We start from the raw sequence: 70,731 nt of genomic DNA, 5'->3' as shown, positions 1-70,731 counted from the left end.
AAGGTCTATTGTAAAACAGCTATTGTATTTAACATTCTTCTGGCCACCATACACAATTTCTGGGACAGTGGAAATCTTTATTTTCTTATCCTTAGCAAGAACAACAAATGAATGCCACAGACGAAAAACAGTCTAAGTCCACACTATTGATCCATAATGTATAAATGATAGATAAGGGTTCAGGACAACGAGGCCTTTTGGTGGAGGGGTCAGAATGAAATTTGGACTTAGACTGTTTTTCGTCTGTGGTACTCATTAATGGTAATACATCAGATACATAGAAATAGTCATCAAGACTCATAAGCAAGCTAAGAAACGAATACCTGTTTAACAGTGGACTATCTATATAATGAAACTATGCGTATGAACCAGTTTTATAATCAGATCAAGTCTCTCCGTCTTTGGCCCTGCGTCTCCCTCAGTACTTTCCTATGTGTATTAAGCCGTGTGTGTGTGTGTGTTTGTGTGTGTGTGCGTGCGCATTCCTCTGACAGTGTGTGGACCTGAGCTGTAATGAGTTGACTGACGTAACTCTGCCAGAGGCCCTTCCTCCTAAACTCCTGGAGCTGGATCTCACCGGAAACCCCCGTCTCAACCTGGACCACAAGAGCCTAGAACTGCTCAAGTACGAACTCAAACAATACAACACAAATGGCATAGAGAAGAATATTGTAGCGTGACCTCTCTTTTTTTTTTTTACTTATTAAACCAACTGACTGTGCTTCCTCCTCTCCACAGTAACATCCGATGTTTCAGAGTGGATCCGTCTCCCTCGTCTCTGTGTGTGAGCGAGGGCCCCGGCGCCCCCGCAGTGTGGAGTCACGGCTACACAGAGGCTTCTGGAGTGAAAAACAAGTCGGTGTCATTTTCTGACTCTTTTACATTTCACAATGCTCTTTTACATTTCACAACACAGTGTGTAGATCGTCGTCTATTTTTGCTATTTAGAACACATTGTTCTAAACATATTTATTCCTGTGCGTGTATTCTCAGACTGTGTGTGGCAGCCCTGGCCCTGGACAGTTTCTGTGGGATCCGTGAGGCGCTGTATGGAGTGTTTGATGGAGACAGGAATGTGGAGGTGCCCTACCTGCTGCAATGCACCATGGGAGATGTGCTGGCAGAGGAGCTCCACAGGAGCCAGAAGCAGGGAGACTACATGAGCACCACATTCCTCACCATGCAGAGGTACAGTGTGCACACACACACACTAAAGTTGTCAAACTCTGCCCGAACCCGACCTGGCACGATCGGTACGGTCCCGACCCGACGTTATCGGGCCGAGCCGGGCCCAAAAATTATGCTAATTAGTCGGGCCGGGCGAGCCTCTGGCTCGTGATTTTCCTGTGATTTTGTTCTTTTTTCTTTTTATTATCTTTATATTATAATAAAAATAGCAATTCTGTTATTTGTGTAATGTGATTGTGTATATTATGATTATCACTTGTGACAGGAGGAGGACTGGAGGCGGGGGTCGCATCGCACTGGCATTTCAGACTCGGAGACCTCGTACACACATGTCAAACCACGTGACTTCCATTGGAAAAGCATTGAGCCTGAGGCGGCCATGAAACACAGACAGAACAGATCATGTCTGTCCGGCATGTGTGTACGAGGCCAGAGCAGCATGCAGCCCGCCCCGCAGTCCTGTAGAGAGAACAGTGAACGGTGTGAGACTTGCTTGCTACCGTTGGTTTCCCTTTGCGCACCAAACAAGCTACTAACCACCAGTTAACTTGCCAAGTTGCCATATGCTTAAAATGTTTGATAAAATCAATCAGATTATCACACGATATAGCTGAAGCGTCAGGTTTCCGTCATGTTGCACTGAGTCTCGTTATCCCAGCTGGCTGCGATGAATAAAACCTAATTATTAATCAATGTCACCAAACGATCCATGGTGATATATAACTTAAACGCTACACGTAAAGCAACTTCACTTCAGAGGAAACTAAGGGAGGGAGCTGCAGCTGCTATTCGTGTTTACTCACCAGTCACCACTGTATGGAATCCATTAGAATGATTGGAAATGGAACATTAATAGCCTATTCTAACGTGAGTTACATACAAGTCATACATCCTTTATTTCAATAAGTCCGTTGATCTCCTTTCACACTGAAACACGGCGCCGCCATTTAGTGGCGTTTTCTTTTTCTTTCTTTTTTTTTGTCGGGCTTTTGTCGGGCTTCGGGTTTAAGATTATGGTATTTTTTAGGGTCGGGCCGAGCCTCGGGCCATAATCTTTGTGCCCGTTGAGAACTTTAACACACACACACACACACACACACACACACACACACACACACACACACACACACAGTTCCACATTAATACCAGGGAAGTGTGAAGATAAAGAAAATGCACTCACATATTGCATCTTTAGAGTTCCGTCAATTTAGGTTTTACCTAATGTGATCTAAACATAAGTTGCACAATTTTCAAGTCAAGTAAAATTGTATAATAGCCCAATATCCCAAATCATGTCCCAAAGAGCTGCACATAACTAAAACAGTAATAATCAACAATAAGTAAATACACAGGAGTGCAACACATACAAATTATTAGCAAAAACAAATATAGCTGTAATATTTCTATAAATGAAAGTGTATACATGGCTTAAATTTAGCTTAATTTAGGTGCCAAGCTTTGTTTGAGTACAAGTGTCTAGGGAATAGGGGTGCATTCTTGGCCAAAATGGGTCATTGACATCTTTACCTAGAAAACAAGCTTAATCCTGTTGTGTTTGTTTTGATGGTGTGTAGTAAGCTGGGTACAGCAGGCCAGAGGCTGGGCGGCTCCGCAGCCCTGTGTCACATCAGACACGACCCGGTGGCCCCCAGCGAGCGAGGAGGCTGTTTCACCCTGACGGCCGCCAACGTGGGCAAATGCCAGGCTGTGCTGTGTCGGAACGGCAAAGCTCTGCCCCTCTCGACCGCATACACTGTCAAACAGCAGCACGAGTACCAGAGAGTCAGGCAGCACAATGCCATTATAACCGAGGTATTTACGAACAAGAAGAGTTCTGTTATATGTGTGATGACCTGTGCGATGACCTGTAGTTCGTAGGGCGTCCTGAAAGGATGTTATGTAACTCGTCTCCTGGTCCTCCTCCCCACACAGGATAACAAGGTCAACGGTGTGACTGACTCCACTAGAATTATGGGCTATTCTTTCCTGTGCCCCTCTGTGACCCCGCAACCCTACATCTCTACGGTGACCCTGACGCCCCAGGATGAGTTCTTCCTGCTGGGCAGCAGGGGCCTGTGGGACACGCTGAGCCCCAGCGAGGCCGTCGAGGCGGTGAGGAACGTGCCGGACGCCCTCGCGGCAGCCAAGAAGCTGGTGACCCTGGCGCAGAGCTACGGCTGCTCCGACAGCATCAGCTCCGTGGTGGTCCAGCTGAGCATTACTGAGGACTGCTGCTGTTTCTGTGAGCCGCCTCCACCGCCGCCCAGCCCTGGTCCCGCACACACAAACGCACACCCATACCCGAGCGCTGATGGTGCCCTCCTGCCCCTCCCGCCGACCTCCTCGGGGACAGTCAGCGAGCTGAGCAGTGAGTTCAGCACGTCGGAGATGAGCAGTGAGGTGGGCTCCACGGCATCTTCGGAGGAGCCGCCGCTCCATGCCGAGCCACCGGCATCCCACCTGACCCTGCCGGGGCGGGGAGGGGCGCGGCTCCAGCCATGCGGCGGCAGCACTTTCCAGAGGCAATTCTCTGGAGCCCTGTCAGACAATGGGCTGGACAGTGAGGATGAGGAGCCCATCGCTGGCGTCTTCTCTAACGGCAGCCGCGTGGAAGTGGAAGCTGACGTCCACTGTCTGCATGGACGGGACTGCTGCCCAGCACCCCACGCACATGCCACCTCGAGCACCCCTCTCCCCGGCACCTCGCATCCCGAGCTTGTGGCTCCACCCTCCTCCTCCCCATCGCCCTCTCCGGCATTCCGGTCGTCATCGCCCGCCCCCAGGCCTCCCTCCCCCTGCCTAGGAGGTGAGGGGTGGTCGGGCACACTGGGCCGCAGAGCTCGGCCCAACGGCTCTGTGGCCTGCCAGGGGAGGAGCCAGGACGTGATCGAGGAGGCGGCCGACGCCCCCATCCGCAAGCAGGGGGGCTACTTTAATGCCCCTGCCCAGCCCGACCCCGATGACCAGCTCATCATCCCCCCGGAGCTAGAGGACGAGGTCCGACAGATCATCCAACAACAGCAGCAGCAGCAGCAGCAGCAACAGCAAGAGCAGATGCACATGCAGCCCCTTAGCCAGCAAGCACACACCTTACAGAAGCCTGCGGACTTCTTTGTCACACCCCTCTAACTCTGCGCTCAACGCTATGCCCTGCGCAACAGTAAAGCCCAATTTATACTCTATTGCACAACGGTGTCGCTCGTCAAAAATCTCTTACTTTTGAAGAGCGACTCGGACACACAAGTATAAATTAGTCTTCAATGTGAAGTTCTTGTCCGGGCCTTAAGAAGGCAAGTATCAGGGATGGAGATTTGATGCACTGCAGCGCATCGATTTGTTACTGCTCCCTCCAACAATAGCACACCCTTGCTGTATTCCATTTGCCTCACACTAACTGTTAACGGACCACAAAGACTGTTCTGTTATTGTTTTGTTATTTTACTTTAATTTTATATTGCTAAATCTATGGCCCAGGAAAATGCAATGCAAATTTTATAACACTTTTCAAGCATTAGTTCCTCACACTTCCTTTAATTTATTTGAATTTTTTTATCATGTTTTTATTTCAGGAATGGAGCACTTTGAATGCTTTTTTAAAATCTAACATTTAATTTGAGATCAGTTCATCATGTGCAACGGTACTTTCTGATGCAGAACACGCTGTTCCTTGAGATGTAGCGGCTATTTCCTGAGGTAAAGTGTGGCTGTGGGCCTTTACAGTCATAGGAGTTAGTGAACCTGTTTTAGACTAACTCCTAGGAGTTGCATAATCACAAGTGACCTAGTCACTGAAGCGTACTAATATTCTCTGAGAGAAAAGATGATTATTTCTAAAGGCTGATGTTTCGAAGATGTGTGTCCTCGGGGGTGGTGTGTGGAGTTTATAGCCTTATCTATACTTGGTTGCGCATGGGTGTCGCACACCCCCCCCAAAGAAACGCTCCGAGCTCACCACACTGCGATGTGTTGTGAGCTTGTAGATTGTGTTTTCGGTGTGTGTCACCTGTACGCAACTAAGTATAACTCAGGCTTAAAGTAGAGGCACAGTGGTAGGTAGGATGCTGACAAAGCGTGGCGATCCCATGGGCATTACCCAGTTCAATGAATGTTTTTTGGAGCAGTGTTACGCAGACTTCTTGACAATGGCAAACCGCACAAAAGAGCTACTTTTTGCTATATAATAAAAATCTAAGTTTTCAAATAAAAGAGTTGGTCCTTGACTTCTTTGGGAAGACGAAGACTAGTTGAAGGGTATTTTTAGTAAACCGAGAGAAGAAATTACTTTTCTGCATTTTGACCCAGAAGTGTGCTGCTCTGAGTGAGTGCAGCAGCACACAGAGGAGCAGTGTCTTACTATGGGACACTTCAACACAAAGCCTGGAGGAGCTAATGATTGAGCCGGGGACCTTCTGATTCCCGGATGGCTGCTCTATCCACTGAGCCACTTCTGCCCCACTTTACAACTCGTAGATCCTGAGATGAAGAGCAAAAGGATGGAATGGTAGTATGGGTAGCTGATTTAGCAAACTTATGTGGTCATCTCTTCCTCCAGTGATTGTATATTACAAAGCCTGTGCTGTTATGATTACCCTTCATTATGTGTAAGTTGTGTATTATGACATCAGACCAAAATGTACAACTTGAGAATGTGCTTTGTGAGTAATTATGGCACCACACAAGCAGACAACCCTTACATCACCTTAGTGCTGTGTGTGAGGGCCATTGTGACAGTAAGTGACAGAGGGCACCATGATCTCATAGTTGGCACAAAGCCTTTCAAAGGAGGAGAGCTAGTGACTAATAGCAGGGCTTAGGAATGGAGTAGAGATGGAAATGTGTGGGGATCTGATGCCCCCTTCAGGCCATTTTGATGTACTGTATAATTTGGCATAGTGGTACAGAACATGTTTGAATGGAGTGAGTGGCATGATTTCAGGTTTATTTGCATACATTGTGTTCAGGTAAACGTTTTAAAAAGTACATTGCATTATCAAAAAAAAAAAGTAAACATTGGATTAAAAACCTTGTTCATTTGTACGATTATACAAGTTTGAAAAGTCTTTAATTAGAGGTTCCTGCGACACAGCCCAAGTGACAGGACACCATTCATCATAGGCAGCATTCACAGGAAATTATTTAGGAGGTTACTACAAAACAGCCACCCGTCCCAAGAGTTTGAAGTTCTCCTTCACACAGCGCTGGTCGCTGCCTGCAGCGGTGCTCTCTGTGGGTGGGAACGAGTGTGGTGCCTCTGGGCCTCATGCTGCTGCTCCTGCTCGCGGTATCGCTTCACTCCACGGATGGTCTGGACCGTCAGCACGGTGCCAGCCGTATACAGTATGGTCGTGATCAGGCCGAACAACGCCACGCCGGCATCAGCCCCGCCCACGTCGCAGTTCATCCACGTGTAGCCGTTGCGCGCGTAGAGCCTCTCGCGCTTCTGACACACATCGGTGGAATTAACCTTGATGATGAAGTGCAGGTACAGGCCGACGGCCACCACATACACCACCGCCCCCACTGCCTGGAACACCAGCGCCCCGATCAGGATCTTCCAGGACAGCATGTGCGCCGGCTTGTTGCCAGACACCACGAAGAGGAGGGACACCACCCCGAAGGTGAGGCTGAAGCTGATACCTCCGTAAATGCCTGGCGCCCTCATCTGGCTGTACTCCATGTCCAGGTCTCGAACCTGCTGTAACTCTGTGCCCTGCATGTTGAAGTTGGAGTTGATGTTGAAGCTACCCATCCCGCCCATGGCAGACATACCGGATGTCACCATCTGAGCTGCCACTATGCAGACCAGCACCAGCGCGTTGGTCAGCACAGAGACGATCAGCACAATGCCTACGGAACACACACACACACAAAAGAAGCTCTCACAAACTAAGATTATATTAACCTACCAAAAGAAAAAAAGCTTTTGTCTCATTATGCCTGATTTACAATTAGTTGCGAGGTGGAGTCTCTCACACAAAATGGATAGATCTAGAAGCTCACAATACATTGCATGATGCATTGTGAGCGCATAGATCTGCTGTTTTCTGTGCGAGACATGTTGTGCAACCAAGTATAAAATAGCCTTTATGCTTGACAATGGTCAAAAAGTATGTGATTAGTATGTCTGTCAATCTTAGATGGCAGGTTATCGGCTCTCTCCCTGGTCCACTCCAGTGTCATGTTACTACCTTGCCTGAAGTGAGAACTACACAGCATTGTAAACACAAACTGGTTTGTCCAGTCGTCTGACGGAGGGAGTGGGGAAAGAGGGAGGTATCACTGGGAGGGAAACCTAAACCTCGGTGTGACAGAATTCTGCTTAGAACAGGAGTGTTTTCATTTTAGCTCCATCCAATAGGCCTATTTATCAAAGGAACATTATTTTTTCTTCATATTATGCCTTCTACATTGTGAATCTCAGCTAAATGCAAATTAGGCATTAAGGCATACAGACAGTACAGTACATCCAGTTACTCCCTGCATATTTCTGCCCAACCGCCTACCTCTCCTAGAGCATATGTTACTGCAGCTGGATTCACGATGCTCTTCCCGTTGGACATCCCGTTCCCGTACATGTTTGCGAGGTGGTGATGGTGTGGAATCTCTGTAGTATGGGGGTCGAGAAGAAGACCTGTTGCGTGTCAAATCGAAAGAGTCAGGGTGAAGGTTAGGTTTAGTAACTTGAGATGGAGAGGAGACCGCATGAAGAGGCAATCTGATTAATAAATTAGTTCGAACATTGATTGACAATTTTAATAACAGATTGCAGAATGGGTACAGTGACTACAGTCCAAGGAAGGTACAGGTCAATACAAAAACTAAGAGGATAAAACCAGAAAAAGCACTAGTTTACATCATGGTCCTCCATTTTCAATGTAAAACATTTAAAGACATAGATATACACATCTATGGGGAGAAACACACACACACAGTTAGAAAAAGGGGAATACGTTAGCAGTATAGAACGTGTACACACACGTTATTATCAGCTATCTAGATCTTGTCCATAGCGTTAGAATGAGAACTCTAGAATGAGACCAGAGCTATGTCAGCTACCTATGATGATTCATATTAATGACAAAACAGCCAACCTGTCACTGGGTGAATGTCTCTCATCATGTGGGTCGGGGTCCCGGTGATGATGTCTGTCCCCGTTTCTCTCTCGGTTCCTGTCCCGGTTTGTACGGGGCGGATGGCTCATACCTGTTGCGGAAAATGCAGCCACTATAGTTACGAGACAAACTACTTTTGATCGTTTTAATTTAAACTCCTCACAAAGCGCCAGATTTTACTCTACCGACAAATATTAAAACCTGTCTTAAAAAAAACACAACCAGCTCACTTTTATCTCGGACTACTTTAGGCCAAGCTATCCCTTTCAAAAGTAAAAGCATGTTGATGTTTCTACTGAAGTGAACCGATTTAGTGAGCAATCTACCGCTTAATTAACATACCGTAATGTATTGAAAATGTAATAGCCACCAAGTCGAACTTACTTTCAATGTGATCTTGCTGGAATCAAATCAGTTTTAAGTCCAACAATTATGGCATTTTGATGAAGTAGTTGTCTCAAAAAACACCTTTGGTCCTAGTACGCTGCAGGTAGACAACAACTCCACCCACCGAGGCCGGAAATACGACGGAAGTAGCAGCAGGTGGGCAGTACTTTCATTTTAATGCTCAGTCCTGTCAAGAGTCCAGTAGGCTTCCCTAAGAAGTTGTTACTGCGCTAAACGCTCTTTCTACGCGGAGAAACAGATTCTGGACTATGTTCAAGAAATGACCAACGGGACTGAATTGGTCGCTTTGTCTGATTGCGGTTCCAGTCCCATCCCTGCTATAAGAAGCCACTGTTTGGGTGGTTGGACAGTAAACACGAACAGCTGTGTATCTACCCGCCCAGGAATGCTGGGATGAACGACCTCATCATTTATGGCATTTAGGCCTACTCTTTGCGGGTGAATGTGTTGGTTTGTGCAAAGAAGTATTGTATTTACATTAATAGTGGCCCACTCAATTGGGGGATACGAATAAAAAATTCCACAGCCCACTAGTCTGTCTGTGTCTGTCAAATTAAATTGAGCTATAGGCAGACTGAGAACAGAACACAGAGATAGTGAGAGTGAATAGGCTATAGCTATAGTAGCTCAGTGGTTTATTCATAAATGCTTTACAGTAGCTTTATATAATAGGATGGTACAGTTATTCATATCTACGTAAGAGACAGGGCTATATGGATAGGCCTGCCGCCTGCAGATGGGAGGTGTGGACAGTGCCTGTGCCACATGTATGACTGACATCCCATGTACAGTACAGCCTGCTTAATAATAACTGTTCTTACTCACACCATGTGTCATCAAGTTGATCATGTGTTTGTGTTCTCTGCACATACACTCCTATCAGGAAACTACCTGTATGTCTAGCATACAGTTTGTAGTGCATTATGCATCTCAGTGACATCATCATGCTTCTGTCTGTTGCTGTCCTGTTTTTCCATACTGCTTTCAATCACCGGTAATGATTCACATGCCTTCTGGTCATAAGTGTGGTTTGTGCAAATGTATATTCTAACTTAAGAACATGTGACACTGACTTAGCGGTAGTGCAATCGTGCTCGTGTACAGATGAGTCATTCAACAGAATGTCCAGTCACCACCTTTAGGGAATTTTTAGTAGAAGATTCAAAAATCACACTGCTGTTAACAAGCCAAACCATGTGGTTTAATCCAGTAGGGCCTGTCTGACCAGGTCAACCGGCCCATACAAGGGCCTTCAGCTTCGTAAGGGCCACATGCAGCCAGCTGAAAGAAATACTGAAGATTAGGCTAATGTGGTCACACCTTTTGCATTGTATGATCAGTGTGACTTTAAAGGGACACTTTTAAAAAAATATGATGTTTAGAAGATTTAGAAGAACTTCCTGGACTACATGTGTCTCAGTAAGACAGCTAGTACCCCTATCCACAAGGAGGAGCAGTGCACTAAAGCATTATGGGAATTGTAGTCCAGGAAGGAAGTGAGCCATGCAGTGTCCATGACAACACTGGGCTCACTGCTAAAATATCTAAAACCACATATTTCACACATAAAGACCCCCAGGAAAGTGTTCTAAATCTTCTAAACGTCATTAACATATATTTTTTTGCAAAAAGGGTGAATAACTGTCCCTTTAAGGCAAGCTTATCCATATATTTGACAGAGCCAATCATTCTCGACATATTATTCTATGTTATCATATAGACAAAATACAGTTTATTACTGTTGACGATGTTATTACATTAGTGGGGAAAATGTTGAATGATGTCACTTATCAGACATAAAGAGAGTTTTTGGAGTCCAAATTGACACTTATACCTTCAAACATGTAAAATATGTGGCTGATGATGCAGCCTCTGCAGAGAATGATAAAATGGTTGAGATAACAGCAAAAACATTTTATAACAAGATGTTTTCCCCCCACTGAGGACAACATTTTTTTAATGTTGATGTTGGAGTCATTACATAGGCTATGTGCTCCTGCACAATATTGTATGCATTGTCAGAGTAAAGCGACCCATCCTTGCAAATCCCACTGGCACCACCTAAAGCTGGGGGAGGACTGACAGGAGGTGGGGATTAATGACCCCTGGCTCTTTTTTCTTCCCACAGTTGTCCTGGGTTGCAAAAGGCTCTGAGGAGGAATTTGCCACCCTCGAGTGGCTTTGGCTTTGGCCTTGTAGCTGGTAGCATGCAGGGAGGCCCTGGGTACAGTGGGTAGAGATTTAGGGGACATGGCTTCTTCAGTGCTGCAGGCCCTGATACTGTATGGATAAAATAAACATATTGCCTGGTCTGCAGCTGAATGGAGGACAACAAAAAGAAAGAGGAAGGAATTATTTAAATCTTGTATTTCAAGCAGATCTTAAGAAGCAACATTAAATTATGATTATATCCTGAAGTCAAGGTGACGATCATTTATCATTTGGGTTCACAGCTTGATTGATTGAATACTTTTTTAGTCCAAAATGCAAGCAGTACAGTAAATGTACTAATGTAATGTAATCTAATGTACAGTAAAACACAAAGGATGTCTGCTTCATATATCTGTCACATAAAATATATCTACTCAGTTGTACTATTGTAATTTCGCACCTTGATCAGATGGGCAGTGAACTGCCTAGACAGCTTTTGTTGTAAATAAAAAACAGGTGAGAAGTTATTGAACAAACAATTTAATTGACAAAATAAAGTTTCAAGAGGCAAAACTTATGAAAGTATTTGTAAAATGTGATAGCTGAAGTAGTATTCACATTCTTCAGAAAATACACAGAATGAAAACACATTTACAATACTTAATGTTGGAATTCTATTTAAATCGCAGCATAGTAGAATAATGTATTCTATTGTTTTATTTGCACATCAGGCCATAAGTCTCCCATACCAGACTCATAACTGTGACTCCCACCTCAGCATAACCCCTCCACACACACACACACGCACACACACACACACACACACACACACACACACACACACACACACACACACACACACACACACACACACACACACACACACACACACACACACACACACACACAAGGCGCTGCCACACGGTCGAAAGAGCTGCGCACGTTCTCGGCTGCGCGTAGCTTAAAGCTTGAGTTTTTAGACAGCTGGTGGATGGAAATTAAGCTCCACCTCCGCGGAATTCTTGCGCGACGGCCAGATTCCCGGAAACGCTCTCCTCCGCTCAAGTCTTCCGCGGAGGTGGAGCTTCTTTTCCATCCACCAGCTGTCTAAAAACTCGGAATTTAAGCTTAAGAAGTGCGCAGCTTAAGACCGTTTTGCGCTATGGTGTGGAGACGGTGACACATATGCTGAAATTAATTCCTTTCTCCACTGGGTGGCAGTAGGGTCAGGGGACCTTAGTACAATTGCCTTATTTCAATCTGAATCCAACATATTAAAAAAACAGACCAAACAGGCGCTGGTTTCCAATGTTTACAGACATTCAGAATAACGAAAAACAGGCCTGTGTTCTGTTGTTTCATTTTATGTTAAAAAAAAAAACTTCTTGAAATTTTCTTGTTTTCTCAATTTTATTTTGAAGAAAAAAACTAAGTAGGCTGATGATGATTACTATATTTACCCAGGGTATCTGGGCTAAGCTCAAGAACTTGTTTCCAGCCAGGCCCTGCTCATAGAACACATTTCATCGTAGTGGTTCAATGCCTTGTTCAAGGGCACTTCAGCGGTGGTCATTTTAACGTGTCGGACCGCTGATTCGAACTGGCGACCTTCCGGTATCAAGACCGCTCCGCAATCCGTTCGGCCACCGCTGCTATACTTTAGTACCCGGGCTGTTAACACTAAAAACAACTGTCCCCCCCCCCTCTCTCTCTCTCTCTCTCTCTCTCTCTCTCTCTCTCTCTCAATTCAATGCATGGGTTTATGAGGCTATGTAACGGACCACCAAACCAATGTGTGGTGTGTGCGCTCTTCTGGTGGCGGGCGGTGAAAACTACCTATCGGCTACCGCCCTCCTGTGGCAACACCTGTGGACACTGCGGGCAGCAAGTTTAAAAAAAAAATCGCCTCCCAGACTACATATGGCTCATTTTAACCTTTTTTGGTATACATTTTGTTTTGTATCAAATCCTTTTAAATAGTAGCCTACCGGTATTTAAATAAATAGCTATATTGTAACCTGACTTTTACCTGCACTGCAAGGTAAAAAGCAATTTGGCATACATACACAATGACTCAAAGCTGCAAGGCTTGCAGCTTTGAATCAGCTATATGCCATATAATCTAATAGATTTCATTGGCTCTTTACAACCACGTGTCAAATCAGCAAAATAGAATTCACATGCTAAACTTAGGTATAGCGTTCAAAATACGATAGCCGATTGTTTTTTTGACAGCTCTATGTTTATGATGAAAAATAAAACAAGGAAACAAAGTCCTATTAAAGCCTTGTGACTATACTGCCAGAGACGACATGGAACCTAAACCTATATTCAACCCCCCGCTGCACCAACGGAGACACCAGTTTGTAGTGGACTTCATCAAAAGGAACAAGACTAAGAAGGTGTAACAAACACACACACACACACACACACACCAACACACACACTCTAGCCCTACTGGTATGGAGGAAACACTGTCACTATCATGAACTTAAACTAGATATGGCCTACTATACTTGACGAGTAGGATTATTGTGATTATCCTACTTTCATTGTGTTTTTGGCATTGAACATTGGAAAATAATAAAATATGAATGAAAACGGGGCCCTATAGTCCACACTTGTGTATGCCTTAATTTAGACTTACTTTGTAAACAACTTGCACAGGACAGATATGACAATTGCCAAATAGTCTCTTAAAGTGTAAAAAACTGACATTTAATCATTCATAGTACTCTACTTTCTAAATGTTTCAAAATGAGATGTAAATAGTCAATCTGGTGTGAGCTTGTAGATGTGCTATTTATGTAATACATTATGGGGGAAAAAATAAAGCAAAAAAGCTGATTATTTCGATTTCGAACATTGTGACAGGCCGGAATGATCATCATCATAATGATAAAATGTGCTTGTGCTCTCAATAGGTGGTGGATTTGGGCTGCTGCGACTGTACACTCCTACACAGGCTAAAATTCCACCATGAAATTGAGCTTCTCAGTGGAGTAGACATCAATGGTGAAGTGATGAAGAAAAAAATGTAAGGTTGTAACTTACAATTATGTTTCACCTCTGTTTTCTGGACTGGTTGGGACAGTATGCCCTCTGAGTAAAGGGGGGAAAAACACTAGAGATGGATGGCACACACTGGCTCCCCGTTTCAGCCAGGATCGACTACAAGGTCCTGCTAACCATATCGATGTCGATCGATGTCGACCGGTCGATGTCGATCGAAATGGGGAAATCACCTGTCGCTCCCGACACGCGTTGGTCCGACATGCGTTGCGTTGTGCTTTCGGTTAGGGTTGTAAGCACTACCCAGGGGGCAAAGGGGGTTGACCTGCATTTGTCATAACATACAAAGTTGTCCACCAGAAATAATATCTATGACCCCATAGGTCAATTTTGTTGCGAAAGTCCAATATGGCCGCCCCCAATATTAGCCCCTATTAGTTATAATGGGGGGTGAATAGGGCACAATTTTAAACTGAGAGATATTTCCACGAAACTTCTCAGGTTGATCAATGATATGAATACGAACATTTTTTGTATTGCAAGTTTCCATGAAATCCAATATGGCCGCCACAATATGGCCGCCACAATATTAGCAACAAGAAAATAGGTTTTGGCTCTAACTTCTGAACCAGATGAGCTAGAAATGCAAACTTGGTGTCTATTTCATGGTTTCTGACCATGAGAGACTCAATGGAATACCTATTTTTATTATTGGATGTGTCTGGACCCTTATTGTGCATATTTACAAGATGGTGGCTACCCGAAATAGTGCTTTACCATGATTTCTACCATGATTGTTGACTGTTTTGGCAAACACAAGCAATATTAATCCATTGGCTAAGATTCATGGCACAGAAGGAACATATTTTCTTGAGCTTGCATATTGTCAAAATGGCTGCAAAAGAAAAGAGACATTACATTTCCTGTCAGATCGTATTACCCAGGGGGGCAAACCACCCCTTTTTGGATACCTGCATTTGCCATAACATCAAAGGTTGTCCATCAGAAATATCTATGACCCAATAGAATCACAACCTATATGGACACACCGGTCAATTTCTTTGCTGGAAATCCAATATGGCCACCACAATATTAGCCCCCATTAGCCTATAATGCAGGTGAATAGGGCAACATTTTTAACTGAGGGATATTTCCACGAAACTTCACAGGTTGATCAATGATATGAATACCATAATGGTTTGTATTGGAAGTTTCCATGATATCCAATATGGCCACCACAATACTAGCACCCAGAAAATAGGTTTGGCTCTAAATTCTGATCCAGATGAGCTATAAATACAAACTCATGGTTTCTAACCACGAGAGATATATAAATATTTTAGCCATAATTTCCCTCTATTAAGTATTATTGTTCTGGGGTGTTTCTTTGCAGAAAGACATCCCTCTGGCTGTATTTTGGTTTTGTTCTACTGTTTCTGTTGGCATTTCCTCTGTTTATGTTGACAATCATCCCTGGCTGGGACGTGCATCGCCAAGCCGGACATCGCTTCACTGAGTATGGATGGTCTCTCAGTGATGGTCCCCTGTCCATCTAGAGCCAGCCTGGCCTATGCCAGAAAATCTGTTCATGTGCCAGGGACTGGAGACAAGATGCAGCAGGAGCTTCACTCCATTCCTGACTGGGGATGCATCACCATTACCTTGGACTCTGGCTGGCATCCTGTCATGAAAGGACGCGATGAGAGAGATCAATGTCCCTGGACAGCCAAACTTGCCAGGGATCTGCCACAGGCCCTCACGATTGACTGTGTGAAAGGCCTTGGTGAGGTCGACAAACACCATATAGAGACCCTTCTGCTCTCTGCACTTTTCTTGCAGCTGGCAAATGGAAAAGATCATGTTACAGGTACCTCTGCCTCCGTGGAAACCACATTGGGATCCAGGGAGAACATTCTCAGCATGGCTGATTAGCCGGTTGAGGATGATTCTTGCTAAGATCTTTCCTGTGATGTTCAGGACTCAGGAGGGCTATACCATGATGGTTATCGCAGTATGCCCCGTCCCCTTTTCTCTTGTAAACATGCACTATGGATGCATCCTTGAAGTCTTGAGGGACTTCCCCCTCTTCCAGATGACCTGGTACAGGTGCCAAGCCTCCATTCTTGTAGATGTCTGCGGGCAACCCATCACCTCCTGGTGCCTTTCCAGAAGTGGTTTGTTGGAGTGCTTTCACTGTCTCTGCACTGGTGGGGGGGGGGTCAGCCAGATCAGCTTTGATTGGCAGCTGGGGTATCGTAGCAATATCCTCTTCGGAAATTGAGGACTCTCTGTTTAAGTGTGCACTCTTGTCAGTGAGCAGGACACTTGTCAGAGGAGCGGACTGGAGTTGAGCTGTGGTTTTGGGCCCATAAAGAGCACACATAATGATGCATGCACCTGAGACATTCCCAGTCAGGAATGGAGTGAAGCTCCTGCTGCATCTTGTCTCCAGTCCCTGGCACATGAACAGATTTTCTGGCAGCCTTTGATACAGCTACATGATATTGTCTTGTTCATTGACATAGGCCAGGCTGGCTCTGTAGATGGACAGGGGACTGCATTCCCGTCACTGAGAGACCATCCAGACTCAGTGAAGGAAGGGATGTCCGGCTTGGCGATGCACGTCCCTGCCAGGAATGATTGTCAACATAAACAGAGGAAATGCCAACAAACAGTAGAACAAAACCAAAATACAGCCAGAGGGATGTCTTTCTGCAAAGAAACACCCCAGAACAATAATATCTTTCGTGGTTAGAAACCATGAGTTTGTATTTCTAGCTCATCTGGTTCAGAATTTAGAGCCAAACCTATTTTCTGGGTGCTAGTATTGTGGTGGCCATATTGGATATCATGGAAACTTCCAATACAAAAAATTATGGTATTCATATCATTGATCAACCTGTGAAGTTTTGTGGAAATATCCCTCAGTTAAAAATGTTGCCCTATTCACCCGCATTATAGGCTAATGGGGGCTAATATTGTGGTGGCCATATTGGATTTCCAGCAAAGAAATTGACCGGTGTGTCCACCCACATAGGTTGTGATTCTATTGGGTCATAGATATTTCTGGTGGACAACCTTTGATGTTATGGCAAATGCAGGTATTCAAAAAAGGAGTGGTTTGCCCCCCTGGGTAATAGGATCTGACAGGAAATGTAATGTCTTTTCTTTTTCATGTTTGCAGCCATTTTGACAATATGCAAGCTCAAGAAAATATGTTCCTTCTGTGATTAATATTGCTTGTGTTTGCCAAAACAGTCAACAATCATGGTAGAAATCATGGTAAAGCACTATTTCGGGTAGCCACCATCTTGTAAATATGCACAATAAGGGTCCAGACACACCCAATAATGAAAATAGGTATTCCATTGAGTCTCTCATGGTCAGAAACCATGAAATAGACACCAAGTTTGCATTTCTAGCTTATCTGGTTCAGAAGTTAGAGCCAAAACCTATTTTTTTTGTGCTAATATTGTGGCGGCCATATTGGATTTCATGGAAACTTGCAATACAAAAAATGTTCCTATTCATATCATTGATCAACCTGAGAAGTTTCGTGGAAATATCTCTCAGTTTAAATTTTTGCCCTATTCACCCCCCATTATAACTAATAGGGGCTAATATTGGGGGCGGCCATATTGGACTTTCGCAACAAAATTGACCGAGTTGTCCATATAGGTTGTGATCCTATGGGGTCATAGATATTATTTCTGGTGGACAACTTTGTATGTTGTGACAAATGCAGGTTTCCTAAAAAAAGGGTGGTTTGCCCCCTGGGTACACCGCACATTGGTACTATACACAACAGACAGCATGCATTGTATCATTATGGGACATTTTTAAAAGATGGTAGTGCTATCGTAATACCTTTCTATTGCATGTTATTGGTCTCCAGGTGCATGTTTCTCCTTGACTTTGCAACTAAATATGCAGAAAATAAGGAACTAAAAAGGTTCATCATCTGAAATCAACTATTGATCATATGTATGTCTTCCTTTCCTGTCTGCAAGTAGCTGTTTGGTGTTGTCACTGCAATGGGAGAATATAGATGTATTGTTTTTGTTTTTTTAATTAAGGCGCAGTCTGGCACCCCTCCCAGCTGATTATCTCCAGCCAGGGGATCGTCCTTTGAGCATTGAGCTGTACCAGGGCTCGGTCACACAGAAAGATAGCCGCCTCAGAGGATTCGATCTAGTGACCAGCATAGAGCTGTAAGTGGTCATTCATACAATGTTACCCAATTAAAACCCTATACTTGGTTAGCTTCGGAAACCCAGACGTTTTTATTTCCAGGAAGAAATAATACTTTTTGGTTGACCGCAGTATTTGGTTGATACTACATCAAGTATGTGATGAAAATAGCCGATCCACAAGCTCACAATGGGTTGCATTGTTACTTAGTTGCAAAGTAATATTGTGTTGTGTGACCGTGGCTATTTTTGGGTGTGACAGTTCAACATATATAATGTACAACAACACATACAAAGTCATGGCTCTTGCTCTCTCTATTTTTCCAGCATAGAGCATCTCCAGCTGTCTGATGTGGAGCTCTTCTCTGAGGTGGTGTTTGGCTTTATGGCCCCAGTGTCTGTGATTGTCACCACCCCAAACTCTGAGTTCAATCCCCTACTTCCCGGACTGGTAGGCTTCAGGCACTATGACCACAAGTTTGAGTGGACCAGAGCCGAGTTCCAGACCTGGTTTGTTATTGTTCTATTAAAAGTTCTATCGTTTCAAATACCGTTGGCAGAAAGTGACGAGAACTATACATGTGTGGTACACCAGAGTGCATTTGTTGGACTCAAAACCCACACTATTACAAATTTGTGGAGCATTTCCCAGCCTGTGGAAGCCCAAGTAACTCAAGAGCAATAAGGCTTGAACTCCCCTTGTGAACCATGCCCCTGCTGGTCAATGAAAATGTAGAGTGATTTAGAATGGAATTCTATCTTTCCTCAGGGCTCTGAAGGTGTGTGAGGAGTATGGTTATGAGGTGTACTTTACAGGGGTAGGACTGGCACCACCAGGTGCCAGTCCTACCCCAACAAAGTTCGGCTTCTGCTCCCAGATCGGGGTGTTTCAGAGGCTCAGTACAACAGAAAATGCCTGTGTCATGCCCAGCAGTGATGTAGATGAAGTGTTTTCATACACTCTGGTGAGTCATTTGATATGTCTCCCTGCAGTTACTGATGTTTTTAGAGCTTGTACAGTTCATAGATAAGACATTTCAAGGCATATACACACAGAGAAAACAAACTTTGATTATGAAGACATACTTAACGGGTCATAAGAGGAAGCATGAAGACTACACGACAACTCCATTTAGCAAATAAATGGCATTACACTAACATTCATATATAGATTTATAATGCTGCATTGTGTCATCACAGATTTGCGGATGGGATGAACTAAGAATATATTTGAATATGGGTCTAATCTTCTGCAATTGTTTCCATCCCATCCCATGTCTTTGTCATTAGTTGTACAGTGTTGCCTATCCTAGTCTCCGTGACAACAACATCTTACAGGGTGTCGTGGTGAATGAGGTGATGTACTGGACTGAGCGACTGAGGAGGGAGAGGATGGAGGGGAGGACCAGAGAGGCGGATGAAGATTCTCAAGTTCAAGGTAAACTTTTGTGGAAATTTGTTGCACGGGCAGCCGTAAATACAGCCATGAACAATCAACACACAAACAATACACACAGGAAAAATAGAATGACACTGTTATTTAAAAGGCAAGTGGCAGCGGGGATAAATCTGTCCTTAAACCTATTGGTCGTGCATCTTGGTAGATTATGTCTGTGACCAGATACTGAATATGGGGCCTTCTTAGTAGTTATGACTTTGTACACTTTGGAGAGCTCATTTAGATGTGTCTGCAATCTTATTGTACATTTTGGGAATTTTGTCTAGGCTGTTGTTTTTCAAGGTAAGTGACCCAAACCAGTAAACAAAACATGAGCTTTAAACAGATTCAGACAATTTATGATGTGCACTTTGCATGCAGCAAAAGGGAAGTTCATACAGTTTTCTAAGGAATGTTAGGTTACATGAATTAACATTTGTAGCCACTAGGTTGCCCAGAGGCTAGAGCCAATGAGATAGAGTTGTGCCTCTGTTCACGCCATCAGCCCACAAAGTAGTGTTTCCGACTCCTCTTTGATGCAACTCTTCTACTGTATCCATCTGTACTGTATCCCAGTGGCTCCTGAATTGTATAATATTACTGCTGTTTATTTTCATCAATCTCTAATGTGACAAATTGGGTCAAACCTAATTTGTCTGACATTTTGTCATTTCTGGTGACAAAGTGTGTGCTAATAGGCCTATCTCACAGCCCGCTTTCCACACCCACTTCCGGTAAATAGTGGTGTCATTTAACATTGGCATTTACACGTTTTTTTCTCTGGAGAATCTAAGTACATTTTCTAATGTAAAAATGTGACAGACCAATATTATTATGAAGCAAACAAGATGGTAAATCAGCTCGAACAGATAGAACAAACCTTACCTTGAGAAAACAAAAGTTGTAGACTTCTTAAATTACCTCTGTTAACATGTAGCGTCTATGGAGTGACGTCACGCTATCACCACTAACCCCGAAAGGGGGCGTATTAAGGGGGCGAGGAAATTCTGTGAGATAGGCTTATTGCCCTCTGGTTTGTAGCTTAATATAATCTATATATTCATGGAATCTTTTTTGTCTGTCTGTTTCCTGGGCATATTTTGGGTGCTGTCCAACTGAAGGCCCGTAAACTCTGTGTCCCCCATATGACCCGGAGGTGTGCACTGCCAATTCGATCGGACCAATGGTTTCCGAGACCCCCCCCCCCCCCCCCCCCAAAAAAAAAACCCCACCACAAATATCTTCTGTGTATCTGTTTCTCTCCCATTTAATCTGTTGTTTTTTGCTTAGCTGGTAGGCATGATGTGATTGTTCCTCTGGTCCAGTTATGGTCGTGCTGTCCCAAGGTCAAAGACCTGTGTGGAACCCTCAGCCACTTCACACAGCTCCTGCTGGACCACCCCCTAGTCACACTGACACAGGATGCCACTGCTGTGCTTGTCACTGACCAGCGTCAAGGTACCAAACTGACTAATGCAATTCGAAACTGGCCCCCGTAAAATCTGAATCCCCCCCCCGCCCCCCCCTTTTTTCCCCTCACTGTATATATTTCTTTTCCCTTTTTACCTCCCTTATGATGAATTCCTGTTCTGTCTATAGAAGTGTCTATTTGTACGTCTCTAAATGTTTTGATGATTTGAACATGGTGGACCCTATTGGAAACAAGTGTAATGCTTAATTGGGTCGTCCACTCACAGTTAACAGCCTTTGTATTGAGTTTGTGCTTGAAATGTACTGTAATTCTGCAAACTGTTAATAAATTCTTCAATCAATCAATCAATCAAACTAACACAGTGATTCTCAACCTCTGGCCCAATGCCCCCTGGTGGGCTGTGAGGATATTGCAAGTTGTTCCCCAACTAATATGGCACAATAACAATGTAAAAAACAAATGCCATGGTATTTTAAAAAACAGTTTTCATTGTGATACTGATGTTAGTTCCATTGATCCAAGCCACCATACAAATAAACATGCTCTATAAATGGGCCCTGATCCACAAAAGGTGGTTGAGAACAATAAGAGGCACAATAATAATGAGGCAGCTTGATGTAAAAGTACACCCCTGGATATTGATGGTATGTTGCAAGGATTTACCCCCAATTCCATGATGCTGATTGCCAAGCAGGGAGACATTGGGTCCCATTTTTATAGTCTTTGGTGTGACCCAGCCAGGGGATTGAACCAATGATAGGGTTCATATGGGGCGGCAGTGGCTCAGGGGTAGAGTGGCCGGATGGTAACCGCAAGGTTGCCAGTTCGAACCTGGGCTCCCCCAGAGTTGGTGTCGAAGTGTCCTTGAGCAAGTCACTGAACCCCTAATTGCTCCTGATGTGCTGGTTGGTGCCTTGCATGGTTTCCACCGCCATCGATGTATGAATGTGTGTGTGAATGGGTGAATGTAATGCACAATCTCTGTAAAGCGCCTGGGATAAAGGCGCTATATAAATGCACCATTTACCATTTTATATGGGTTCTAATCCTCCAAGGCTAATATTAGTGGTAAATGTTAATATTGTGTGAATGATTCAATATTTCAAATATTCCACACATTGTCTTCTTTAAATTAATTTGATTCCTCTGGTTTATGTTCCTAGATCAGGAGGATGCTGAATATGAAGATTTGGAGGATACTGGATGTACAGAGACTGAACAGTACTTCCTCAGTGCCACCCAAGAGGATGACTGGGAGTCAGAGCTTTGAATTGCTGGGAGATAACCACTTAAAAGTTAAACCCTATAGTTGACAGGGGTCCCCCGGGGCTCTGTTCAAGGTCTGCTCCTTGCCCACCCATACCAGTCTCGTCACCGAAAATAGCCTATCTACAAACTCACATTGAATCATGTTGTGAGTTTGTAGATCTGCTGTTTGACAAATGTTCAGCCCAGAATATGGACGCTACTGTGGCGGTATGACCAGAAGAGATTAATTCAAGGAGAAAGTTGTGCAGGTGTATTTACCCTCCACTTTCTTGTCTCTTAATTTGAACAGCGTGCAAGTTTGCCGCATCGTCTTGCTCATGAAAAACTATTACCCTTCCTCCCACTCAATTTGGCTGGCCATATGCTTGTTACTGTCTGGCTGAGATCGTCACAGTATTTCCATTTGCTTTCTCATGCCTTTCAACAGTGGTTTTCAAACTTTTATCCGGCCACAGACCGCCATCTGAAAAGGTTTTGTGCCAGGGACCCCCAGAAAAGATATAAAAATAACACGCACGTTCACAGCATGGATGAGCTTGTGGATTCGAATAGCCAACATACAAAGTGATAAACAACCCCCAAACAGGACCCACTTGACAATGTCTTAAAAGCATCCAACTCCTAGGAATCACTGTAAATGGTACTTGACTAGACAATAGAGCTCTACTAAAGCAACTAAGCAAGTCTCATTATTTTTCTGTTCCTTATTAAAACAAGTCATGTAAAGGTTGTCAATGTATGGTTTAATTTAAGCATGCAGTAAACCTTCCCCTTCAAAATACAAGTGCATATTTAATAATTCATAAATGGAGAAAAGTTGGTTCAGCTGGCAGAGAAATACAATATAGGAATATTTGTTTTTTAATAACATTTTATTCAACAGTGCAAGGTACACATTTAGAGCATACATTACACTTGTTAAACAAATATTGGTCAAAATGACAGGTCTGCATTGGGAAACACTGGACACCGTCAAGACAGCAAAGAACATCACTTTACATTTTAAAAGCTCCATATATAAGCACAGCTTCACAGAAGAGAAGAAGCAACCATGTTTGTAACATGTTCAGTACCTGTCTCACACAGGTAAAATAAGTGATCAACAAATCAATATCAATAAACAAATACAAGTTTCATTTTCAATAGAGGTCTCATTGTCTTTTTTTGCTGCAAATACTAGACTGTACTAGATGTGGTTCATAAAATAAACAATCTCCCAAGTTTTAAACACTACATACATGAGGTGTAAATATTGAGTAACAATGGCACAATATTTGCAAATGAATGAAGTGTTTTAAAGACAAAGTAGCAATAACCTACCTGTGATGGAAATGATAAAATCAAAGCTTTTCCAACTAACAAAGGACATTAAATCATGCAAAAACAAACTGAGAACACTGATCATCTTACAGATAAAATACTTATTTTGACACAGAAACTCCTAAGATGTATGGTTATGCAAGTACTGTATAGCTAGCCCTGCTATGGCTTATGATGGGAGAAATGGGTCACACCAACTGTATAGTCATGTAGTTACAGTATGTCAGTTTACAGTTTGCAGGCCAAATAAAACAGTCTGTTTTTTAAAAGATGCCGTAATCCTTGTTCTTAAACTTGATAATGCAGCAAAGAGATGGCTCTCACAGTATACCTCTGATGATGTTCACTACTAGGTGACATGTTAAGCCACAGTATGCATCAGTTGGACAAGAATCCGTTTTTGGCGTCAGTTTCCAAAAACTTACCCCAGAGTTTATCAGATTACTTTGCCAACTTTAAAAGTCAAATATTTGAGTTGCAGTGCATGAATATGTTGTGTATACCCAATTGATGCATGGGATACTGAAAATCCTCCCTGCAGTGACTGCAACCACCTGACAGTAGTTGGCAAGAGGTAAAGATTTTTAACTTGACGAATCATGAATGTTAAAATCCAGCACTGCAGTCACCTCCAATATGACCTCAGCTTGTAACAGTACACTACTGTTATTAAAAGAAAAAAACTTTCCGCACAGAGCTAGGTCACCTTCATAGCACAAACTGCTCACAACCAGAACACAATACTGATGTCAGCAATACAGTGGATGATCATACAGTAAAGTGTGGGCAGGTTTCCCCACAGTTGATAAATGGGTTGCCATCCCTAACGAGTATAATTACGTACAGTATATCACACCCTTTCATTTATCCGTGATGACAGGATTACGGTCACTACTCACTACAGTGGCCTTACCACTACAAGTCACAATCACACCCTTTGTCTCCTTCACACAACCACATCATGCACACCAAACACAAAAAGGCTAAGGTTGATGCTATCAGTCTTTGTAGTAAAATATCCCCATCGACTTTATAACAGATGGGTTCAACGACTAGCTTATTAGCAGCTTATTGGTTAACAAAATATAAATTTTAAATACAGTCCAAAACAAAGAACAGATGTCATCCTCAAGACATAAACACAACAGTCAGGAATGTATTCAGAAAGCATGGCATATTCCTCTTTAGCAACGTTTTCACTTTCTAATGAAGCACGCAAAAACCCGTCCACCCATAGTCTGTTATCGAGAGAAGGTTTGTCGTTTTCTTCCAGTATGTATTAGTCTTAAATGGGTTCATGTTGAAGGCAAGGTGATAAACAAAAAAAGCACCTGGATAATCTACCAACATAAGGAAAGAAAAACAAGAAGTGGTCAGTTTTGTCAGCAGAACAGTAAACACCACAAATGCACAGCGACAACCAACGGAAATTAGAAGGTTGAAGAGAAATCAAGGTGAGTGGCGAGTATACTGTCAAAGGGTCACACAAGCATTGAGAATTGTCAGCAATCTTATCTGTTTGTTCGTTCTGAGGAGGGTACTAGAACATGCTAGTGAGCCCAGTCCTGACTGGAAGAGAGCTATAGTGCACATAGTCTAAAAAAGCACAAGAGGGCACTGTTGTAGTCTCTACCCTCCACGGAGTGGTTTGCTTGTTGTGGCGCAGCGCATCAATGCGTCTGTTACAATTAATATTAAAAACTGATGACCGTGATCCTGACTTTTGGAAATCTGCATTACCATTCTCCATGTGTGGGAATCGTCACGTCAGGGCTAGCGTTTTATCACCACCTGCTCATAAGCTCCAGCGCCAACCCTGGAATCACAAGAGAAGATTAAATTAACATTCTCTGGGGTGTCCTGGTGGCACGTCATACAGTCTATTAGTTTTGCACTATCTAGGGTTGTGACTTATAACACGATATTTCTTTGAAAAAGATTATTTGAAAAGAGAGTTCATTCAATGGAAAACTTCAGTTAAAGTTGTATGACCATTCTAATCCTATCATGTTAAATAAAGTTTAAGTAAAATACATTTTCATTTCATTTCTCAGCCCAACAGCTCTGTGTGTGTGTGTATATATATATATATATATATAGTACAGGAAATCTAATCTATGGAAAATACAGGATCAACCTCTAACTAATTGCAAAAAAAAAAAGAACTCAACTGATTTTGCATCTTCAATATATCCTGAATAACAGAAAAAAAGTTGCCTGGAATCATGAAAACCCCCTAGTTTGATATGTCACATGCTACTTAAAGCACAAGGAAATTTAGAAAACATTGCCTTATAATAGGATGTCAATGGTGGCCATACTGTACAGGCCATTTTCAACACTTTCCCTTCAGACAATTCCAGGCAACTTCTTTTCTGTTATTCAGGATATATTGAAGATGCAAAATCAGTTGAGTTTGGTTTTTTTGCAATTAGTTAGGTCAAATTACATTATTACTGGACTAACATATATATATATCTCCATCCAGAATGGAGACTCTAGGGTTCCCGATTTCCGATCCTATGCAAAACTCACCTGGTGTGCAAGTGATGGCTTCCTAGGGCTGTGCTTCCCCCAGGGCCAACAAATAAACGCAAGCCTTCCTCTGAAACAAGACAGGCACACACTTTTAACTCAGATTCATGTAGTAGACAGAGGGAACAAACAGTAACATACTCCTGCATATTCCTTGGCAGTCGCTAGGCAATCTAAAAATAATCCTCTATTGACAGGACCACTTTTCTCCAGCACAGAGCTCAGCTAGATGAGACCTTGGTAAGAATAGAACTTCCTCTACATCTCTCAGACTCATTAAAAGAGACAGGTATCATTTTCTGTTATAGAGTATTAGTGTGCTATAACAAGACCTGGTATACTTGAATACTTGATTCTGATGGAGGGGTATTAATAAAGTTGTATTCTCTGTTTGAGCCCTCACCTGTTACATTTAACACCAAACCTAAACCTTATGAAAGGAACATATTATTCCGACTACATATCTTCAAGACATCCGCTATTACTAGATGCAGCTAGCATAGTTTGGCGTTTGGAAGTGGTTTATTGATTTTGGGATTATAACAGTTTACAACAGTGTTCAGTTAAATTATTCTAGCCTACATTTTATGTTCACTACACTCTTTATCATTGCACATCTTGTATATAAAAAAGTAGCTTAGTTTGGATGCCAGGAGCTTTTGAGTGCCCAGAATCAGTGGCATACTTTGGTTGCAGTTGCACCGATGACAAAATTGAGGTTTGACGTCAACTTTTTGCACGAGAAAGAATACATACTGTGTATGGTGTACAATTTCCTCTTTTGTTATATTTCTTCATAAATATAACAGGATATCAATTATACAATCATGTGGCATGTGTGCTATCTGTAGATAGTTTGCCTGTCTTGCTTGTTTTTCAGTGTTTGATAAATTTGTACCTTACCCTCAACGCTAGAGTCCATAAGTGAGGCTGTGAAGTCTTGACTTTGGAGAATCTTCTCTACTACATCGTCGGCATCTACTCGTGTGTCATCCATTCTCTTCAGCTGGGACTCAATAGAATCCTGCTTCACTGGGTGTCTGGAGGGCACATAAAGGATTACTTATGTGTTTATCAATAGATTGCATCCATATATACTGCCTTGAACTGCATCTTTTGGATTATAATTTAAAGAAGCACAAAACTAAATTGAAACCTCATCTTCATATAATTGGTCCTTACCAATACTATGGTGAGTAGACAATTTCCATCTACTCTCTCTGTGTCTCATTGGTTGGCTGTGGACAGTTCAGAAACCTGTCTACCAGTGACATCATCGAGTGGGATTCCTAGCTAATAGAAACTACAGCCTCTCTCTTCCTGGAAAGTTAGCATGCTTACATAGAAGCCATAATTCTTGCATTAATAAAACTAAGTTTGAAATCTTGTTTGAAATGACCAAATCTGCATACCGATGATGTCACTGCTTGGCAGATTTCTGAACTGTCCACACCCCACAGCCCTGGGGTTGACATAAATGGTGATATCTTATAATGAGCATTTAGTGAGGACCAATTATATGAACATAGGTTGAAAATGGCACAAGTGGTCCTTTAACCACTTTTCAGTACCACTGCGAGTCAAATGTAAGACCAGTTTTGCATCACATTTAGTCGTTTATTATGTCTGACAAAACAAATGGAAGTGAATATGGAGTGGTGACAAATCACGGTTTTTAAATAAAGAAAAGCTAGCAAACAACTATTTTTCTCCAATACAACAAAACATACATTTCATCACACTTCTCACACTTCATACTTGTGGATTAAACTCACCGGTTGAGCCGTTCGCAGGAGGAGGCACTCCGGACAGGTGTGCCTGCTGGGCTGGCAGTGGTGGTGGTGGGTACGGGGTGCTCAGGAAGGGCAGGACAGGGCCTGGTCTCCCTGTCTCTGTCCTCACTGGGTTCAGGGAGGCTGCCGATGCCTGTGGAGGCACTGCCGACTGAGAGGTTCCTGCGATGGCTGAACTCTGATAAGCTGGAGGAGCGGGAGTGACCTGTACTGTAGCCTGGGAGGGAGGGAGGCAGTGATGCAATTATTGAGTATTAGTTCTGAAATGTTAGAGCTAATTTATACTACAAAATACCTAATAAACAACATTGTGATGAGGTGTTTGTGGTGGTTTTGGTGTTGCCCAACTTTGCAACCACATCTAACAAGATGGGAAGGTATTTGTCTCATTGCAGTGATGACAAAGAAATTTGTAACATTCTGACAAATAAATAACGGTAATGGGTCACACACACCAAGACATTTTGAACAGGAGACAAATGTTTCGGCTATCCAGCCTTCATCAGTGTGTCACACACTGATGAAGGCTGCATAGCCGAAACGTTAAAAATGCAAGAATAAATTATTGAAATGCAGTCTTGATGTGTGCGACCCATTACCGTTATTTATTTGATATGATTTGAACGGGTAACGCACCTAAAGTCAGAGTGCGGTGGTCACATGAAGAGTGAACATTCTGACAAACCACACATGACTTTACTTTTCCAGCTGATAGTGAACTGAGAAAAATAAAAGAGGAAATGAAATCTCAAGTCAACCATATAGCCTACTGTATGCATGTGCCATACATGAAACTGATGCTGTCATGTGTATTTTAAGTCGCAGTCACATTGTTTCATGTACAAAACACTTTTCCAGAATGAGTCTTGCATTACTGTTTGATATGCAAAACACCTTTTTCAGAATGTGTCTTGCCTTTATTATTAATATGACACTATATAGACTTATTCTATATAGTTATAATTACTCAGGCTGGGTCGCCTATATGTGAGTGAGGGGTATGATGTTCGAGAGACCCGAAACCCCGATGACCTTGGGATACATCACTGAGGATACGTCCCAGGTGCATCCATGCAATGTTTTTAGTATAGTTCTTCTATTTATAGTGACTCATTATTAGACTATGTGACAACCAGGTATAGTCTGGTGACCACCAGAGAGACGAGTGACAGCCGGAATGTAGACGGCACCCGGGTGAGCAGTATGGGTTAGCGCCCCAGCCTGTGTCCTCCGTGAGGAGGAAGCCCAACAAACCCTCGGTGAGGCCTTTAGGAGGGCCATTCAAGCAGCAAGCGGAGCCCGCAGCACCACCTTCTCGCTCGGGTGGAGTCTGCAGAACCATTGCCCATCACTCCTGAATGAAGTGTCTGGTGCTGGGACCCTGGTGCAACGCACAGGTCCTGGGCCTGGTGAGAGCAGGAGTGGACCTGGTGAGACGTAGGAGGGGCCCGGACAGGAGTCAACCCACAGAGCCTAGTCCTTCCAGTCCAGAAGCGTACCTCCCAGCCCTGGCAGAGTAGTTCTGGAGTAGTTCCAACGGATTGTGTGGCCCTGGTTTTTCCCTAATGGGACTGATTGAGGGTAGCTACTGGGACGTAAGTCAGGACTTGATCACCCCGGCTGGGTCACCTGAGTGAGGGGTATGATGTTTGAGTGCCCCGATGACCTTGGGATACATCACTGAGGATACGTCCCAGGTGCATCCTTGCAATGTTTTGTTATAATTCTATGTTTGCATTATAGTTTTCACCATCCGGGTAAGATCTCACCACACTTGGAAAACAAGTAGATCTTGTGCCCAAAAGGGTATGCCCTCCCCCTCTGGTTATAGCATACACATCACACATTTATGGCACAAGATGAATTCACTGTGCATTTACTGCAAAAAATGTATGAACTCATATGAACAAATTACTTTTCGTTGTTGAAACCCCAGGTGCCATGCAGTCAAGTACATTTTAGACTTGTAGTGTGTTCAATCATTTAGTAGTTGAGTAAAAGCAGCACAGCAGCACCACATACTCAAATTCTATTACAGTCAGCAGTAAAACACATCACAGGTCCTGAATGCACTGAAGCAATGAGAAAGCAAACCTCCTACACACTAGTATCGAGTCATCGACGGTAAAGTAACAGAATTAAAATGACGTTTAAGGCATATACTGTGTACATGTGTGTATAACCTTTTTTATGCCATTTACCCAGACAATAACGCTTAATACAGACCACAGATGTAGACATAGAAAGTGCATTCATCATATTAAGATGGCAATTAGGTCCTGTGCTTATGTTTACCACATCTTGTCACACTTCCCCTCAGACTCTAATGTGGATCTGATCTGCCGGTAATGGAAACTCGAGACATATCGAGATCTAAACTGCTTAGCAGAGTGATATTGGCAGATAGCTCACTCTCCCTCCCCCAGTTCAGGCTTATAGTACATTTCCTACATTTGCAGAGAGAAAATGTAGCTTTGCAGACTACTTCACCAACTGTCATTGATAGTACCAATGGAACTTTACTTTTAGGTGTACAAAAGGAGTTGTAAACAATTCATGTATAAATTGGAATATGTGGAAAAAGTGAAACACTGAGATTCAGATTCTAGATAATATGACAGACAATCAGACAAGGAGTCAGATGGAATTGTTCAGTCAGTGGTCACTGGATATGGAGAACGAACGATTACTTTTAATCATTGTCAGATAGAGCAGAGACAGAACTGGGGAGAACTGGATTAACACCAGGCATGCAGAGAAAGGTTTTAACATGCAGAGAAAAGTTTTTACCAAATTTGCAAAGAAGAGCGAGAAAAGACAGAAATTAACTACCCCACAGAAATTGAGTAAAAGGTAGGAGGGAAAACCCAATAGACAATCAATGTGTTTTTCTTGTTCACAGAACCCCGATTTTCCACCATCTGGGAAGGAAACTTGGCCTTAATTGATTCAAGACATCTTCAAGAAGTCTTACCGTTTGCATGTGCCCTAAAATGCACTGGACAAACAAAATGGAAAAAGTTAGCATGGAAGTGGGAAAATCTGACTCTTGTACTTGGCTGGAGGGCTCCGACAAACTGACAGGCCATGATGTTCTTTGTCTGTCACTGTTGCCTGTGTGATGAAAATGATTTCATTTGGCATAAAATGGGAGCAATTCAGACAATTTGTTTGCAATTTGTTTGCATAATTTTCATGAAGCAAAGGATTTGGCATGTAATGTGTGCCAAACTAAACTAAATTATTAGTTTATTGGCATGAAGGCCGTTTCAGACGGGGATCGAGTGACACAGGCGTTCTCGCCTGGATCAGCGATGCCTAAAATAATAATAATAATATTTTAGAAAATTAACCATTTTGAACGATGACAAATAAACAAAAAATAAAATGGTTAAAAATCAGCTCCATAATTATATCGGCAAAAAAGGTATGGTCACTATATCGGAAAGATATATTGGTTGGGCTCTACTTATTTGTCTTGCCTGTGTCCGGGTAGCTCAGTCAGTAGAGCACTCGCCTTTCGACTGCAAGGTCATGGGTTGGATCCCGGGCACCACCAACTCAGCGTATGAGTAGTGCGGCAAGTACTGGGAGCTGATGGTAGGTGTTGTGCTCCACCTCAGCATTCCATCTCCCAGAGGTCTAGCGCATTGTAACGGGGATAGACCCTGCACCCTGGCTGATACCGACAATAAGCCTCTCTGACTTACTTACTGTCTTGCCTGTCTAGATACGTTTTGCTCCACAGATATACATACTGTCCTGGTAATACATGACGTGTGCAGCAGGAGTGCTTGTCTCTCAAAGTAGACAAGCCACAACATACAAATCCTACGTGTTTGTAAATAGAAGGAGAGCCTACCTGAGAGTTTGGATTGTTGGCTAGCGTAACTGGAGGTTCTGGAGTGGCCGCATGCCCCTAGGTCATCAGGAGCAGTGGAACACTTGCTTTCTCGACTCTCTGCAAGGTTTTAGAACAAGAGGTGTGATGATGATGATGATGATGATGATGATAAGGGCATGGAGTACAATAAGGGTCCGCCCTCGCAGAAAGTGGTGTCCTACCGTTCCTACTGTATAGTCAGAATTGAACCAAGGCCAGCAAGTAATGAGCAGAGATGGCACTGAAGAGCAGAAGTTCTAGCATTCCAGAGTAAGAAGCCTTAATTATTATGAACTGATCATCATCAATTATGAACAGATCATTAAATAAATAATAGCACGCACATACACAATAGTATATGCACAGACAGGATTGGTCAATTTGTCTTGCGTACAATGTGTGGCTTAGGAAACGCAGCTAAAATATGTGCAGAAAAGCACTTCACCTAACACAGATCACAAACACACACAGTTCCTATTTTTAACTGTGCGTGAGCCCCCCCAGGGTCAGAGCAGATTGTAGCGAAGCTAAAAGAGATAGTTTAAATGATACATGAAAGAGAAGCACAGCGATCTGGAGGAGATGAGCACACAACGCTCCAGTGCATGCATTCACACATGCATACACCACACATACAGAGACATAAGAGGATAGAGAAGAATAGAAGAGAATATCTTTATTGTTCACCAGAGTAGAAATATGTCTTGAGCTCACCAAATACACAGCATAAAAAGCAGAATTGGTCATACTTTAGAGACAAATATAACGCACATCCGTTATTTGCTGCTGAGGGGCGGGGGCTCGCAACTCAATTTTGAACGCTCCAAAAATTATTAGCAATAAAACACCAGTAAAAATACGTTTCGACCACGGGGTCTTTTATCAAGTATAAAGTATCAAAAGTGAGTTGCGGGGCTCCACTTTGTTGCCTCATACTTTACTCGTAGAAATTGCTTGTGGCTGTAGCATCTGGGATAAAGGACTTATTGAAAAGAACTTCAGTAGGCGGTAGCTAAAAAGGCTCAAACTGGATGAAGAGAGGATCTGGAGCTATTTGCCAAGATACTTCCCACTTTCTTCCTCATCCTTTCTGTAAAATGTTGAGTCAAGAGCTTTTGGGGTTTGCCAATGATTTTGCTTGCCATAGTGAGTTTATTCACTCACAGACAGACAGACAGACAGACAGACAGACAGACAGACAGACAGACAGACAGACAGACAGACAGACAGACAGACAGACAGACAGACAGACAGACAGACAGACAGACAGACAGACAGACAGACAGACAGACAGACAGACAGACAGACAGACAGACAGACAGACAGACAGACAGACAGACAGACAGACAGACAGACAGACAGACAGACAGACAGACAGACAATGGAAATGAGCTCTCAAGCTATATTGTGTTCTATCTTTATGCAATTATGTGTATGCATTTTCATGTTGTCGGATGAAGATGTCACTCAACATCAACAATGCAAAAAAAAGAAGAAAAAAAAGAAACAAAGACAATTTTTTTTAGTGATGCGCTGTAGTTAAACGGAAGCTCATTCACCACTACCGCTTTTAAAAAAGTAGGGGTAAAAGACATGTGACTGGTTAATGATGATGGACACAAACAAACAGATCCCCCCCCCCCCCCCCCCCCCATCTACTTATTAGCCTGATTTATACTTCATTGTATGATGGTGTTATGCACCCAAAACAGCCGATCTTGAGCTAATGTAGACCTGTTCTTTCTAGCGCTTAACACTGTCGAACGTCAGAATATAAATTAAGCATCATCCTCTCCTGGATACATGTTGTCATGCATTCCTGAGAACAAGCAGTTACCAGTAAGGTCATATGATCATACCTCACTGACCATCCTTCTCGCTCATATTCTGAGAGATTTCATGTATATGCTATACAGTAGTATAGGAAACTGTGATCCCTTTCATTTAATTGTTCCAACTGAAGATCAGGCTTAATGAATTATTCCCAAGACCAAAATCATCCTCACCCGTCCCAATTCAAATGGGGGCCAGTTAACAGTGTTGATTGATTGATTGAAGTATAACAGTTTGCAGAATGGGTACATTTCACATGAAAGCACAACTCAATATAAAGAGTTACTACACACTGATAAAGCATTACACTTGTTTACAACAGGGTCCACCCTTTTCAATTCATCAGAACGTGTCTGGGAATGGCAGTTAGAAATACCTGATTACCCAAAATCTATTGCTTTCTGGCTCTGGTAACCTGTAAGAGATGTGGTCAGTCTTACCCAGACAGACTTTTTGAGTGTCCCCTCCTTTTCTCTCCTCCAGTAGGCTCTCTCCATCTCCCTGGATTCCTATCACAGTGGCTGTGGATGGAGGCCTGAGCAGAAAGGAAACAGGAAAACCATGTTCCGTTTCATTTCATTTTATTTATTTCATTTACATGATTATAATAATTTTATCCTTTCTTACACAGCATTTGACAGTTCACATCAAATTTCAGCTTGCTGTCAAATGTAGTGCCCAAATATTTGTAAGTGGTCACCAGGTCAACTTGCTCACCATGGACCATGCTCTGGGGAACATTCAGTTGGAGAAAGGCATATATGGATATGGGCATATACCGCCTATCTGACAAACCACCTATCTGACGACTTTATGCCAGGCAACGCAATATATGCACGCCACGTTTGAAGTTAACCAATCTGACGGTTCTCTGGGTACAAAGGACAAACACGCACACGTGCAGAGGTTTGTGTAATATATAAAATTGTCAATAGTGCTTGTCTGCATTTCAATGCTGAATAAATAAATAGAGAGAGCATAGGGTTGGTATGCTTGCATAATTATAAACAGAAGCTACTGTATAATTTTTAGGTCATACTCTGCCTTTGGGGCAAGGAACTTTGCTTTGCCCGTCCTGGCAGTTTCATTGAAAAGCCTGCATCCCTTTTCTGTGGTGTACCCAACCGTCACTAGGGAAGAAGAACCGGTTTTACAAGCTAAGGCATATCACTTGTTTATAGTGACATATTAGCTACAACAGACAGTCACAAGGGCCAACTCATAGGAAAGTAAATTACTTTTGAACCAGGTATTGTCATTGTGACCTTAAAGATGTTCCCAATCTTAGCTGAACAGTCCAGCAGTTTGCGAGATTAGCTCTGGACACACAGACACACAGAAAACATGACACATTGAGAGCTTGTAGATTGGCTATTTTCAGGGTGTTTTCTCTGCCATGCATGATGGAAACCTGGCATGACAATATATTGTGGAAAGGTTTTGTAAATCAAAATGCTTAAAAGAAAAGGACATTGTGCCATGACATTGTGTTATGCCAACATATTTATAATTCAGTATTATATATTTTTTCTCTTGCAATAATCAGTAGTTGCAAATAATTGTACAAACCATATGATATTTAGCCACCTTTTAAAGTAGTGAAATATTGCACAATATTGAAAAACACTTACGTTTTAAAACATGGGTCTCCTGACATGAGCTGTGTACTGATGATCACCTAATACAAAAGACAGAAAATACAAAAGATATATATATAAATATATAATTTTGCATGAGAATTTTATACAACATAAATTGTGTTTGATTTTACACAACATAACATTTAACCTGCGGCCTTGCTGTGACTATTGTATAAACCTTCCTCCTGCTGTGACTACGGCTCTGGGAGGTTAACCTGCCTTCCTGCCGTGGCTATGGCTCCAGGAGAATAGAATATACTTACAGTACTACGGACTTACATATTCAAGCTTTTGAGAGATATTTGACAGACCAACCGCTAGCAGGGATGAAAAGCTGAGTCAGGTTTCATTAATTACTATTCTTGAGAAGAATTCTTAAGAAAATCTGGGTTACACACATTTCCCAGTAAATGTTTAAATACTTGGTTTGCTGGCTCTACGGTCAGCAAACAATGGTGTGTTCTACAATGGTTACTGTCAGCCATCTTGCACCGTTTGACACCTGGTTAGTTTTGATGGGGAATGCTTACAGTGTTAATAAACAGTTTTTTAGGATAGGAAACCTGTACACTGGCACGCTTTACTGGAACTACACCACAGCTCAAACAGCACCTACCTTGAGAATGGAATTGTCCTGGCGAGTGTTTTTGGTATCATAGCCCTCTAGCAGACATCTGCGTGTTGTATTCCCTGAGCCAGCAAATTCTGCCAAATTCAGGTCAGCAAAACCAAGCTGTAGGAGAGCAGTGAGTTGGCAAAGTTGAGGGATAGATTCATTTCATCCTGTTTGTTTTGGATATTGATTGACGTATTCTCTTGAGGAGAGCTGTTTACATTTTGTCTCCAATCGTTTCAACTTTAATGGAATCCTGATTTGTTTTTGTTTTTCTTTGGTCATCTTATAAAATATCACTATGTGGCCTAACATTCATCCTGTACACTACACATGAATATTAAAATGTATATATCCCTGAAATGTACTTCTACCAATAGAAGTAAACCGACATAACCAACATAACATGCCATGCCCACTAGCAGGCAGTGAGACCTCCGTTTATTATGGGCTCACTAGGCCATTAAAACATAAACACACCCGATTACTGTAAATCTAGGTTAACTAATCTGAAACACAATAAAATAAAAGTATTACCTTTGCATACGCCTTTCCACCCTTCAGCTCCTGGAAAGGATAATCATCAATTATTATTTCAACACAGCCCCCCAAAATATCTTAAGAAAGGTCAGCACTCAACAAACATTTTGAGTTCAAATAGACGAGGATGGTGCTCATCCTCGTCTATTTGAACTCAAAATGTTTTACTTTTCAGTTTTGGATCTACAACTACATCATAGCAAGGGAGAAAGCCAAAATTATATAAACCAAATTCCCCTGGAAACGGCACAATGAGCTGCTCCAGATGAGCAGGTTGGTACCTTGCATGGTTTCCTCTGCTTTTGGTGTGTGAATGTAATGCACATTGTGAAGTGCTTTGGATAAAGACCTTACAAACTCTTACAAAATAAGAGAAGACACTCGGAGACACTCTGCTACGCCTCAGACGGGGGAATAGGAGGCACTTGATGTTTTTACGAGGCCGCACGGAAACACACATTCACAGTCATATGAGCGCGGGCGGTGCTTAAACGCCCGCACGGCCAGTGTAAAGCAATCAAGTGTTCCCCTTCCCCAGTTCAGCTACAGAGCTGCGGGATCAATGTAACGCAGCTGGGAATGATATAAAGTGATTGACGGTGTGGATTATCATGAGATTTACCATGGCTAGCCAATCGGAATCAAGTTTTGGGACTAACCATTTTAGAATCTGCTTTTGGTGTGTGAATGTAATGCACATTGTGAAGTGCTTTGGATAAAGATCTTACAAACTCTTAAGTTTGTAAGTTGAAGCAGACTATACTGTACCTTTCTGACAGACACACGACACACACAGGGGTCCAGTATTCCTGTCCCTGCACTGGCACTCATCTTACAAGGGAAAGAGAATGTTCTTCTCCAGCGAACACAGTTGGCTTGTACTGGCTCCCTGTATGGGGAATATTTACAAAGACATTTTAGTGCATTCTGGTGGTTCAGCAATAAAACCACCATGTGGAAGCAGACTACACAATCAATTTGAAATAAGCAATAGAATCACTCTCTCTGTATAAGGATAAACAGTGTAGATATTTTCTTGTACACAGTAAACTTTACTCCACTCACAGAACAAGTCTAAAACCAAGCTATCTGAACTGCAAATGACAGTGTTTTAGAGTTGAGAGAATAGTTTGTTTTTCAACCATAGACTTAACACATTATACTAAATAATACATATATAATTAATTACATAATAATATGGTTGATAATAATATGAGACAATATGTTAGTAGGGCTTGATGGATTCTGTTGTGGCAGCGCCTCATCGTTACAACTAAAAAGCAGCAGATGTGAACAATAATGTTCCCAAACAATGATGTCAACCTATGTTACATGTTTCCTCTCTATTTTCCTGCCTAAATCCTGAGTCAGAGAAAGGGAACTCCCAGCCAGCTGCACTCCAAGTGCCTTGGGACTGTTGAGCCAGCAGCACTTCTCAGTGCAGCAAAATCAATTTGTGCATGTGAGAAAATCTGCTGTGAGCAAGATATGAGCCAGAATAAGGTTTGTCTCATCTTATTCGACGGGTCTCCTAGTACTACCATGGTCTAATTTTGAGGGCATAATACAGATATAATCAGACAAAACACTGCTTCAAACTGGACTTCAAGTGGTCCAGTGTGTGACGTCAGTCATCCGACACATCTATTACACATTATTCCAAGGTTTCAACCCCTTTGAGTTCCATTATAAAATTGATTGATTTTTATTTATTTTTTAAATTAATTGCATTTTGACAGCGCTTTCCCAAGTGCTCAAAGCGCTTTATAATGGTTCATTGATCTTTCATATTACATTATGAAACAATTTGTGGAACCTATGGTCTGGCAGTGTACACAAGAAATATGGCACTGAACGGTCCAGCAGTTTGCAAGATTAGCTCCGGACACAGAAAACGTGACACATTGAGAGCTTGTAGATTGGCTATTTTCATCTAAGAGGTTTGGTGTAGAGGGGGACAAGAGCACACAAAGTACAGTTAAGAATAGAGGGTTTGGGCGCTCGGGTGGTGCAGTGGTTCTGTGGGAGGCTGTGGGTTCGAATCCACCGTGGTGCACGAAGAGGGTTTACGTGGATAATATATTCGCAGCCGGCCGGGGTTGTCCCATATAGAGTTATATATTTGTCCTAATCTCTGGTGTAGGAAGTATCATTGACTCAGGCCAAATCAAACACACAGGGGCTTTATGTTCAGGAACCGTCTTTAGAAACGAAGGAGGGCTTGTAAACATTGCTCAAAGACAATGCATTCCTGAGTGAATATGCAAATTTAAAAAGTACAGTGTTTCTATAGAGTATCTGTGTAACATGTGTAACAAGAGGACCTTTTCTGCTGCTAGGTGACCACATGACACAGGAGTATGTTTACATTTGTGTGGGTAGCAAGGTAGAGGCTGAAATGTAGTGACGTGACATGAGACCATAAAATGGTTGTTCTGCTGACCAAACTAAAACACAACCCACCCAATAAAGTAAAAGCCTAACATTGGTGATATGACATCGTCAATTTGACATTGTGCTACCAACGGTAATGAAATTGATACTGGACATTGATCACACAATAAGCACATTTGTCATCAAGGACAATGAATTTCCAACTGTCACCTGGGGATGGCTCACGAAAAACCATAAACTATAAATGTTGGGTAATTTGACCCCATTTGTTCTCCAAATCCCTGACTTGTGTTACTTCCCTTTCCCGGCATATAAAAATGCAGAATCATCCTGATGACTCAGATTGTTGGAAACAGATCATTGTATCTATATTTTCTACTGAATTTTGCAAAAATAATAGTAAAATGCATGTAACATATCGCTATTCTTTAGTCTTTGTAAATGAATGCATTATTATACAATACACCCCAGTACATTCCTGATTCCTCTGTCCACTTTCTTGTGTTTGGCTTAGTACTTAGTATGCAAGTTTAAGTAAAGATGAATGACATTACTTCAAAATATTCGCTTTCAACAGACCACATTCATTATCATTCCTATCAAGTGGATTGGTGATTGATATAGCTTATGAACAACTGTAGTTATGCACAGCTTAACATTGTTTGTTTCTGTTTTTCCACAACAAACCTGCACGTACGTTGTCAACAAAAGATCCAGCATGGTTTGGGAATCACATTATATTCTGAAATACTTAAAACACCCCCCAAACCCCATCATAAATCAAAATAGATCTGTTTTACTATATGTTTACAAACAAAACATGAGCTAAACTGATATAGCAAATACAGTTAATTTCATTTTTGATGCTGATGCTGATAAGCTGCTACATTAATTAACCGTTATAGCTAATGTCGTTAATATGAAATTGTAACTATTATAGCCATTGTGTTGACGATTTCTCTTTTCCAGTATACCATTTCAATACAATTGTTGTAGCTTTTACAACCACTAATGTAATAAGCTCGTTATTACGTGCTAGTTAACATCTGGTTGGCAGGCAAGTATCCTCCTATCTGCAGCTTAAGGTGATATTAAACACACACGGTTCATTATAGGAAACTGTAATATAGCCAGCTGGTTTTAATTAATGTGATGGATGATGGTTGTCAGGAGGTAAGAGGGAGAATGCTAGCCAGTTAGCTCCGTTAGCCTGTGTGTGTTGTTGAATGAAAAGCAGGCAGATCTCACCGTGATGACTCCTCGGAGAAGCCCCCGTCAAGGAGTCTGACTTTACAGAACAGAACGCCGTTGACAAAGGGCACCGACGACAGCTCGTCGAGCTCGAAATCCACCTTGAACTTGAACTTCTTCTTTTTCATCATCATGAAATCCATGCACCGCCTGTCTGTCGTCGTTTACGGTCTCCGACTCTCCTTCTTGAGAGAGGGGATGTTCTCTATCTTGACCAGAGAAGAGCAGTCAGTGTTCCCACTCCCTGTGTGTGTGTGTGTGTGTGTGTGTGTGTGTGTGACTGTGTGTGTGTGTGTGTGTGTGTGTGTGTTTTTTTAAATCAGACACGCTCGTCAATATACTACATATGCATGTGACTTCCTGTTGGCTCCACTTCAAAATAAGAGCAAATATCTGGATCTATATATCAAATCTGATATTTCAATTTTTAGCAGTCTATGGCTACAGCTTTTCTTTTACAGTATGTACAGGCTAAGTTATTTTCTTGAAGAAAGCTCTGTAATAATATTATAATATATAGACAGTGCAAGATGCACATTTATTTGCACGATTATTATTACTTGCGCAAGCAGAGCGCGCAAGTACTGTGATCGGCTGGGTATGTCGGTGTTATCCACTGGCATATGGGAATGTATGTATGTCCACCGGCCAATACCAATAAGGACCATTCTTGATGACGTAACTAAGGTACGTTTGGTGATCGGCTGGGTATGTATGTATGTATGTATGTATGTATGTATGTATGTATGTATGTATGTATGTATGTATGTATGTATGTATGTATGTATGTATGTATGTATGTATGTCGGGGTAAGAATAGTGGTCCCTTTTTGGCTGTTGATGGTGACGTAACTAAGGTACGTTTCAAGGTTGGTATAAGGTCAATAACGGGTCTAAAGGATTTAGAACAGTTGTATTAGACATTAGTAGCAGTACTTGCACGCTCTGCCTGCGCACAAGTAGGCCATGTATGGTCAAGTATGGCCTACTTGTGTGCAAGGTGCAAGTTGGCACCTTGACAGAGTGCATTTCTAGTTAATTCTGATATTCTTGAACACATTATGAGACCTTTAAATGTTCTGTCTGAAATAAACACCAAAAGCTCCCAATTTGAAACCCATAGCTTCACAAACACGCTTATAACAATAACACATGAACGAAAACAAGTCAATAAGAAGCACATGAAATTCTTGTAACCATGGTGCCACTCCAAATTTTGAATCAGCCCCAGACAGTAGCATTGTGGTCAATTAAGCGCACACTTAAGGTGTAATAAGAACAAAATAAAGTTGTTTGGATGCAACTCAACCCTGGTCTCTACACCTTGCAAATAAACCGACGGGTCTTAGGTTCATAGTGTTGTTGTCAAAGCACGACTAATACATAACTTACACTTCACTTCACAAAAAAAGAAAGAAAGAGAGAGTGCAATGAAGAGATCATCAGCATATCATGCATAATATCTTGCTATATATTATACACCAATAGCATTTTTTCAGTAGCTGCACATTTCTTGATCTAAACAACTTCACAGTATCTTTTATTATACAACAGTTTAGGTAGGAACAGTTCAATCAAGCATATTAAAGTGGAAGAAAGGGACAGGAGAGGGAGGAGGGGTTGTGGGGGTTAGCGTTTCCCTTTGTCCCGATTTATTTTTGTTCTTGTCAGATTAGTTCATGTGCCTGAGTGAATGGGGAAAGAAGCTTTTAGCAGTCTGTTGCCAGTGGCTCTGAGACTGCATAGCCATTTAAACCATTTTTTCCATGATTGCAGAATGCATCAACTGATACAGTCTGTGGTTTGGATGGGATTGCTCGGATCCCACAAGGATTCCACAAGCGTTGCTGACGTTTGTTGTGAAGGGCTGCCTTCTTCACCACCTGCTCTGTCTGCACATCCCTAGTGAGGTCTTCTGTGATGTCATGTCACCCCCAGGAATTTGAACTCTCTCTGACCCTCTCTCCACTGCAGCCCTTCTGGAATCTGGAATCCCCCACCATTCCACCTTGCTGCTGGGGTCTAAATGGGTAGAGCACCTGCATGACATAATATTAGTTACCTCTATATGGTAAATGGTGCATTTATATAGCACCTTTATCCAAGGCGCTTTACATAGATTGTGCATTACATTCACCCATTCACACACACATTCATACACTGATGGCAGCGGAAACCATGCAAGGCACCAACTAGCACATCAGGAGCAATTAGGGGTTCAGTGTCTTGCTCAAGGACACTTCGACACTAACTCCGGGGGAGCCCGGGTTCGAACTGGCGACCTTGCGGTTACCATCCGGAAACTCTACCCCTGAGCCACCGAATTGAACATGGTGGACCCTATTGTAAACAAGTGTAATGCTTTATGGTGTCGTCCACAGTTAACGGTTTTGTATTGAGTTGTGCTTGAAATGTACTGTAATTCTCCAATCTGTAAATACAATTCTTCAATCAATCAATCAATCAAAGCACAATTTAAAATCTTCTCTAATGCTTTAAATTTGAAGACAAAATCGCGAAACGGAAGTAACATTTTGCTGAATACATACTTTACATTGCAAGAAGACCTCGACGTATAGTACAAAACAAGACAATAGAATGCATAGATCTACGATCAAACGCTAGAGGGCGTAAGAGATCCAAAGACTGAAAAGACAATACCCGCTTGCTACAGTTTTACCATCACCACCACCACCCCGTGGTCACATCGAGTCACATCTGCTGCTGCTACAAATTACATTAGTCAGTTCAGTAGACTGTATACCGCCCCCATTACATACTGTGCCTGTGTGTTTATCTTGCTGCCCCCTGCGGACCTCACAATCTGAGGATATATTTGACCAAGACAGCTGTTGTTATTTAATATTGCTCGTGTTCGACATGGCTTTACTCTTGACTCATTGAGTGATAAATAGGCTAGACGGCCATATGCACACTGCATTACGAGATTACAATGTTGTATGGGGAGTTGTATGGGGTTACTGTTAGCTCTCAATGCTTCTATGATTCTGCCCTGCCCTGCAATGCAGGGCAGAATCAATAGAAGCATTGGCTATGGACCAGAGCTAGGGTTACTGTGTGTGTGTGTGTGTGTGTGTGTGTGTGTGTGTGTGACGTGTGTGTGTGTGCGTGTGTGTGTGTGTGTGTGCGTGCGCACGCACGCAGGAAAGTTAGTGACGCAAGTTTAGTGTGTGAGTGTGTGTGCGCGCGCGCGCGTGTGTGTGACTGCAGAAAGAAAGAACGGCGCTTCATTGAAAATGAATGCCCATCAAGTTATACAGACAGTATTCGTTGCCCTTCCTACGATATCGCGTCCACTACTTGCGTTGGTTACCACTAGTATGATAACACAGGATTAGCAACAACATCATAAAGTCAGACTCGGGCCTGCCTCATGGACCCTGGAGTAGACTATTTATCCTATCCCAAAGGGTGTGTCTAAAAGAGGAGGTCGGTTGAGGCAAACTGCGTCTCCCCACCCTATGCTCCCCACCCACTGCGCTGCAAACTGCTACCTCATCCGGATACGTCCGTGGTCCGTCCAATAGCTTTACATCGTATCGTTTTATTGTTTGATGATCTACTACTCTCAAGGATTTGCGACTTTTGAAAGCGGAACCACGTTGCGAAAATCCTTTTTGAAAAGACGTATGATTTAAACCAGAAGTAGATACAAACAAAACATAGCAACAGACATCGGACAGCTTCCACTTCCAGTTTGTACTCTTGATTTCACAGCCTTTTCCATTTCGTTTGTGTGCGTGGAAGATTCGCTACATCATCCGTAACAATGTATCAGGCCGTGAGGAAGTTCGTGTTTACTGATTGTTACTGTGCAGCTGACGCGTCAACATACGATGATCTATTTGCAAAGTTAGACACCAATAAAGATGGAAAAGTGGATGTCGCAGAACTCAGGGCGGGCCTTACTGCAATGGGGATCCAATTTGGGAAAGGCGCAGTTCAGGTACAGTGGAAGAAAGGCCTACTGTATGTGGGCCCCAAAAGCTACTGAAAAACATGTTACCACTTACCACAGTCATCTAGACTACTGTAAAATAATTGCGGTAAAAACAAGAGAAGAGACACTTACACTACTACTAGGCTAGTTTGATGGATATTATTGGCTTTTAGCCTAGCACAGCATTGTTCAGTTCACCCATTATGTTTTTGATTGATTCTTGTTTGAGGATGTTTTTCCAATAAATCCTAGCGCCTAGCCTATAGTGTCATTTGTAAATGTTATAAACATTTCCAGAAAGGAATGATAGGCTACACATTGTGAGTTTGTGACACTCGCAACGTACGTGTCAAATGTTAAAACCAGGTTATTTTTAATTGTTTGAGGATGTTTTTCAACAAATCCTAGCCTTCTGTGTGTCATTCATTTGTAAATGCTAATGAATAATGTCAGAATAAGGAATGATACCTCTAGGCTACGTTGACACTCACAGCGTGTCTGTCAAAGTTCAAACCAAAAAGGTGAGGTTTTATTGTGGGCATGTGGGGTGCGACTTAAAGGGATGGCCACACCTTGCAGATCAAATATTATACATTCCTTGAAGGAATGTATAATATTTGATTTTTCCTTGTAAGTTCTATATTAACAAATAAGCCACTAATTATTTTGGAAATCGATAAATAATCTTCACGTTTTAAATGATGCAACTGAGCTCTATTGGGCACAGCTAAACAGAAGCTTTCTGTATCCAAGCAACTATCTGATAGTGATAAGATAAAGCATAACATACAGTACGTTTCAGATTACCTTGACAAGAGCTGGTGCTGAACATCACTTTAATTGTTTCTGATTATTAATATAATTTTTATCTAGACCATCCATCTACCCAGTCCCAGTTAAGGGGGGAAAACAGTAGGGGGCAGGATAATGCAGCTACAAAAAGATTTTATCAGACTGCTCATCTTGCCACAACAAAATACAAGGCAACACTTGCCTCCCACAGAAAAATGTATTGGCTAATCACAAGCTTGTACATGTATGCCTACATTCCACAATATTATATTAGTAAAGTAACTAAGGATGTTGGATTCTTGACATTTTGTTTTGTTTCATTTACATCTCAGAAAATCGTGTCCTCTGGAGACCAAAACAAAGATGAAGGACTTGACTTTAATGAGTTCTGCAACTGGCTGAAAGAACAGGAGAAGAAATTGAAACTGACTTTCAAGAGCTTGGATAAAAATAATGACGGTATGGTGTGATTGTCTTCACTTGCTTGTTTTATCTACTTACCGGTACTAGATCTAATACACATTTAGAATATTAAATACTTAGTCAAGCTGAAATTTGGATTCAGACAATAACATTGTATTGTTATTTTTCGCCTCTCAGCTAGCAGCCAGGTAAACAACAGGTCACATACAGGTTATAACAATTGTCAAAATCCGATGTTTCTTTTCAACAGGACGAATAGACTACCAGGAGATCAAGCAGTCACTGGCTGATCTGGGAATGAACATAACCAAAGAAGAGGCTGAGAAGATTCTTCAAAGGTATATTTTGTACCTGTCTTTAGTTAATGAATGCTTGCAGGCATGGAACTTGTTTTTGGGGTTCTTCTTCAGCCCATCTATTTCCCTGGAGATTGATTTCTGACACTGGGACCCAAGTTCATTCAAATCAAAGGTGAATGGTAAAATCCGGTGTCCATTTACCCATTTGTAACTTCAAGAGTGTATATTGAGAATGTAAATGGACCCTGGCCGATCTATTACTATCAGAGTTAAAGTGACACTGTTACTGTGTATTCTTGTATACCAGTATATGTACATGTGTGGACCCTGATCGAGATCCGGTTTTGGTGCTGAGATAGTGTAAGAGAATGAGGTTCTACGGTTTTGATATGTTTATTGACTATGTTTACATGTACAGGAAAAAGCACATAGTTATACATCACCATCAAAAGGATAAATGCAAGAAAGCCAATGGCTTAGACTTAACCCATTAAAACCGGGAAAGCATCTTTGTCATTTTAGATTTCTGCGTTGGCTATTAAAAAATGGCAGATAATCCATTTTTGAAAAGATCTTAAATTTTTTGAGAACTACTGATTTAGAAGGCATTTGTAGAATTGGCCTCAGGTCTTAATGGGGTAAGATGTGAGAGGTGGGACTGGTGTCAATTCCCTGCAGAGGGACAGATAACACAGACACACTGGGGCTGGGACGGGTATGAAGACGCATGATAAAGAGTTCAGTTAACATATAAAATGCCTAGAGGGACTGTATCCAAGACTGTATCCAAGTGTATAGTATTTTGTTTTTCTTTTTCCTTCATCTTCTTATCTTGATATAGAAAATTGTATGCATATTCTATATGGTAACAAGACAACTCACCCCTTTTGCCACTTTTGGTAAGTTGTCCTGACAACTCACCCCTAAACGTGAAGACATCTCACCCCTGCTTTTCCAGGGGTGAGATGTCTTCACTTTCCGGGGTGAGATGTCTTCACTTTTGGCCACTTTCGGGGTGAGATGTCTTCACGTTTAGGGGTGAGTTGTCAGGACAACTCACCAAAAGTCTGACTGAATATGTAGCCTTTGAGCTATACTTTACTGAATATTTCACAAGAATATAACACAAGAGTCAAATGTACGGTCAAATGTAATGTAGTTTATTTAAATATAGAAACATTGTAAACAAAGTTCAAACAGCAGTTTGTACAAAAAAATATAGAAAAAAGTTAAGTATAGAAAAAATTTAAACTAAAAAATATAGTAAAAAGTTGTCATATCTAAAAACATCAGTTTGCTACAAAAACACTAAAAAGTTGTCATATCTACAAAAACACTGTTTCAGTGATAGAAGAAAAAAGTTGTGCTGTGTGCAGTGCAGTGTGCAGTGTGCTGTCCCATTTTGATCAAAAGTTGTGCTAAAGTTGTGCTGTGTGCAGTGTGCTGTCCCATTTTGGTCAAAAGTTGTGCTGTGTGCAGTGCAGTGTGCTCATCTCCACACTGGGGCATTCACTTCAGAAGCAATTGTTAGCATGTCCATGATGGTCAGATCGTTCCTTTCCAAGTCCTTCCACAACTGGGCCAGATTGCCGTGTGTGTGTGTGTGTGTGTGTGTGTGTGTGTGTGTGTGTGTGTGTGTGTGTGTGTGTGTGTGTGTGTGTGTGTGTGTGTGTGTGTGTGTGTGTGTGTGTGTGTGTGTGTGTGTGTGTGTGTGTGTGTGTGTGTGTGTGTGTGTGTGTGTGTGTGTGTGTGTGTGTGTGTGTGCAAACTTGTGAAGAAATGTGAACTGAACCCCTCTCAATTTGGTTACTCCAGATGGCTGTCACTTTTCTCACATGCTAATGTAACTAGCAGTAGCCAGATCATCATCGATATTGCTTTGCTATTCAGATGTAATTCAGTCAGTATAGGCCTATTAGAACTGTGATTGATTGATCATGCGTCCGTTGTGCGTCTAATTAGCAACTTTGTACAGCCGTGAGACTCTGCCTTTGAAGCGCAAACATTATCCACAAACGACCCCCCCCCCTCAATGCTGCATAGAGAGAGAGAGAGAGACACTCTACTCCTTACAAGTGTTTCACCGGATTTTACTGTTAAATAAATAAATAAATAATTAGCCGTGACTGCGCACGTCTGTAGGAACCGATAGTTAGATCCGAAATTGAATTATGCCTACTGTAATGGGTGCCACGGAAAGTACAGACAACTCACCCCGCAATGTCAGAAAGTACGGACAGCTCACCCCGGAAAGTGAAGACATCTCACCGGGGTGAGATGTCTTCACTTTCCGGGGTGAGCTGTCCGTACTTTCTCGCCCAACTCGCCCCAGCGGAAAGTACAGACAACTCACCCCGACATGTCAAAAAGTGAAGACAACTCACCGGGGTGAGATGTCCGGTATTCCTTTATGTGCAGGCACTGTGGTCCTTGCAGCAGATCTTGACCATTATTATAGTTGTCTTGTCTAAAACCGTGTGTTCTCATAGGAGATGAGCACAATGAAGAGTCTTATTCAGTTTCTGTTTTAGGGCATGTGGACTGCCCTGTATCATTTACATAAATGAATTAATACAACACCATACTGTTGTATTTAGAGAAGAAAACTTCCACAAACTATCTAGATGTATTACCCCCCTAAAATGGACATGAACAGCTTTAGAATGACCTCTTTGACATCACCATGAGTTATGTTAAATAGGTACATAACATGCAAGGCTCATAAGCAAAACATGGTTCATGTCGTAAAGTTAATTTGCATAAACAAAGCCTTGCCATAATGTGCTGTAGATGTGCCAGGACCAGGAGAAACATGGTGGGAGGAACTGGAAAGAGCAGTAGTAGTCCATTATAGGAGTATGACTATGACTCACGCATAAGGATTCTGTAGAAAACCACAGGGGGGCAATTAAGGACTGACATGGCGGGAAGTTCCCACTTGAAACGAAAGTCATAAATCCATTATTTTTTTCATGAGGACAGTGTTGTGGAAATAACCAAGAGATTCGCTTGAAAATTTAATTGTTAGTTGTTTTTTCATTTACATTACATTATTGTGAAGCAGTTTATAGGCGAACTATGATAAGCTAGGCTTTCTCTAAATGGATATCGGGATCTTTATCATTTTCATCAATAAGAACAAAACTACTAAACAAAAACAATGTTTGAGATTTGCTGAACAATTATAGATTACCATACGATCTACAATGCAACTTTCACAAGTTGCCATTTTGTGGTTTTACACAGACGAGATGCTAGTCAGTGCAACGAGCATTCTGAAGACGAGCACCACCGGCCACTAGTGACGGAGATTTCACTCTGACAGTTGACATTTTCCAAGTGGAAATAATGAGGGAAAAGGACTGCAGAAGCAGACAACCCGCAACACTCCAAATTAGAAGAGTATAGTATACTCTTATAGGTGCAAGGCTCAAAAATACAATATTGAAAGGAGATGCCAGCACACAATAAAGGTCCTTTTCACATGGTTTATTACCTCTGACGAGACAAGACGTGTTTCGGCCAGATGGGCCTTCCTCAAGGTTGTCACAATGCGAAAGTGGGCTATGGAGGGAATATAGGCTATGGGGAAGGATATAGAGAGGCAACAACATATGTACAGTATTTGTTCCTGTCTGTGTGCATCTGTCTTTGAATAAAATAACTCAACAATGGAGGGGTGGTCTTTCATAAAACTTGGTAGGAATGATCAGTAGTAGTAGTAGTACTTTTTCAGGTGGTATGTACACTAACTGTACTGAATTGCCCCATGTCACTGTGCTCTCCTTTACTGTTCTGTCCTATTCGCTAATCACATTTTTATATTATTGATCCACAGTATTGATGTAGACGGCACCATGACTGTGGACTGGAATGAATGGCGGGAACATTTCCTGTTCAACCCTGCCACCAATCTACAGGAGATCATCCGCTTTTGGAAAAAATCTACAGTGAGTATAAAAACCAAGCATGTTTATTTGTTTACAGTTCCAAGGTTTTGTAGCTGTAATAACAATACAATGTGTTATTGAAAGGTTATTAAATGCTAAGGAACACTATTCACGACATGAGAAAACACTTTGTCTAAAATAATTTATGAAGAAAGACAATAGGGTAGGAGAGTAGAATTAAATGTAATTGTTGTAAAGCCCTAACCCCTTTTGCCAGTAGGTTTGTTCCAGGCTTCATCTCCTCATTAGATGGAGATACAACTGGGAATACGTTATGACTGTAATACAGCTGTCGGGTGTTTTAATGAAGGCATTCACATTCCCATAGATGGACATTGGTCAAACGTCTAACCTTTTGTCCCCCCCAAATAGTCTTGATCTGAAAAGATGTACTGTATTTATACGACTTGGCAGAGAATGTAATTTAGTTTTCCAGGGTCAAGGTGGAGAAAACACATCACCGGTATTTTGTTATACAGAACTAATCTGTATTATTTAAATCATATCAAATACAATACATTGTTTGGATGTATCTCCAAAACATCTGACATGCGCTGTCCCTCTGATGTACTCGTTCTGATCCTATCCATCCTTGTTACTCCCAGAGAGAACCTCAACATTTTAGTCTCTGCTACCTCCAGCTCTGCTTCCTGTCTTTTCCTCAGTGCAACTGTTTCTAAACCATACAACATACTGTAGCTGGTCTCACCACCGTCTTGTACACCTTCCCTTTCATTCTTCCTGATACTTTCTATCACACATCACACCTGACACTTTTCTTCACCCATTCCAACCTGCTTGCACTCGTTTCTTCATCTCTTTTCCACACTCCATTGCTCTGAAATGTTCAAAGTCAAAGTCATACGATTTGTCACACACGTTACCGCAGTGAAATTTGTTCTCCGCATTTGACCCATCTCTTGGAGCGGTGAGCCGCAGCCAAGGAGCGGTGAGCTGCAGCCGTGTCGCACTCGGGAATCATTTGATTAGTTGATTTGACCCCCCAATCCAACCCTTTGTTGACCCTAAGTATTAAAGAGTAAAGTCTTAAAAAGAGTGGCCGCACACACTGATAGCCAAAGTGCCGATTAGAGTAGGAACCAACGTTTCGGCAGGTACAACTGCCTTCTTCAGGGTATATGAAGGCAGTTGTACCTGCCGAAACGTTGGCTATCAGTGTGTGCGACCACTCTTTTGTCTTTTTAAGACTCTTTAGATGTTTCTGCTGTGAGCTGGCACCACTACTAAGACTGGTGTGCGTTTAGCATCCTCCTGTACAGTGTTAGACCCTAAGTATTAAACCATAAAAACATTAAATGCATAGATAGTGATACAGTACCATTACCATATCTTATTGACAACATTGCTGGATGATTTAAACGGCATAGTGGGCATACCTTATTACCATGCACCTATTCTACTAAAGAGAAAGTTGTGAATGAATGTTTTGATGTAGACTAGGACTTGTGGACTTGTGCATTACAGTACATTGTCTGTGTCAGTGGATCAAGTTAATTTAATTCCAGTTCCAGAGGCAAGGGAGGAACAGCGGAAGTGAGGATTAAACAAGAGGGTGATGAAAGTGTTTGTGTGCTCACGCATGTTGTATGTGTCTGCAGAAAGAGAACGGTGCTGCACTGACTGAATGCTCATCAAGTTATATTATAGAACTAATGTGTACCGGTATGTGTGATGGGGATAAAGTCAAGCAGAAGGAGAATTGAAAGTCAAGATACTTAAGCTTCTCTTTACAAACATCAGTGCATGAAATGAAGGACAAAGTGCTTCTTGCAGCACAGCTTGACATTATTTTTGTCTCCACTTCAACCTTCTTCTAAAAACAGGTGTTCTCATAGGAGATTAGCACAATGAAGAGTAATGTTGAACATGTCCTTTTCCTGTACAAGGCAATTTAAATTCACGTGGTACACCTTAGGTTTTCAATAAATTAACCAGGAATACAGTCATTTTCAGAATTGGCAGTGTTGTTGGTACTAATGAAACCAAGTGAATGAATTGGTCATTGTGCTATGGGTACACGGTCAGCACCAATCAATGGGTAATCTCTGACGTTTGCAAGTTCTGGCCCAACTATAGAGGTTAAGTTAACCTGTGCCTGCTAAGCTATCCTCAGATAAGCTATTTCAGACTGTCCTAGGTGGGGATTAGTGCGTCAGTGTCCTGTGACAGGACAGGGGATGAGTGAGTCTGAGATGAGAGAGTTGTTCACTGACTGGACAGCAGTGAGGTAGCCTATAGTTGAGTGGGTTGATGCACTGGCGACCCTGGCATAGCGACAAGTTTGACAGTAGCGACATTGGCAGTGCCATCTCTTCATCTCTACCAGTAACGTTGCCTGCATCAAGTCTAGCCGATGGTAACTGCCAACTTGGAGTTCAGCATTATTTGCCCTCAGCCTGGCTAGAAATTACAGACGCGCGCAGACACTGAAGTTGAATAGCCACTGTATTATTTCACCTCTGCTTGAAAAGGACTTGTCTCAATCGGCGAACCAGGGGTGTATAGGAGAGAGTTTGTACTGAGGGGCTCTGTCACCCCGAGTCAGTGATTCCAAGGCTGCAGCAGATCCAATGGGTCTGCTGCAGCCACATCAACTGCACCACAGAGATTGGTTATTCATTGAATTTGATGATGAGGATGGGGAGTTCTATGAGGTGGAGGTGGTACAGGTAGGTTCAGTCTTCTCTTATTCAGCCGTTGTCAACTGACAACTGGTAATTCAGACTTGGCTCAATGAGCAAGGTTTTGAGGCACTGCTGCAGATGGGTAATAAAAAAAAAGAAGCATAGATCAAGTTGTTTAAATTCCCTTTGAGCCTACAGTTTGCTTTCTGGATGTTTAGCTTCATTAGCTGACATGAATCCCTACCCTTATTGAAGACATTACCCAAGATGACTTGACATATACCTAATTGAAACTAACCCTATAACAGTCAGTAGCAGCATGTTACAAATACATTTCCTTAATTGGCGCTCGACAAGATTACTGTAAAATTCTGTTGCAAGAGACGGTAACAAGACTGTATAGGGTCTATTACAGTAGGTATTCAATAATACCCAGTTTGCCAAAGTTCCATGAAGTCCTTTGCACAGTAGTGTGTATTAGCCAGCTGTCAGGCTATATTTAATTGTAGTGTTAATGTTTGTTGCGTGAGATCTTTGGATTAGGTGTGTCATGAATGGCCAAAGGATTAAAAAGGTGTCTGTACGTCCTGTGAATGTCACTCAAAGTAGGCTTCATTTTATATATAATTTCACATGTAGTGGGGCTGTTGCTGACATGTAATTTAAAAACTATAATTATAGATTATCTACCTTTTTTGCCATTTACAGATTGCAATAGTTTGCACATGGTGACCTATCTGCAATATGGATGCTTTAGAACAATTGGCATTTAGGCCTCTACTTTGTAAAAAGGTGAGGAGAAAAAAAGGTTTAATGAAGTAAGATATGGTTTCAAACTATGTCATTTTTCATTAATGATGCTGTGCATTTGATCATTTTAAAAGGCTCTACTGACACTGAAACACCAATCACAGCTCAGAGACTTTAGCAGTCAGCTGACCCTGCTATATCAATCAGCTTAGCAACATTATTACAACAGAGTATGTTAGCATGTTAGCTAAGGTGATGATGCATTGTAGGCATTGTTCAAGATGTACATCACTGTGTAGCCCAATGTAAAAGGATGAATGAAAGCATTTCAACCAGTAGAGTAAGTTGAAGAAAAATATGTTTTCTTAAAATGTAGGCTAAAGCTCTCTAGTTAGCTTAGCACATCAATGTAAGAGTCCTGTCAATTAAATGACTTGGCCCACATTCAACACACTGGCTTTTTCCATAAAATAAACTTGTGAAAATAAGTAGTTATATGGCTAAATAAAATAAAACACAAGCTAAATGGATTACCCAGCTTTCTGTCTGTTTAGCGACCAAATGGTTAACATTGACGATACAGTAGTTGAGTAGTAATCAGCTACAGTACATCTCTTTCATTACAAATGACAGTAATTTATGACATACATATTAAACTCGAGTTCTCAAATCCTACCCGGAGGAGGAAAAAAAGTTGTTTTTGGCCCTTATCTCTGGAATGGATAGTCCAATCTGCTTAGTTTAAAGCCTGTTGGATGGTCAAAAGTTTGAGTTTGAGTATTACTGAACTATGTGATCAACATAAATAAGTGGAGCATATTACGTGTGGACTACACTTACTTTCAGTGAATGTGCATGCACTCTCTCTCTTATCTAAGGTCTATAGTATACCCCCTCAATGTAGCTTGTCATCACAGTGACATCCAACCCTCTAAGCTTCTGACAATGCAATATCTATTCATTTCACATTACAATGGCTAGTTGTACGGTATGTTTTATGTCTCCTTCAGTGGGGAGAAAAATATGTTTTGTGTAACCATCTATTCTTTGCTCCTCTGTTCTGTGTAGGTGCTTGATGTCGGCGACAGCCTGACCATCCCAGATGAGTTCACAGAAGAAGAGAAGATAACTGGTGTGTGGTGGAAGCAGCTGATGGCCGGGGCTTTAGCAGGGGGTGTGTCTCGCACAGGGACGGCCCCTCTGGACAGGATGAAAGTCTTCATGCAGGTGTGGCCAAATGTGCATGTTGTTATCACCATTGCTACTGTATAAGTAGCATTTAATTAGGTTTCATGAGCTACAGGTTTATTATTATCATGCTGTATTTTAGACCAACAAAGCATGCTACTGATGCAAACAACATATTCCATGTTCAGTAGCAAACTCACTGTTACATTTTTCACATTAATATGAAGCAAAATTACAGATGGACTTATTACTGACTGAATTCCTAGTATCACATGGTAAAGTTTCATCATGCATCTTATCATTACAAAACCTTTGCACTTTTGGACACTCCCAACAATGTGGGCATAGTCAACCGCCATTCAACAAGCCCTCCTGTGGGATGAATTTACTCTCTTGTCAAAAGAATATATTTTCAGAAAGGTTCTTAAATAGCATATCTGTAATTTCCACACAAACTCTCCGTCTCCAGCGTGGCCTGCTTAGACATTAATGTCAGTGTTCCAAAGATAGGGTCCCCCATATCATCAGTTATTCCTCCGCTAATCTCTCAAGAACAGATTCCGAGCTACACTACTGAATCTGTCGGCAGGGGCATTCAGAACGTGTATACATTGTTGTTGGTGGGAATTAAAACATAGGGCGGCTGTGGCTCAGGAGGTAGAGCAGGTCGTCCAATGATCCATGGGTCGGCGGTTCGAATCCCGGCTCCTCCTGTACATGTCGAAGTGTCCTTGGGCAAGACACTGAACCCCAAATTGCTCCCGATGTGCTGGTTGGTACCTTGCATGGCTTCCGCTGCAATCGGTGTATGAATGTGTGTGTGAATGGGTGAATGTAATGCACAATCTATGTAAAGCGCCTTGGATAAAGGCGCTATATAAATGCACCATTTACCATTTATAGGCGCCCTACCCGAAGAGGAGGGCCTAAGGCGGAGCAAACGGGCAACATCCTGCTATTCACATTCCCTTTAGAGCCGCCCCCAGAGGCAAATTCAAAGGAAAACAGGTTGCTGTTTTTTCCTCCTTTTTTGTCGATGGGTTCCCAGATTGTACCTCCACAAAGGAGGTAATGTTTTCACCTCCCATCTGTCCGTCTGTGTTTTGGGCCGATATATCAAGCAGTTAAGGACAGATTTGCACAAATCTCAGTGGAAACGTTGGTCCTGATGAGCCTAGGAAGAACTGACTAAACAACTGTATCTGTATTTAGCTCTTGTGAGTTGTGACCTGTCTCAAAAATGCATATAACCAACAGATTTACGTAACATCACAATACTTTGGAAAGAATATTTAGCGTGGATCCGAGGAGAAGTGATTAAGTAGTCACATGCATCATGAAGTTGTATTTTGGCACCGCTCCAAAGAGTGACGAATATATTAGCAGAAGGATGAATAAATTAGAAACCAAGTATATGTATACATGGTGCATATGGTATTCTGTGTTAGGTGGTGAACCATAACGGTTCTGACCTAGGTACAATCCATAAACATAACCATTCATGTAAGGAGGTTGTGCACAACGTTGTCATGAGACCCATGCATTTCAATTGAATCTTTTACTGCAGGTGCATTCCTCCAAGACCAACAAAATCAGCCTAGTTGGGGGTTTCAAGCACATGTTAAAAGAAGGCGGCACTGCGTCTCTGTGGAGGGGTAATGGTGTGAATGTCCTGAAGATTGCCCCCGAGACGGCCATCAAGTTCATGGCCTATGAACAGGTAAAGACTCCCGTGTCCATTTTATTTCCTCTAAGCTGGTAACTGTGTACATCTGCTATTTTATTTCTCAGTAAGGTCCTACTAGGCTCAGTGTCTAATTACACAATTCAGTTAAGGTTGCAGGAGAAGTCAGTGATGCTACGATTTGATTTGTATCGCGGAGCAACTTTAACACAGAGGCCAACATACCCATTGATGTATCAATTAGATTAGATTAGATGTCTTTATTATCCACAAGGGATCTTTTTTGCTCAGGTCAATGCATACATTCAGGACAATACATAAATATACAAATACAATAAAACACCCAGAAAAGTACTAGTAAAATAATTCTAAATTTAAAAGCTATTTAATTGGCTTAAATGGTTTTGCCTCATATTTTGTCCATGTCTCGTTTGATGAAATTGTATTTCAACTCACTTCCCCAATACTGGGTAGTGGTACTTTATTTATTGATGATTTATATAATTTGATGAATAGTCTCATGTATGTGGACTGGCCATTTGAAAAAGCAAACGAACAAAACTAGCCTCCTTAACATTAATACATTCATGTTTATACATGCTGTACACATAAGGAGCATTCATGGATTTGTTCTCCATCACCATGAAATGGCGTAGCTATAAGATAAGACTGAATGGGCTGTAATTCAGATTATTCATGCCATGTTGTTTAACTGTGTTGTCGGCAGTATAAGAAGATGTTGACCAGTGAGGGGGGAAAGATTCAGACCCACGAGAGGTTCATCGCCGGTTCACTGGCTGGAGCCTCAGCGCAAACTGCCATCTACCCCATGGAGGTGAGAGAAAGGGAGTCTTTGGAGTGTAAAGTGTTTTTTGTGCCTGACTCTGGTCGTAACGCATCCAAGCATGAAGTTGGGACTGGTGTCATTGTTTGAGCTGCATCTGTCAAAAGCTAGTTATGCTCCTCCTACTGTAGTATGCTCCTCTCACAGAAATCCTGTACTGTCTTATACGTGGAGAACTAATAGGATATCAGACAGACTATCCTCTGTGTGTAGTGTGCCCGGGGACGCAGCCTCCAATTTGGGATTGAACTTGGCAAATGACAGTCGGAACAATGTGGGCATTGAAAAGGTGGACAAACCCCCCCAGAGGGAGAAATCAGGAGCGTTGGCTGCTACAACGAGAAATGTTCCATATTTATAATTTTAACACTTTGGCCCCATATGGGCTTAACGAGGAGTTTGGTATCAAACCATTCCTGTAAATAGTTCTAATCTAGTATTGGTCTTGTCTTTTTAATTCTTTTTTTAAGTACGTTATTACATAGAACTGACATATGCATGTGTAGGCTACTCTCTGGCTCAGGGAGCTGTTTCTACACTTAGGTCGGGTTGTGCATATGGGTTCTTGATACTTGTATATTTGTGTGATGATTTCTTCCCCTGGTGGCCACATAGGGATACTAATGGCTTCTTTATTTGTTCTGACTGTCATTGCCAAGTTCAATCTCAAATTGGGGCTGTGTCCCCGAGTGTGTTCACTTAGCGTTGATTGGTATCTGCCCACTTTGCTACCTTTATATACCTGTCTTATGCGCTACTATTTCAGCATACCTGATGAAGGCCACAGAGGCTGAAACGTTTTATATATATTTTCCGCTCTGGTAAATAACGTTTTTGAGGAGCTTTTAAAACGGTGTACAGACTTACTCCTCCTCCTGCAGTTCATTACTTTGTTCGATCATGTGTGCATGCACCTCCTGACCACTACTGTTGAACAGCACACCATCTTGCATCTTTTAGCGAATGGCAATAGACTAACAATATCCAGCACAACAATAGAATCACTTAAATGCAAATGTAACAATTATAAGGGTGAGAATATTGAAACCAACCTCCATTATTTAGTCTCCATAATGGACTGGCAAGTGGTTTGCCAGTCCATTTATTAATTTATTTTTATTTATTTATTTATTTAACAGGGACAATGTACATTAATCAACACGTCATTTTTCAAATCCATGTAAATGGGCCAGTGTTAGCCATAGGCTAAATTTCATCTGTAGTCCCTGAGCAGGCTCTTCCATGCCTGCATGGAACCAGAATGCATAATTTATACACCATCGTATGCTGATATCGTGCACCGAAAAGATAGATCTTCTATTTTCAGCACACGACACCATTGTACATCCAAGTATAAATCCGGCTGAAGAACTACAGTAGAAATACTCAGTGATGATGATCTTTTGTCTATGCAGGTGATGAAAACCAGGCTGACTCTGGGGAAGACTGGACAGTACACTGGAATGTTTGACTGTGGAAAGAAAATCCTCAAGAAAGAAGGCGTGAAGGCATTCTACAAAGGCTACATTCCAAATATTATAGGCATTATTCCATATGCTGGGATAGATCTGGCAGTGTATGAGGTACACAATGTCTAAGGATACTACATTATAAAATATATGACAAGTAGTTAGACTGTATATTGCTGTATTGTGTGCGTACTCACAGCCAGAAAAAACATAGCCTTGTCTTTTCTTTTTTTTTTTAAACATCTGTTTATGATTTTTGGCATACAAGCATTTCAAGAATGTTTAACCAGTAAGTTACAGATTGGAAAACAAATAGCAGAAACATACAAACAAACAAAACAAGAGACTTGTCTTAACATTAATACATTCATGTTTATAAATTCATTGATATAGTAGTTACACTATATATTGTGTAAACACACGCATGCACGTGCGCACACCTACACATGTATTATAGTTTTGATTTCTCCAACTGATTCTGTATATATGGCTTGCAACTACTATAACTTGGGCATAATCTGATTTCCCAAAATTCTTTCTGCCTACCATCTCTAGAGCTTAAAAAATGCCTGGCTGTCCCGCTATGCCAAAGACACATGCAACCCTGGGATTATGGTGCTGCTGGCCTGTGGTACCATCTCCAGCACTTGTGGCCAACTGGCCAGCTACCCTCTCGCTCTGATCCGCACCAGGATGCAAGCTGCAGGTAAGACATCCACCACAGGCTGATACCTTGGGGTTCTTTCTATGCGGTTTACAATTTGAATGGTCTGTCATATTGGATTATAAGTAAAAGGTACAACATTAAAGGTGCTTTGTTATTTTTTTGTTTACATTTTTTGTTAAAATGTTAAAGCTCTATATTCTGATGGTAATTATTTATTTCTAACTCGAGAACTGTTCGCCCCACCGACTTCAAATTGGACACACGCGTTCCACCACAGGGACTGCAGTTCCCGGCTTTGAGTCGGTCGGACCAAAAGGCCTCTGTCCAGCCTCTGGACAGGGCCCAAATTAGCCAATTAATCACACCTGATCACCCCTATATCACCATATATGGAGCTGGCCTGTTCTGACATCACAATGTGATTCTGACATCTGCATAGACTCCATATTTGGGCATGCCTGTGAAGAACTCCATATATGGCCATAAAAGGGACGCAGACATTATAACTGGGTGGAGCATGCATTTCTAACTTGCATCGTTCCAAGTAGGCCAGGCACTGCTCTAGTTGTTAATAGTTTCTCTTTCGCTATAATGCCATCCTGATAAACGCACTATTGTGCTGTTCCAAAGTGTCTCTCCAAGTTTCCTTTCTTTTGAATAGTGATGCTTGTTACATTTAAGGCAATGCACTTCGAATGGGACATAGTGGAAAGAAATGTCTTCCACATTTTATCTAACTTTGTCATTTTCTAATGATGTTGATTTGTGAACTACACTAGTTTTAAAAACAATGCTTTGCATTGGGAGTTTCACGCGAGTGCAACAGACTAGGCAGCTCTATCTCCGTTTCATAAAATACATTTTCAGGGCAAGACCTTGTGCGTGCGGACTCGGCCCCCAGCCTGGTACCCTAGTCAAAATATGGCCCTTGAGGAAAATGAATTGGGTAACCTTGCTGTATGGGTTCTCTCTTCTAGTGGATAAAATTGGTCTTCCGATCTGGAAATATATTTTCTGTTAAAGTGTTGGAGAAACACGGAGAACCCCGTTATTGAACAATCTATACCAGGGTTCCCCAATAGGTGGCCCGCGGAGCGCCCCCTTGTGGCCCCTGGAAGGTCCCAGATATAAATGGCATTAAATGGGGGTCAGTAGCATATGCATGTCAAACTGGGCATCCTTTTCAAATGGGGTCTTGCCCTGAAAATGAATTTTCAGGGCAAGACCTCGTGCGTGCGGACTCTGCCCCCAGCCTGGTACCCTAGTCAAAATATGGCCCTTGAGGAAAGTTAATTGGGTAACCCTGATCTATACTATAGTCCGGCAGCCGAGGTGGACGGGTGGGAAATTTGGTATAGTCTTTTTTTATTGGCCTAAAATATTGTCTATATACATACATCCATGAATCCACTTGCTGACCGGCTGGAAGTATTGGGATTTTTCTTTTATAGGGGTTTCTTGTGACCCTACCATTAACATCCTACTATGGCAGGCAAAAATGTCAAACTTTCCTTTTGCTTTAAGTAGCATGTGACCATTCCATTCCGAGCATTAGTTTTGCACAAAATACACATTTTGGGCACATTTGGGCAAGTGGCTATGGCTGCTTTTAGGCCTAGGAGTGTATTTTGTGCAAAACTAATGCTTGGAATGGATTTAGAATCATGAAAAACTAGTTTGACATGTCACATGCTACTTAAAGCAAAAGGAAAATTTGACATTTTTGCCAGCCATAGGATGTTAATGGTAGGGTCACAAGAAACCCCTATTAAAAAGATTGCCCAATACTAACAGCCGGTCAGCAAGTGGATTCGTGAATGTATGTGTATATAGACAATATTTTAGGCCAATAAAAAATACTATATACCACATTTCCCACTTTAAACAAAAGAAGCCTGTCTGCTGCCGGACTACTATAGTGTTTGTTCAATTCAGGGGTCTCCCTGTTTTTCCATAGCAATGTTTATTTATTTGATATGGACATCACATTGCACAATTGTACAATTTGTAGATGCATTGCTTACACTGTAAGCCTTGGTGTATTATCGCGAGTGCTAGTTTTCAACACCTGTGTTATTTAAAAAAATATATCAATTACACAAAGTTGAATTCACTGTGACAGTAAGTGGTGTGGGACAAAAGTACTTCAATTGCATATATTTTAATTTAATGAGTCTGAATTTACCTCAGATCTGGACAGTTTGTCGTGTATGTTCATTAACCTTTTGACTCCTTACCTTCTCAGCATCTATTGAGGGCTCAGAGCAAGTGAACATGACCACGATGGTGAAGAAGATTGTAGAAAAGGAGGGGTTCTTTGGACTCTACCGTGGCATCCTGCCCAACTTCATGAAGGTCATACCAGCGGTCAGCATTAGCTATGTGGTGTATGAAAACATGAGATCTAGCCTGGGCATTCAAAAGTAAGAGGCAGAGTAATCCATGATGACTGTGCAAGTGGCCATATTCACATGGCACCTACTTTGCTCAGTCTGTCAACGGATGGGGAACAAGCCACAAGCAAACAGATCCCTCCTCCCTACATCTGATATCCAGTTTACTTCACAGGAAACAGCCAACGTCAAGATGTTAAATGTCTGATTTCCCTCCAGATCTATACAGTCTACCAAAGATATTCATAAACGGGGTCCTAGTAATTAACTCCCTATGGGAGTTGTTTCATATATTCATAGATCTACATCTGAAGAAAGTGCAATATTGTATTCACACTTTGAATGTCATCATGTTTAATGTGTAACAGAGAGGCCTGTGATCTTTCATGATTGGATTACACTTGAGTGCCGCCGGTTAAAAAGATGGGCTTCCTTTGTTGTGAAGAGAATTAGAAAATATTTTGCACTTTTCTTATGTGCCTTGAGATTTATGTTGTCAGATATCTGTGGACGTCCCCCACCATCCCATTTGCCTTTCGTTCCAAATTGTGTTCACTAAATATTTGTGTTTACATTAAAACAGTATTTTATTACAAGTGTGTGTGTGTGTGTATTATGTGATTTTACCTACCATTGCTCTGATATCGGTGTGTGCCTGTAAATGGTGTGACATACAGTAGACGCATCTTGCATTTTGTTACCTTTATTTTCCTCCTAGCATTACATTTCTAGTTAATGCAAATCAAGGAGAAAACAATTAGACTTCCATTTCCTTGTTTAGGGTTGGGTGTCTTAAGCATTTACTGGCAAACTTGTGATCGACTTGGCATTTTGTGTAGCTGGATTTTTATTTTGTTAGTGGTGCCCACTGCCCATCAGATGAGTGATACAGAAACTCGATACTGAATTGATGAAAGCTTGTTTTGCAACTGGAGACTTTAAAGTGCTTTTTTTTTATCCTGCTTGTGCTGTTACATTTATCAACAAATTGCTATTGATGCATGTTCTGACATAAAATAGGAAATTACATTGGAGCACTTAGTGTTGGGTCAGCTACATGTTGCTTAACTTGCCCATCAGAATGCCCAACACTGGTTTTAATGTATTTATTTTTTCCCAGTAAGAATTGAGGCTTGAATACCTGTACGTATAGTGGAGTAAGCAATCGCTCTATTAAAGTTAATTAATAGGCCTATAAGTATTGGGTATGATTCACTGTTTTGCAGTCTTGGGTCAGCTACATGTAGCTTAACTTGCCCAACACTGCAGATAACAATGCATTATAGCTAATAGGCCTATTTAATGAACTTAAATAGACCTATTGCTTACTCCACTATACACCTGCAGGTATTCAAGCCTCAAATCTGACGGCCACGCTACACCAGGCTTTTCGCGCACAAAACGCGCGCGTTTGTGCATTGAATTTAGGTCGTCCTATTTTAAAAAACGCGCGGCCCGCGCGTGCGTTTTTTAAAATAGGACTGGACCTAAATTCAACACACAAACAAAGCCTGGTGTAGCGTGGCCGTTACTGGGGACAAAACATAAAATAAATAATTAAAACCAGTGTTGGGCAAGTTAAGCTACATGTAGCTGACCCAACACTTATTTGACTGATAATTATTCACTTAGATTGGTTTGTAAATGGTGCATTTATATAGCGCTTTTATCCAAAGCGCGTCATTTCAGATTTAGCATTGTTCAAATTGACGTGCACATTTCAGTAGCTACAAGATTGATTGATTACTTAACAGTTTGCAAAATAGTACAGTGCTATTGAATAACTACATTCTTTCTCCTTGGCTTCAGGCTTGCATCTCAGTCACTCAGAAACCCAAGTTTATAATGTGGGATGGGCCTATCCAAAATATTCTCCTGAATTCATCCTTTTCCTTACATGTAAAATGTTACCAGTAGTTAAACTTCACATTACTTTTGTTTTGTTACTCAAGAGAAGACAAAACTGGAATAATTACTGCTCAATTACATGTATATTGCAAAAAAGAAATGATAATAGCTTGATTTGAGTAGATCTCATATCCTGTGATGTATTCATCATGTACAAGCTTATGTTGAAGCTCTATCTCACGATAGGCAGTTAACACCGTAAGCACTGATTACTCCTATTAAGATCTTATGTAATGCCTGTTCTTGTCCTATTAAAAGAACCGTTGTCACGTATGACAAGGATGTGCTCAGTTACAATACTAGATGTTCAGGCCAATAAAATCGAGAAGCCAGGGGGGAAAAGAAGGATAATTGTTTATATTGTATTAATCAGGGTTTCTTGTTCTAATTCAGATTCCATGGCAGATTCAATGGCACCAACTTCACATTTCCAGTTCATTTATATGATGTGGGAGAAATAGTTTGTCAAATATCTTCAACTGGAGTCTGACAGTCAACCGCAAAGTTCACACCCTTTCACCCTTATAAAATGTACATTTCGAAGAGCACAAATGGCCTAATTCAGAAAATAGTCTTCTCTGGGTAAATTCCACTCAGTAGAAGTGTGCTAATCAGGGAGAAAGAAGCCACAATGGTAAGTATGGAGTGCAATGCTTTGAACCAACTGGGGTACGTTGGCAGCAGAGAGAGGTCGTAGTGTAAGCTAATTCCAAGTCCCATGATTACGGTGATGATTGCTGGACTGATACTGTCACTGAGCAGCATAGCCACCCAGGCCAGCAGTGGAGGAACCACGCTATTGGCCAAGTTAATCCAATCAGGTTTCGCTGGGCTGCCCTCTGGAAGCGCAAATCCCCAGCGTGCTCCGCCCAGGAAGGAAAGGATGGACGCTCCATACGCTACCTGTGCGTAAGCCAACTGCGGGAGGTAGATCTCCGTCGAGGCCATTATTAGAGGAGCGGCGATGAAGGGGATGAGCCCAGCGAGCCCCAGATACATTGCTGGTTTGGGGCTCTTCCAGATGTCCCTCATGTCATAACGCAGAAGATCAAGCTCTCTGGGCGGAGGCTCTGGCTGCTGCCGTTTCTTCCACCACACTGCGGAAGTGTGGAAAGGCTGTGTCCTCAGCTCCTCACTGAACCAGGAGCAGCATGAGTCTGGATGCTCTGGAAGGGTGAAGGCCTCACTGAACCAGGATCAGCACGAGTCTGGATGCTCTGGAAGGGTGAAGGCCTCAATAAACTGATAAGAGCCAAACTATGAGTCTTTAAACCAGCATCATTAATCCTAGAGGGAAGTTTGGCTGATGAAGCCCAACAGAGCGCCAGGGAACTAGATACACCATCAGGAATTCTTTCCAAGGCAGGTATCCAGGACATTTGTTGAGGACTGGCCCTCCATACCTAAACACACACACACACACACACACACACACACACACACACACACACACACACACACACACACACACACACACACACACACACACACACACACACACACACACACACACACACACACACACACACACACACACACACACACACACACTTAATTAATGACTTGACAGGTAACATCTTTACAAAAGATATTCTGAAAATGTACATTTTGTTGCCTAAGATTAAACATGCCCTAGAATGATCCAAGCATTTAACTGAGCTAAACACACGTACCTTGGGAGCAGTCAAAGCATTTCTTCTAACTATAGCAGAAAGCATTTTATCTGTGGAAACAGGTAAACACGTACATGTCACATTCAGGGGTTGACACTAAGGTCTCAGAGGCACTTGCCCGTCGGGCAAGTACAGGTCATGTTCTTCTAACTTCTACTTGCCCAAAGGTCATGCCCACTCCAGTAGCCTCGGAAACCCAGACGTTTAAGTAAATCATCCATTATAAAATGACAGGCAACATTTTAATTGCAGTTTAATTTAACAGTGTTTTTATTTTACTTAAAAAAACTTCATACCTCAGTGTGTATGCCATTGCCAAATACATAACTACTACTAGCTATGTATGGGTTCACATCACACTTTTACATTTTAAGTGTAGCAACAGTGAAAACAGCATATTATAGGTAAACAGTGCTCTTATTATACATTATACAGACCAAAAGACGTGTGTGTGTGTGTGTGTGTGTGCATCCCCTCTCAAATACCACAGTATAATTCCCAAGCATATTTTATCCTAGCCCTGGTCCAGTGCGTTAGCGAGTCTCTCTAACGCACCGGACCAGGGCAACTCTTATCCGGCAAGGATCCCATATATGATATATCTATGTTGTTTTATCTAGAAGCAACAAAGAAGGAGAAATATTTGCAACTTCAAGTCAGTGCTGCAGCACTGAAGAGACGGACTCGATCGGACGGAGATTACAGAAATAGTCTGCTAAAACAAACAAACACAAAGTGATATTCTGAATCTTACCTTACTTTCAAGTCACGTTGGACCACTCATAAAACGTGATCATTTGTAATTTTCTATTTTTCTTCAGGGTCAACCTGAAGCTAGTAAGTCTGTAACTGTAAACGTGTACGCAATGAATGTCATCCGGGGCGGGCTCGGAACTTTAATCTTGAAGGAACGTTCCACATAGAGCCCCAATTCCTTTAGCAGTATAATACCACTGCTGTACTATGTTACAATTTACAAACTGGTAATACAGTAAGTATTCAATCAAACATGTAGTTTATTTTGTAGCTACTGCTACTCATAGTGAATAGTGAATAGTGACATAGTGAATCATGGACTTGTTAATGCGCATATCGCTTTGCTACTGTAAAGTGTAAACAACACAGCATACGACACACGTCTCAAATCAAAGTTACATTTTATTTAGAGTTGAGTAGACTTGGACATGCAAATGAACACGTACCTTCAGATCTTTCTCCAAAAACAGTTTTACTTGTTTGCTTTAAATGAAAATGATAAGAGATACTGTAATAGTTTACTTGGCTGTTTGTTTGGCACTGTCTGTGAGTCAGTGAATCTATTGTAAATATTGAGCAAAATGCAGTCAACGAACTGTTGTGAATACTACTGGTGTAGTATCCACAAATGTCCACGAGGGGGCAGTAATGCAACACTAGTACATACTAACTTGGGCGGTCAGACCTTATAGCCCTATAACTCTGGCCTGGGTCAGACTCAAGAGATGCTCGGCCATAGCCGTCTTCACAAATGTGATGAGATGATCACATTTGGGCAAGTGGCTATGGCCGAATTTAGCACAAGGGGTGTTTTTCATGCAAAAATAATGCTTGGAATGGGTTCAGAATCAGAATAACCCATAGTTTGTCACATGCTAGTGCTACTTAAAGCCTAATTCAATTACCCCAAACCAGACCATATCATTACATATACAATGTCAGATAAAGTGAATTGATGTGTACAATCTAAAATTGTATTACTGCATACATATGAGAAAACATATAAATCTTTGCTAACTGCAACAGACATATTTGGACAGAAGAGATGCAGGAGGAATAAGTCCCATCTTCGAATTAACTTCAGGATAAATGGAAGACGAAATGTACAGTAGCTCCAGCCTTCCAACATGTGGTAGAAGGAATTGCTCAGGCTGCATCGGGACTCTAAAAGACACAAAATATGGACAGCTTTGAAAAATTACTTTCAAAATAGAAGTGATAACCGGCTATTTTCACAGAAAACAAATCCAAGGGTGTCATTGGATTATTTTAAGTGCATTTTGGATTACTTTACATCCCAAATGTATTAAAAATCAAGTGATAGATCATATTTAAATTTTCTTAATTATGTGTCACTATCTTCACTGATATTAAACACAGCCATCATTCAACATCATTCAAGGTGTGCCAAATACATTTTGTCATGATAAAAATAAAACCAAATCAACCTAAGCTTGGACATAATTTAAAGTAAATCTAAATTATACTGACCCCTGCACCGCAGCAGTCCCCACACAGGGCTCCCAGCAGGCCGTTTATCACCTGGACGGCACATAGCACCATCTGGCTCAAACCCATGACCAGCAGTACGGCGAACAAAGACAGATGCCAGGACACCACACCAACTGGTTCGACACACTTTGACCAAATGATGTGGTCAGATAGGTAGTTACTGGAAAAAGAGAGCAAGAAGACAGGATGGTTGGTGTTTCCCAACACAACAGCAACTATACACCAACATACTTATTGTTTGTCTTTAAATGTCTCGATGAATTGAATACACAGGACCTCAATGCAATTTGTACTTTTTTGGGTTATCCTTTTAGCACCTTTTGTATACATATGTACCACTGTACCCTTTTTTGCAAACTATTAATAAAGTATTCAATCAATCAATCAATCAATTCTTATTAACAATGTAAAGGGGAGGCCCGGGTCGGCCTAGCAGTCCAGGCACCCAGGCTGGTAATCCAGCCTGACAGTGTGTCGCAGGTTCGAGTCCCGATCCCGACGACATTTGCTGCATGTCTTCCCCCCCATCTATCTCCCTGTTTCCTGTATATCTATCAATAAAGGCAAAAAGCCCCAAAAATATCTTAAACAATGTAAAGGGGAAATCAAATACAGATTTGAAAGGAGTTTTCTGACCCCCGTAGAGGTAGAGGAAATTAGCTCAGGTGGATCTGATGAGAGTGTCTTGCTCAGAGGCACTTTGACACAAAGTGGGTGGGCCAAGGATCTAACCAGCGAAATACCGATTCCCAGATGGCCTCTCTACGGACTCAGCTACGGCTGCTCTCACAAAAAAAAGAAAAAAGCTCTCACCTGTCAACGAAAGGGTAGATCCAGTCATCGTGAGTGGTAGCATTAATGTTACACTTTGGTCCCTTGTTGATAGCCACGGCAGATATTATGACAGAGTAACCTGCCCCCAAAACACCCACACCTGCAAACAGTATGGAGCTCAGCATCTGGAGACAGAGACCAGCAGGGAAGTGGGTGGAATGGAAAGAACGGTAAAACACAAGAACAGAGAGCAAGGTTGAGAAAGTGACAGAGAGGAACACACAGATGAGGATCGAGGAAGAAACGGGAAGAAGATAACTTTTACTCATGAAAGTCAGTCAATTAAACAATCCTGCATTTGAACTCTTGAAGGACAAAAAAAAACAAGCCCAAAATGTCATATTTTACCAGCTGCACACACACACAGTCACACACACACACACACACACACACACACACACACACACACACACACTAGTGGGTTGTTGCTGGCTGCATGCTATCCCATTGGCTGAAAGGTCGGCTAGAGGCAAAAAGTGTCTGGTTGCCTAGAGACGAGGCAGCTAATCAGGACGATAGGTAGTCAATACAGCAGCCATTGAGAAGGATAGGTCGAGTGGGCGTGAAAGCCAAGCAGAGAGAACATAGACCAGCTGTGCTTACACAGCAGCTGGTAAAAAAGTTGTTTTTGGGGATGTGCTGAGATTATTTTGGCGATACCAACTCAGAGTGAGTGTAACTGAAAGACAGAGATGTCAGAGGGGACACAGACTAGAGTCACTAAGATGGTGTGTGTGTGTGTGTGTGTGTGTGTGTGTGTGTGTGTGTGTGTGTGTGTGTGTGTGTGTGTGTGTGTGTGTGTGTGTGTGTGTGTGTGTGTGTGTGTGTGTGTGTGTGTGTGTGTGTGTGTGTGTGTGTGTGTGTGTGAGAGAGAGAGAGTGTAACTGCTGCTATTAAAATGCTTACTTTAAAAGGACTAAAATACAACAATTCATGGTCATAAGTTCATAAAGCATAATTCATAATAATTTCATGATGCATACAATAAATATGTGGTTCATAATTGATTTCATGAGGTTAAGAATGTAAACATGATGTGATGATAACTTTGAGGCAGAACCAAGTTCCCTGTCTGTCAGTAGCAACACTGGACCATGTTTGATTGACTGATTGATGCATGATTGCCTGGCATTGCAGGCAGGTGGTACAAACTTTGTCTCACTCACTCGGACACTGGTCTGCATGAAGGAAGCAGCAGCACACTTGCAGTTTAGTGTGTCACAAACTGTTAAAGTAAGAAAGACGTCTGAAGCCAAAGCAGACTGTCAAAGGACATTATAAGAACTTTAAGCAACTCAAGATTCAAGAACCTCTTTTCACAACAAGCGGCCAACGAGGTATTTTAGATTAGTCTTTGATGTTGTGTTGTATGTGACACGTTCACCTGCGCATCGCGCATTTCTACATGTTTGGTATTTTCATTTGTTTAATCAATATTATGTATTATGATGCACTTTGTTGATTGATTTATGTGTATTTTTGTGTGAACATAGTTCTCACGGCATGGATGGAACAACTGAGGGATGAGAAGAATGCCCGAAATAAATGCCCGTTTATAAAGAACCGACCTGTGTCGTCAATGTTGGGAGAAGAGCTACAGTGAGAACTCGACTGCTCAACGCGGGTAGGAGAGACGCCAACTCGACTGCTCAACGCGGGTAGGAGAGACGACAACCTCCGCGGGTGACAACGCAAGAGGATCCAGCCTTCAGATACGCAAAGCCCACAAAGTAGGTGTCGGCAACTCGGCATAGCCAGTGCAAAGCAACGGCGATAGACTGTGTCGAAAGAGCAACGTTTCGAGTGACAGCCAAGAAGTTCCCTACCACAATCCTCAAGTTAAAGGTGGTGTGGGAAGCGGTTAAACTTGGAAATTGCAACAAGGACTCAGATCTATTAACCTTGCATATTGAGCTTAGCCTACACGTTTTTGGGATCTTTCTAATGAGCTGGTATTTGCAGTTGTTACATTGCTGGATAGTATAAGAAGAATTTAAATGACTCACTTAAGCAAGTGAACAGAGTTTAAAGGTTTATATAAAGGTGTTTGCATTAAGATTGCAATTTTGTGTTTTACCAAACTAAAGGGTTTAAAGGCATAATTAAGTCATTTTTGTATTTCATGATAAAGGGTTAAAATAATTAATTTTGTTTTCACAAAGGTTTAAGACGTTTAAAGGGTAACAAGCTCATTTTGTGTTTATTTAAGTAAATAGTTTAAAGGACAACTCATTTGGTTTTCAGCTAAACTAAGAAGGTTAAAGGAGAACTAACTCTCCCTGTTTTTCCATAGCAATGTTTATTTATTTGATATGGACATCACATTGCACAATTGTACAATTTGTAGATGCATTGCTTACACTGTAAGCCTTGGTGTATTATCGCGAGTGCTAGTTTTCAACACCTGTGTTATTTAAAAAAATATATCAATTACACAAAGTTGAATTCACTGTGACAGTAAGTGGTGTGGGACAAAAGTACTTCAATTGCATATATTTTAATTTAATGAGTCTGAATTTACCTCAGATCTGGACAGTTTGTCGTGTATGTTCATTAACCTTTTGACTCCTTACCTTCTCAGCATCTATTGAGGGCTCAGAGCAAGTGAACATGACCACGATGGTGAAGAAGATTGTAGAAAAGGAGGGGTTCTTTGGACTCTACCGCGGCATCCTGCCCAACTTCATGAAGGTCATACCAGCGGTCAGCATTAGCCGGCCGGCCTCCGACGGGAGGCTGCCACCCTCGTCCTGGCCAGGAAAGCCCAAAAGCAGGACTGGCACATCCTGCATGGCACCACCACAACTCCAGCGCCTCCAAGCAGACTCAGGTCTCGTCACCCCTACAACAGGGCAGCACAGGAGATGCTCAACTCCATCCCTGAGGACATCTCCAGAGATGCATGGCTTGCAGCAGCGTGGAAGCAGGAGTGGGAGTCAGCCGGGCCCTCCCGCATGCACCGGTACATCTGGGAACCAGGA

The 70,731-nt window shown here is 41.9% G+C and overlaps 7 protein-coding genes across 11 annotated transcripts in view; 3 read left to right on the top strand and 4 right to left on the bottom strand.

The window, feature by feature from the left end:
- The window catches only part of LOC306926981 (PH domain leucine-rich repeat-containing protein phosphatase 1-like), a 26,481-nt gene extending 21,087 nt beyond the window's left edge, over positions 1–5,394 (top strand). Inside the window, exons 13-17 of the mRNA XM_079506544.1 lie at positions 495–625; positions 739–855; positions 994–1,188; positions 2,763–3,000; positions 3,121–5,394. Of these exons, the coding sequence (XP_079362670.1) occupies positions 495–625; positions 739–855; positions 994–1,188; positions 2,763–3,000; positions 3,121–4,317 (1,878 nt within the window). The 3' untranslated portion in view covers positions 4,318–5,394. The remainder of the gene's footprint in view (positions 1–494; positions 626–738; positions 856–993; positions 1,189–2,762; positions 3,001–3,120) is intronic.
- A 319-nt stretch (positions 5,395–5,713) lies between these two features.
- LOC306926986 (MARVEL domain-containing protein 3-like) lies at positions 5,714–8,842 on the bottom strand. 2 transcript variants are annotated; one of them, XM_079506552.1, is made up of 4 exons: positions 8,685–8,842; positions 8,279–8,391; positions 7,692–7,815; positions 5,714–7,035 (listed from the first exon to the last, which is right to left on the bottom strand). In XM_079506552.1, the coding sequence occupies exons 2-4, from the start codon at positions 8,387–8,389 to the stop codon at positions 6,377–6,379; spliced, it is 894 nt and encodes a 297-aa protein (XP_079362678.1). In that variant the 5' UTR covers positions 8,390–8,391; positions 8,685–8,842; the 3' UTR covers positions 5,714–6,376. The 2 variants fall into 2 exon arrangements, with proteins under 2 accessions (XP_079362678.1, XP_079362677.1); XM_079506551.1 differs by having other exon boundaries at positions 5,810–7,035; positions 7,692–7,819; positions 8,280–8,391.
- Positions 8,843–13,020: 4,178 nt separating this feature from the next.
- LOC306926076 (small RNA 2'-O-methyltransferase-like) lies at positions 13,021–23,343 on the top strand. 2 transcript variants are annotated; one of them, XM_079505331.1, is made up of 8 exons: positions 13,021–13,261; positions 13,784–13,896; positions 17,948–18,082; positions 18,389–18,571; positions 18,831–19,026; positions 19,400–19,499; positions 20,790–20,957; positions 22,095–23,343. In XM_079505331.1, exons 1-8 carry the CDS (start codon positions 13,172–13,174, stop codon positions 22,199–22,201), a joined length of 1,092 nt encoding a protein of 363 aa, XP_079361457.1. In that variant the 5' UTR covers positions 13,021–13,171; the 3' UTR covers positions 22,202–23,343. The 2 variants fall into 2 exon arrangements, with proteins under 2 accessions (XP_079361457.1, XP_079361456.1); XM_079505330.1 differs by having other exon boundaries at positions 19,352–19,499.
- A 151-nt stretch (positions 23,344–23,494) lies between these two features.
- On the bottom strand, positions 23,495–40,283 carry LOC306926075 (EEIG family member 2-like). Of its 3 annotated transcripts, XM_079505328.1 has the most exons (13): positions 40,000–40,283; positions 37,126–37,246; positions 36,355–36,384; positions 35,821–35,937; positions 35,196–35,242; positions 34,005–34,099; positions 31,711–31,809; positions 30,823–30,846; positions 27,831–28,065; positions 26,959–27,095; positions 26,056–26,125; positions 25,261–25,336; positions 23,495–24,860 (listed from the first exon to the last, which is right to left on the bottom strand). In XM_079505328.1, exons 1-12 carry the CDS (start codon positions 40,143–40,145, stop codon positions 25,294–25,296), a joined length of 1,164 nt encoding a protein of 387 aa, XP_079361454.1. In that variant the 5' UTR covers positions 40,146–40,283; the 3' UTR covers positions 23,495–24,860; positions 25,261–25,293. The 3 variants fall into 3 exon arrangements, with proteins under 3 accessions (XP_079361454.1, XP_079361453.1, XP_079361455.1); XM_079505327.1 differs by having other exon boundaries at positions 23,495–25,336; XM_079505329.1 differs by lacking the exon at positions 30,823–30,846 and having other exon boundaries at positions 23,495–25,336.
- Positions 40,284–43,439: 3,156 nt separating this feature from the next.
- On the top strand, positions 43,440–61,649 carry LOC306926982 (mitochondrial adenyl nucleotide antiporter SLC25A24-like). The gene is made up of 10 exons (XM_079506545.1): positions 43,440–43,969; positions 45,088–45,214; positions 45,429–45,516; positions 49,316–49,427; positions 53,891–54,049; positions 55,578–55,730; positions 56,422–56,529; positions 57,954–58,121; positions 58,563–58,713; positions 60,920–61,649. Exons 1-10 carry the CDS (start codon positions 43,793–43,795, stop codon positions 61,099–61,101), a joined length of 1,425 nt encoding a protein of 474 aa, XP_079362671.1. The 5' UTR covers positions 43,440–43,792; the 3' UTR covers positions 61,102–61,649.
- Positions 61,650–63,312: 1,663 nt separating this feature from the next.
- On the bottom strand, positions 63,313–64,961 carry LOC306926176 (transmembrane protein 69-like; the record flags this gene model as incomplete). The annotated part of the gene is made up of 2 exons (XM_079505439.1): positions 63,313–64,161; positions 64,945–64,961. 2 exons carry the CDS (start codon positions 64,959–64,961, stop codon positions 63,537–63,539), a joined length of 642 nt encoding a protein of 213 aa, XP_079361565.1. The 3' UTR covers positions 63,313–63,536.
- Positions 64,962–65,893: 932 nt separating this feature from the next.
- Positions 65,894–69,399, bottom strand: LOC306926598 (transmembrane 4 L6 family member 4-like). Its single transcript, XM_079505948.1, has 4 exons — positions 69,319–69,399; positions 67,730–67,875; positions 66,896–67,076; positions 65,894–66,568 (listed from the first exon to the last, which is right to left on the bottom strand). The coding sequence occupies exons 2-4, from the start codon at positions 67,873–67,875 to the stop codon at positions 66,551–66,553; spliced, it is 345 nt and encodes a 114-aa protein (XP_079362074.1). The 5' UTR covers positions 69,319–69,399; the 3' UTR covers positions 65,894–66,550.
- Between the last annotated feature and the right edge of the window lie 1,332 nt (positions 69,400–70,731).

This window comes from Electrona antarctica, assembly GCF_951216825.1.
Source record: "Electrona antarctica genome assembly, chromosome: 7".
Classification (NCBI taxonomy): domain Eukaryota; kingdom Metazoa; phylum Chordata; class Actinopteri; order Myctophiformes; family Myctophidae; genus Electrona; species Electrona antarctica.
The sequence above is the reverse complement of the archived record's forward strand: the minus strand, read 5'-3'. Positions and strand labels throughout refer to the sequence as shown.

Coding starts and splice junctions, on each gene's coding strand:
- LOC306926986 (XM_079506551.1), bottom strand. CDS start 8,389: ATGAGCCATCCGCCCCGTACAAACCGGGACAGGAACCGAGAGAGAAAC. Junction 7,820..8,279: donor AGACATTCACCCAGTGACAG/GTTGGCTGTTTT, acceptor GACACGCAACAG/GTCTTCTTCTCGACCCCCAT. Junction 7,036..7,691: donor TAACATATGCTCTAGGAGAG/GTAGGCGGTTGG, acceptor TGTGTTCCGTAG/GCATTGTGCTGATCGTCTCT.
- LOC306926076 (XM_079505330.1), top strand. CDS start 13,172: ATGGAACCTAAACCTATATTCAACCCCCCGCTGCACCAACGGAGACAC. Junction 18,572..18,830: donor AGAGCCGAGTTCCAGACCTG/GTTTGTTATTGT, acceptor ATCTTTCCTCAG/GGCTCTGAAGGTGTGTGAGG. Junction 20,958..22,094: donor TGTCACTGACCAGCGTCAAG/GTACCAAACTGA, acceptor TTATGTTCCTAG/ATCAGGAGGATGCTGAATAT.
- LOC306926075 (XM_079505327.1), bottom strand. CDS start 40,145: ATGGATTTCATGATGATGAAAAAGAAGAAGTTCAAGTTCAAGGTGGAT. Junction 36,385..37,125: donor GTCGTGTGTCTGTCAGAAAG/GTACAGTATAGT, acceptor TATCCTTTCCAG/GAGCTGAAGGGTGGAAAGGC. Junction 25,337..26,055: donor AGCCATCACTTGCACACCAG/GTGAGTTTTGCA, acceptor TTGTGATTCCAG/GGTTGGCGCTGGAGCTTATG.
- LOC306926982 (XM_079506545.1), top strand. CDS start 43,793: ATGTATCAGGCCGTGAGGAAGTTCGTGTTTACTGATTGTTACTGTGCA. Junction 56,530..57,953: donor CTGCCATCTACCCCATGGAG/GTGAGAGAAAGG, acceptor TTGTCTATGCAG/GTGATGAAAACCAGGCTGAC. Junction 58,122..58,562: donor TAGATCTGGCAGTGTATGAG/GTACACAATGTC, acceptor TACCATCTCTAG/AGCTTAAAAAATGCCTGGCT.
- LOC306926598 (XM_079505948.1), bottom strand. CDS start 67,875: ATGCTGAGCTCCATACTGTTTGCAGGTGTGGGTGTTTTGGGGGCAGGT. Junction 67,077..67,729: donor ATCTACCCTTTCGTTGACAG/GTGAGAGCTTTT, acceptor CTCTTTTTCCAG/TAACTACCTATCTGACCACA.